The 62812-nt window shown below is 36.5% G+C and overlaps 3 protein-coding genes across 3 annotated transcripts; 2 read left to right on the top strand and 1 right to left on the bottom strand.

Annotated features, from left to right (window-relative positions):
• Window positions 1–2446: 2446 nt before the first annotated feature.
• Window positions 2447–7725, bottom strand: LOC115919043 (kelch domain-containing protein 10-like). Its single transcript, XM_030997871.1, has 4 exons — window positions 7603–7725; window positions 7105–7219; window positions 6102–6244; window positions 2447–5572 (listed from the first exon to the last, which is right to left on the bottom strand). The coding sequence occupies exons 1-4, from the start codon at window positions 7711–7713 to the stop codon at window positions 5336–5338; spliced, it is 606 nt and encodes a 201-aa protein (XP_030853731.1). The 5' UTR covers window positions 7714–7725; the 3' UTR covers window positions 2447–5335.
• A 5130-nt stretch (window positions 7726–12855) lies between these two features.
• Window positions 12856–28517, top strand: LOC756520 (nuclear-interacting partner of ALK). Its single transcript, XM_030997864.1, has 9 exons — window positions 12856–12986; window positions 16470–16626; window positions 16977–17127; window positions 17812–17895; window positions 18488–18612; window positions 19396–19520; window positions 19809–19950; window positions 20900–21115; window positions 25439–28517. Exons 1-9 carry the CDS (start codon window positions 12889–12891, stop codon window positions 25517–25519), a joined length of 1179 nt encoding a protein of 392 aa, XP_030853724.1. The 5' UTR covers window positions 12856–12888; the 3' UTR covers window positions 25520–28517.
• Window positions 28518–31136: 2619 nt separating this feature from the next.
• Window positions 31137–61137, top strand: LOC578542 (ubiquitin-conjugating enzyme E2 H). The gene is made up of 7 exons (XM_778705.5): window positions 31137–31303; window positions 46308–46384; window positions 47819–47893; window positions 50264–50303; window positions 52258–52310; window positions 54073–54201; window positions 56099–61137. Exons 1-7 carry the CDS (start codon window positions 31251–31253, stop codon window positions 56215–56217), a joined length of 546 nt encoding a protein of 181 aa, XP_783798.2. The 5' UTR covers window positions 31137–31250; the 3' UTR covers window positions 56218–61137.
• The last annotated feature ends 1675 nt before the right edge of the window (window positions 61138–62812 follow it).

Raw genomic sequence — 62812 nt, 5'->3', positions numbered from 1 at the left:
TATGCTTGATGATATTAATGATTGTTCCCTCTTCATAGGATCTAATCGGACGCAATACGCTCGCTCGTTCTTGAATGAATTTCTGACCATCACACAACTGCAAATATGATGCCGAATCAGTATCTCGGACCACGTAAAAGAAATTCTTTAAGATCACCTCTCATACTATATTAATTGCAATGTAGGGGTATATAACAATGTATAAAAATTGTATTTTTTCGCTTTGATGTTACCCTTTGAATGTGCCCTCTTTTCACCAGAAAGTGCCCTTTTTGTTTGTGCCCCGCCCCCACCCACTTTGAAGACGATCCGTGGCCCCTGAACCGGATAATGAATATCATACCAAATTTCCTACTAAAAAGTCTTAAAATTTCTATCGAAGTTCTTTGTACCTTGTGGGAGGGGGTCAGTTACACATGCAACTTAGAGGACTTTTTTTCCCCGATTGATTTTTGCATAAATCTACCACTATCGTCGTCCTCATCATTGTCGTCATCGTGATCAACATATACCACTACCACGAACAACAACAAAATTATCATCATCCCCATATATCAATCATCATCTAAACCGAACTATATTTTTCCAGTGATCATGTTTGTATTATTGTCTCTGTCGTTCTTTTCCTTTCTTGTAATATTCCTCAATTCAATTCCGTCTTTTATACGACTGAACAAATTATTTTCCGAATATTTAATGTAACAATTTTTTGTTATTGCTTCGGCAATTGTTAAGTTATACATCGCAAGAATAATGATACTGCAAGCTTACCGGAGACTGCACCATTGAACAAATAATTTAATAAAACACTCTATAAATAAAATTATTATCGTTTGTCTTATCTTTCATCCGTTTGGTAAACGCAAAGAGAAATATTTGTGAGCGTTTGGCTTTGTTTTTCATGATAACATTTTAGTCCCGAATTTATATCGTCGTACCCCATGCTCGCACTGTCTATTTTCCAACTCACACGCTAATAATTATCATTGTATTATTAACCTCGACTTTTAAAAAGAAAATACACTAATGCATTTGCTCTGACTTGATTTTCCGTAAAATTGTGTTGTGATTCTTTTTTAAAGCCAAATTGATCGGGCCATCTTCAATCATTTTCCCCTTGTATTTACGATCAATCAAATAATTAAGAGATAATCCATGTTTGCAGTAAATTAGTTTTTTTTTTTTTAAATAAAGAGAAAAAGTACAGAATACTGCCACTTGCGATTCAGGGGGGGGGGGGGGGGTGGGAAAGAGAGCAGGAGAGGATCTTACATGAAATGATAATCATCCCACACAGCCGATTCTAATTCCAATGAAGAGAAACACGCACTTTGAAGAATACTATACGGAAGTTTATACGGACAGACTGTGGACGTGAATTATGAGTGGAGAATGGTAAAAACGATGGAAGTGATAATGTATAATAAATAAAGACACAAAAAAGATCAAAGTAGTTCCATCTGAAGACAAGTAAATGAGGAAGGGGAGATGAATAGAGCGCAAAAGTATATCACAAAGAAGATAAATGAAGAAACAGACAGACAGAGAAAGGGAGAGAGTAAAGCATATGTATTCAAGCAATATCCATCTGTTGAATTATTAGTGTAGCTATTCTTCAAATTTGTTTGTGTACAAGTATATACACTTGTATAAACAAGAATATATACTTGTAGAAGAACAGCCAACGAGACCGACAATATTGGTCTCGAGGGACTCCTCACAACTGTGTTAAGATTCAGATACATTTTATTGGTCCATTTGGAGTCGAGGGTTCACTAGACAGGCAGCTCATAAAACCAACATTTCTTTTATCTCGCTTTACTTAGTTCTTTGTAATGTCAGTCTCATGGGTCGTTAGTCTTGCGGGCTCAGTCTTTGATCTGGTGAACTGTTGCCAATGTTTGTCAAGTGGACTGGGGTCTACTGGGATGACCCTGTGTGATGTGTATGGGTGGATCAGTAAATGTATGCATTCACGTATTAAAGGGAAATCCAACCTTGATAGTTAACTTCTCTAGAAGAAAGCAGAAAAATCAGAGAAGCAAACTAGTGAAGTTGGAATGCAATCGGACAACAAATTAGAAAGTTATGAATTTTTAAAAATTGCAATCACTTTAGGTATGGGCTCTTCAAATTGGCTGAATCGATAATGTCTTTGTGATGTAGTGGCAAACAACTTTCCCATTTGTTTTGACACACAATCCACTGACAAAAGTGCCAATTTGAGATTCGCATAGCTGTAGTGATCTCATATTTCAAACATTCATAACTTTCTTAAAAACCATTTGTCCAATTTAGTTCAAACTTGCACCATTCTGTTTCTCTGTTTTTTTTATTCAAAAGGAAGTTATTATTAGCGTTGGATTGCCCTTTAATCTATATCTCAATGAAATAATGTCAAGAGCACAAATATTAACTGCCTTGATCGGTATTTATCAATAATGTCCACATGAGATTCAGCATTCATTTATTATCTTGGCATACTCTTTTATTTGAAAAGAATGATTAAAATATAAACAGTTAAACAAAAATTGCTCCATGCATACAGCTATATATTTATATAAATAAATAAATAAAGTCCTTGCTTCAGATCTCCTTCGTTTAAACACAAAAATTATTGTAATTAATTTGTAGTTGGACACATCTAACGATTCCAAGTAGACATGTCACAAATACCATGCAATCAACTATCCACAGTACTGTTGTCTCAATTGCTATCATAAGAGTTTTGCTTTGGAGACTAGCAATCAGGGGACAGAATAGTTAACTTAACTGTAACTTAACTACAAAAAAATGATATAATTAATCTGAATTGGTAAATTCTTATATATATATAATCCTTTGATAATATTCATATCAACCATGTAGGAGAGCTCAAGACTTTGGTTAGTCCATCATTATTGTGGTGGTTACAGTAAACTTAGTAAAGCTTCAAATTCTTGAACTTCTTGAATGAATTACCATCCCACATAGCATCCTCTGAAAATTCATCAAATAAGAACATATATCGTGATTCTAATTGTGTCAACCAGTCAGAATGGAAGGGATACATAGGTGCAAATTATCACGTAGTTTTAAACAATTTTTGTTGTTGTTGTTGCAAATTAGACATAACCTTTTACAAAACATCATAATAGTTCCCATTGTACCTGAATATACAGTACTAGAAACACTTTGAGTTGTAAGATAATTTATACACATAATATAGGCAACTTCTTACTATTTTTCATAAAAGCAGCACCATGTTTCATTAAACTTAAAGCCTTTGAAAAGTATTTTTTATTTTCTAGTTCATGAATTGCAAGATCACCCAAATTGCTAAACAATATTCTGTAATTTCTAGTCTTCAAGTAGAGTAAAATCAATCATAATTAACAAAACAATAAACATAAAACATTTCAAGAAGTTATCAAAATGATATAACATAATTTGACATTGAACAAGATTTGATATTAGGAAAATGTTTCACTGAAATTTATGTTACATACTCTGTGACAAAAGTTACTGGTCTTTGCATTTTCAGTCATTAGCTATTTACTAATGCTGACAATTCAACAAATTAGGGACACTGCAGTTTGGAAAAAAGGTTTTACTGAATCAAATATATGTTTGTCTAAAACCAATTACGGTAGGCTTAAAGTTATGCTTGCAAGTAGCACTTTTGAGTTCACTTGCATACACAAACAAACACAATGTACATATGATTTCATATCTTGTATCATGCACTTAACAGTTTTGTCCATTACTCACTTGTTAAATTACTACTGCAGCATTTGACCTATTTGTCAGAGATAAAACACAGAATATTAATCATACAAAAGGCTTATCATGTTCATTACCCAATTCATATTGTCATCCACAAGACTTGTGTACTGATTAAGTATTGTCCAGAGTACATGTACCAATAATAGGTCTACTTCAAAGTAATTAATATAATTAAAAAATAGATATATAAATGATCATTTTTATCAATAAACATTGGATATCACACACTGGACATTAAGTAATACATTCATATTGTATAATAATATAATAATCCATTAAACTTCAATTAAAAGAGTTCCGATCATTAATTACCACTAAGGTCATCCTGTTCTGAAGTAATAGATATCAAACTGACAGAGAAAAGCGTGATATCTACCTCACATCCTTATTCATTTTTAGAAACGTTTTCATTAAATACAATCACAATCAATTTTGCAGCTTCACAATCACATGTGTACAAAATAAACAAAGATTTCAAATTCAAATAAAAGCTCCAATGTGGGGGTGATGCTTGTGAGAAAAGAAGTGTAATCTTTCTATAACAATAATTTAAAAAATAAAAATATAAAAAATAAAGAAATTTGTCACACTGACTGAAAGGTCTTGAATTTTAATTGGCAACTCACTAGATTGTATGATAGTATCATCGCAAAAAGAAAATAAATAAACACATTGTAAAAATCTTGCATTTGGGTCTCCCAAAAAGCGTGATCGCTCTAAAACTGACAAATTTTCCTCAATCTTTGGCAATGTTTCATCAGTTTGATGGCTCACCTTCCAAACATCTAGAAATTCCTTGTGCAAGTAAGTGCTCAACTGTCTAGGTGACGATGATTGTTTAAGGTAAGGAGCATACAAATTATTGAACAAAACATTCTAAGCGTTCATTCGCACTGACCGCCAGGGCATTTGGCTTTTCTGTAAAACGACTGCTGGTAGATTGTAAGCTCCATAACTAAATCAACTGAACTGAACTGAACTGCAGTGAACTAGATTGTTTAAACATCTTTGGTGTGATCACAACTTTGTGTCTATAATAGAAGCCAAACAATCAGACAACACTGCAAGCAAGTCCACCAATAAATGTGGTAGTCAGTGATCAAGCTATCAAACTAAAGATTGTTTAAACATATTTGTGGCTTACACTCAGTAAATAAAGATCAATTGATTGATCTATAATTGAAAACAGTCAGAAAAATCTTTGAACCAGAAAGGTTTGAACCTGATTTACTGCTTGCCGGGGAACGACTCTACCACCAGGCCATAACTGGTCCATGGCACAGTCATGATGAACTAGAAACAAATACCTAAGCTCTCCTGATTCATTCTGACTTCTAATATTCATTAGTCCGCCATCATTCATTGCTTGAGCATGGTTTGTCAATAAGTTTATTCTTTAATATTTGTAAACAATAGCATGGTGTCATGCACATCTCGCATAGCAGGATACAACATAATTAAAGGACAATAAACATTCTGTAATCAACATATATGTATTATCTACGTCAGCTGGATTTAGTACCATATATCTTTCATAGTCTCCAGAAGGAAAAATATGGTCTATTAATTTTCATCTAACTGGTTTTAATCTTTCTGTGAAAATCCTTGGTATCCCCAGACCAAACAGGTCCTCTTTGGAAAGCTTAGCCATGTCTGGACAAAGATCCAGAACATGTTGCCAGCAGAGTTCAGAAAGAGAAGGGATGGCAAGCCAAATCTTTTGGATGATCCTGGTACGCTCACGGTCATTATTGTGGACTCCGCCAGCAAATCCTTTAACACCTCCAAAGAGATACATACATTTAGCCTGGAAGGGGAGAAAAGAAAATTGAGATTATGAATGAAGAAGTATTGTTCAACAGATAATGGACAAGCTGGGGAAGACGGCTGAGAGAAGAGAGGAAGAGGAGGGATCTGTCAAGAAAAAGACAAATACAAGAGTGCCATTTCATTTGCTCATCATTTATATTTGAATTGTAATACATGTACAGGGGAGTGTTTCACAAAGACTAAAATCAACTTTAAGTTGGACTTAACTATGGCAGGCCGTTCATGCCACTGTTTGCTCTCAAGATTTACTGGCATTGGTCTCTCTCAATGGATGTACAAATCATGGTCACACATCAATAGAATTGAGCTATTTAGACAGTTCATTATTGAAGGAAAAAATATTATCTAAAGATCAAAATTGAGCGGCCAATGGTGACAGCAACTAGTGGCATGAATGGCCTGCCATAGTTAAGTCCAACTTAAAGTTGATCTTAGTCTTTGTGAAACACCCCCAGGCATATTAATTGGCTTTGAATATATAGAGGGTATGGTTGTTATGGACTCACATCAGTTATTGCTGCCGAGTGAAAGAAGGTTGGTACCGGTAGAGTGGTGGATAACTGCTCCCATCTCAGCTCAGGAAGATGCAGACACCATATATCATCCATGACGTTGTATCGGGCGTCGTGACCACCACACATGTAAACTTCTGTGAAGGTGATGTGATATTGAGATAAGGAGACTTAGCATGTAATATTTCAGTCAAATCGCCAAACTCTTTTGTGGGACAGGCATGAGCAAGAAGTAGTAATTTCGACACTGCAGCACACTTGCCTGATCCCAGTTGTGGACATTTGGGGCATTTATAAGCCACTTTATTTTACTATTAATTCTACCTTAACCTGTTGCATATGTTTTGATTTTGATATAGCTGGGCCCCGTCTTACAAAGACTTACGATTGATCCAAATTAATCGCAAGTACTCGCATCAATCGCAAGTTTGCAGTCTCCTATCTCTTATGTACATAGTTGCGATTGACTCTTTGTAAGACGGGGCCCTGGCATTTTACAAAGAATCCAGCCCAAAGATATCTCACGCTTAGAATTCATATAATAAAATAAACAGCTTGACCAAAGATGGGAAAGTCTTCATCATATCACACATTTGATGTTTGGATTTTGTGACTCGTTCGTCACTGGTCCCCGAAAGTCCAATACGCATGAATTTAGGAATGACTTGAATATGAAGAGCTAAATAGGATTCTCTAATCCTTTTATTGCATAAGCTAAAGTTGAAATACAGGTATGCAGATGTAGATTAACCTTATCATTATTAACAAAACATTTTTATGCAAAGCGTATTTTTGGCTACAATTTAATTGAGATTATGGAAAATACAGTCACACTTTGTTTAAAAGGTCAAGAAAAACTTTGGGTATCCCGTTTGGCTCTTCATATTCAAATAATTTGTAACCTAATTTGTAACTTAACGCACAGCTTTATGAAACTCCCCCCTGATAGAACTAGGAAAAAGGTATGAGTGAAATATAAAGATGAATAACATCAGACCTGACTTCCATTGTGCACAGCCATGATATGCTCTTCTCCGCGGGTAACGGTCGTCTTCTGTAGGTATTGTTGTCTGCCATGACCATTTACCTTCTGCTATATCAAATACATGTACCTTGAATAAAAACAAAAATGAAAGTAAGTACAGTCAATGACACTCGGATCCTCTTCTCATCCCTTATCATCCATGCTTCAAGTTATTTTTTAATATATATTTTTTTTAAATCCAACTTATATTTATACTAAGCATTCATAATATAGGGAATTATACTTGGAATCTTCTACACATCAGAAATTCTACAGTGAGAATTCCATTTAACTTTTAAAATAGTGACTATACAATTAAAGTAAAATGACACAAACTATTGTCTCATAGACTCACACTATTTCTAGTAAAAAAAAAACACAGGATATTGTGGCAAGCTCTCTTTAACATTTATTCAAGAAATACATTGTGTTGGATTGAATGTAACCGGGACAAGATGTGTAGAATGTCACCTTCTGATATAAAGGTATGCTGGTAAGCTCTTCCCAGCTGCTCCCGATCACATATAGTTTGTCCTGACAGTAAGCCAATCCATGTCTGTACATGCCTCTCATATGGGCCATGGTAGCCGTCTCCTGCCGATCTTTATCCAGGATGAGAGACCATTCATGAGTCCTCATGTCTAGACGATGAAGCTCTGAATCAAACAGATGATCCACCTCGGTGATCCGTCTGCATCCACCGTACACATAGAGGGCTCCGTCATGTAGGGTCATGGCCTACGTTCAAGAAAGATTACAGCAATTATTATAAGGCATTAAAAAAAAAAGATGTTGTATTGCCCTTTCAGACCGACCCCAAAATCTTGAAATCTATGGTCACAATTTTTTTAAAGTTTTTTTTTTCTTACTGTTTTTTAGGGAAAAAAAGCCAAAAAGCCACTCCCGCCACCCATCATCTCCAAGCGCTATAGTTCTCCTTAGAACTATAAGCTAAGAAAGATAACCAACAGTCTTTTTCAGGACTACACACCCTCAAGAAAGATTACAGAGAGTCCTTTTCAGGACTCCTCAATCCTCCCTCTCTCTCGCAAGCCTACTGTATATGAGGCAATAATGTATAAAAAAATATGTATGAAAGCATTCAAAACTGAGAAATATTAGCCCAAAGAGGGGAGAAAAAAAATAATGCATCAAAAACTGAGAAATATCAGCTCAAAAAGAGATTGTAAAAAAAGAAAAAAAGAAAAAAGATTTCCGACTGACCGACCCATGTTTTGGCACCCTAAAGGGCAATATAACATCTTTTTTTGTTACCCATAAGTGAAAGGTTAAGACTGAAGAGTGAATACTTTGCCCGGGAAATCCAAAGTTTTTATATGCTATTATAAAGCCTATATTGTAATGAAAATCTAATCTTTAAATTCATACCTAGACACAAGTAACTTTACAGATATCTTTTCAACAATCATCATGAGTTAAAATCTTTAAAAATGTATATTTACCTCGTTAAATAGGCTGCTCAAATCATTAAAAACAAAAATTAATTACGACTGGTTATGAAGACATGAAAATGTAAGAAATGCCAAGGCATAGAACATACCTGTCCGTATTTTGCCGGGATAGTATCGTTGCAGTCCAGTATTTTCCATTTGCGTTCTGTGAGGTTGAGGGTGTTTATCTTATTGTTGCTCTTTGACCCCCATGGGTAGAGAGTTCCACCAAAACAGATTAAAGTGTTTCCACTCAGTATCACTACAAGGAGTAAGGAATGATCACACAACATGAATATAATCTGTCTTCATGAGCTTGAGTTTGGCAAATGACCCACTATTTTAACTATCTGATCACAAATTAACCAGTTAATTTGCATCTTCATCAGCCAGCAGTTGCAAGTAGCAGGATATTTGGTTGAGAAAATATCCCAATAAGTTTGTGATGAGCGTATCGGTCTGGTGAAGTCGCAATTTTGAGCTTTGGGATAATATCCAGAGTCTGAAAATAGCGGGATATTTGGCAAACTCGAGCTGATGAAAACAGGCCTAATTGGTCTCAAAATGTTCTTTTCTACACTAACCTGTTGAAAAGTAACGCCAAATTCATGCAAACAACCACCAGTTATTTTAATTATTTGGGTGTGAAATAACATAAATGACTGGCTAGGAAATATATATTAAATTATAATTATAATTTTTTTTATTTAAAGGTATCTATGAAAGATGTAAATCAGGTTTGAGACAACAGGATGCAATGCTTGTGAGGCTTCAAAGCTATTTTTGACTCTGTAAATAGTAAATCTTCTGTATGATGGCAGCCCTTACTTCACAAAGCAATTAATATTTCAAACCAGAGAGGATTTAGCTTGACTGTTCACAGCCTTGCCTTCAGTATTATACAACCTACATTTATTCATTGATTACCATGATACTGCTATTATCTATGGAGACTAAAAATATAATCTACTGTAGGCTTATTACACCGCATATCATAAGTAAAACTAGTTTCTTTTGATAGTCATGATTCATTTTTATTTAAAGCGATTCTTATGGTAAAGATACAAGTATCAAAACTTGATTGCATTTTAAAGATTTATATCTTTAGACAATGATTTACTATCGACCAAAAAATATTAAAGGGGAAGTCCACCCTGAAATTAAGTTAGTTTTAATAGGAGTAGAAAAATGAGAGAAACAAGTCAGTGAAAGTTTGAGCAAATTCCGATTAAAAATAAGGAAGTTAGGATTTTTGAAGTTGTGATCAATCAAACACAAATTGGCAACTCTATGACGTATCATGCGAGCTCAACTTCCATTTGCTCAGTACTAAAAAAATCTAAAATTTTCATTTTCCCTCAAGAAAAATTTCAACCATACATGCACCCTAAATATAATAATTGCAAATATGTTTCTATACTCCCCCTGCAAGGAACAAATATATATTCCGTCATCAATAACGAAGAAAACATGATTTTATGGAATATTATGCACAAAGCAAATGAAGGAGAGCTCGTATAATAAGTCACAGAGTTGCCAATTTGTATTTGATTGATCACAACTTCAATAATTCATAACTTTCTTATTTTCATTCAGAATTTGCTCAAACTTTCACTCACCTGATTTTCTTATTATTCTGCCTCTATCGAAACAAACTTATTTTGGGGGTGGACTTTCCCTTTAAAGTGACACATACAAAAACATATTTCAACCATGCTAGAAACAAGATTTGTATTTATTACTTGACATTGATGCTGTCTCTGAAGGGGTAACTCCTGATGTTTTTACCTCATACCATGTCTTTGTAGCAAAGTTGTAACACCACAACTAAAAATTAAAATAATGATAAGTAGCATTGAGAAAATATAGGAATACAACAAAAATAAAGGATTGAAAATAAAATTTTCTTAAAGAATTTGGAGAACAAAACGATGATTGTGTAAAGAAATATTTTATTATTAATGAAGGTGCTCTAAATGGCAGATTATCATGTTTGTGGGTGTTTGTGTTCATTTTCCCCTTTTTCATTAGTTTTTCCTTTCACAGAAGGAAGTAAGGAACAAATTCCTCTAATTTCATAGTCTTAAATGTTGTTGTTAAATTAAATTTCACACATTTTGGGGTCTAAAATTACCTTCTTAGGAATTTTAGGTCCTAAAAGGGCACTAAAAATATCATACATAAGAATAAGAGCAAGAATCATGCACTGTGAAGGCATTTGCAGTCTTTAACAAGAACTCAACTGTCCCTGTAATTTCTAAAATTGTTATCTGTATGTTTGTATTTTGTATCTATTTGAAATCCAACCCCAAATTTTGGTTGCAATAAAGAAATAATAAACAATAATAAAGTTATGATTACAGTAGCATGGTAGATGTATGGATACAAATTTATACTATATGACAATATGCAAGCTTTCAAAAGATAAGCTATCATCATTGTTGTGGACAATACTATGCTTTTGGAGAGGAATAAGACTTTACATGATTCATACTTACATCTCTGAATACCTTATGCTCTGCTATTCCTTCCAGATTCCTATCATCGACAAAGACATATTCTGGATGGTACCCTCCAAATACATACAAATTAACTCCATCGGTGGCGCAACAATGTCCGCTTCGCTGGTATGGCTGGGCCTCTGCACCTGTAGACGAACAACAATAATAACCTGAAATAACCCTTTTCTCAAAACAGAATAGACACATATCAAAGAAAAAACATGTACAAGTATATTATAATGATATTAGGAAACTATGCCTGCTCTTTCATGAAAAAGTGAGATAAGCAATTTGACAGAATATGTCTGTAAAGCAATGCCTAATCGGTGACTATTGGTACCCCATGATCCTCTTTTTCTTATGTTAATTGAGAGCTGAGTTGATGAGATAACCACCTGTCCAGTGACCTTGCAGTTTGGTCTACTCTCTCCTATAAACTAGTACAGATAGCTTTAAATGGAGATATATCATTCATATACAGGTGTAGTATCAAAAACACCAAATCTTTTTGCCATCTTTCCTTATGTATATATATTATCCTGTAATCTTCCACATCTTCATTTTTATCTTCTATCATCTTCTCTTTTAAAAATATTTTCTTATAGATCTATCAATTTCTTCTCCTCTCCATTTTCTCCTTTCATGTTCTTGTTCTATATTTTGTTCGATTTATCATTGCATCATCTACTCTATCTCTTGTTTACTTTATCTCTCTCCATCTTTTTCCTTTTGTTTGCTTTGCTGACATGCATATAGACTAGTCTACTACGACTATACTTATAGAGGGATCCGGGCTAACTCGGACCAGGGGACAACTCGGCCCAGCTGCAAACGGTCATTTTTTGTCATTTTACCCTAACTCCAACCCTAACTCTAACCCTAACGCTAACCCTCACCTAAACCTAACCCTAAACCTAAAATGACAAAAAATTACCATTTTTGTACCTGGGCCGAGTTGTCCCCTGGTCCGAGTTAGCTCGACTCCTTATAGAGCAGTACATCTTCTTTCGTATCACCTTTCTCCATCCTCCTCACTTTACTCTACCGTAATGAGGATCTGAGACATTACAATAGACTCTAGATAACTTCACACAGACGCGCGCCCGCCCACGATCCGCCATCGGTATGTACTTGTATTGTGCAGCGGTTTGCCGTGAAACCTGTAAAAAAAGTGTATAGCCTACTGAATAATCAACGTTTAGACCCTATCCGAAAAATACTCCAAAAATAACAAGAAATTTGACACGCAACAGGTAACAAACATAACGACTTTTAACTCATGATCTTTATTTGGACATTTACTGAATATTTACTTCATTTTTGGTATGTTTTAGTAGGGTATCTCCACGCCGGAGTTACGGGTCAAATTTTGGATAGGTTTCTGAACAAGCGCCCAAACTTCTCTGCTGTAATTAGTGTCAACCAACAAAATAGTAAGGGGGTGGGACTACCCACACGAATAAATGATAAATAACGCCGCTGTGAATTTTTTTTTGCTGCAACTTACATTCATCAGCTGGTTTTTCTATATTGCATTTCTTCACTGAAATAGGCAGATGCGACATTTTTACAGGTTCAACATAGCTAGTCTAGTCCCGATTCCCCGTGGCGTAGTCTCCCCTGCCTTGCCCTTGCACTTTCTTGATTGAATCGCTCCTTATCAATAGTTACAGTCTAAACGAACATAATGATTGGCTAAGCCTTGCGTTCAGCTAAATTATTGACCAATTAGAGCCGGCGTAAGGTAGATTAGGTTGATCACTAAATATAATTCGCGAACTTCGAAATACATACATGTAGGAATCATGGCTGTCCCCAACTGCGAAGTAAGCAAACCTCGTCGGATTAAAGCTTTATTATCTTCATTTCTGAAGGGGGTTTCGCGTGAAGAAAAAAAACAAAGGTTGGTCAATATGTAAATGTCCATAAAGTGTAAAATGAGTTTGATTTTTCTATGTGAATCATGACAAAATTTACGGCTGATCCGATATGTTGCTGAGTGTTCGCGGATGACCTGTCAGACAGCTACTCGAGCACGGACGCTGAACCGTAGGCGTAGAGGCAAGGCTAGGCCCGCCTCGTCGCTGGCAGTGGGAAGAAAAAGGCTGAGCTGACCGGGCGGCGATATTTTTAAACCTAACCCAGCCATCCTAGCGCTGCATATCAATATTTGAATTTATGACAATTTGCGTTGGTACGGTATGGTGGAGATTGAAATTAAATTGGCCAGATTCGGAACTAAACAGGGGCGTCGCTAGAGCCTAGAGATGATCTAGACATGAGGAACAAGAAAGATATGATAGATCTAGAGGTCTATGTTGCTGTGTCGCCCGTCGGGTCAGCTCTGTTGCCGGTATTCATGCTCGATCTTCGTGTACTACTAGACTAGATTATCGATGCAGAAATTTGAACTCGGTGAGATCTATGATGAAAAGGTAAAAAAAGAGAAACAAAAGAAAGGGGGGGGGGGGGTGAAAGAAAGAGAGGAGAGAGAGAGGGTCAGACTAAGACTAGACTAAGAGTAGACTGAGAGAGGAGGAAACGAGGGATGGGAGTAAAAGAGAGAGATAGAGGTAGGGGGGCCGGGTTGTTGGGTGGAGTCATCTCATTGGAGGAGCAAGAAATATACGGATCTATACAAGCCTTAGATTAAGCAGCCAGGACCAGGAGCATGGGATGGGGCAATTTATTGTTAAAAGTTGCCCCTTGCTTTTTTTTTTTTTTTTTTTTTTTTTTTTTTTGCACATATCGCACGACAACCAAATGCCCTAAGATATTGATACCTACTTTGATAGAAAAATAAGGTTTTACAAAATGGAAAAATACTAGAAGAGAAAAGGTAAGAAAGAGTAAAGACGGATTGAGGACGGTAAACCCCAAACAAGAGACTCTGGAGATCTACCCCAGAATCCTCTCACCGGCACCAGAGTTGCCTAGGCCAATGATGGCCGAGAAGATTGCGCAATGTACCGCGCCGGTCTGGCAGGAAGGTGCCAATTGCGGTGAGGGGTTTTCATGGACCAGTAGATCTGAGATTATATTATCCAAAAAAAAAAAAGAGATGAGTATGAATTTACAAATAGTACCAAAATATAGAAGAAAAAAAGAAAGAAATAAAGTGAAAGGCGTAAATATTCTAAAAAAGAATGAAACGCCGATAATACCAAACAACAACAACAACAACAGGGATTTACCGGAGCAAGAGGCAATTTTTTAAGAACCAAGGGCAATTTTCCAAAAACAGATAATGACAACTAATTACACAAGTTAAATAAGTTCAAAGATACAATTTTAATTTCATAATGTGAATACGATCTATTTAATAACTTTTTAATCTTAAAGATAAAGACCAGTTAATTATGGTCATATGCAATTGCATTGTGAAAGAAACGTTGTGGAATCGATCAGAAAAGGTTGATCATCTAGCATATAAGTATTGGTGTGTACTGCAAGGTTCTGGAATCATCATAATGATAAGAAATTTGGCCCAGTCTTCGTAAAGTTATAAGCACTGTACATAGAAAGATGTATATGGGACTACGCACATGTGCGTTTATCTCTCACATTCCAATAGATAAAGTAATTTACCATATATATCAATTAGTAGGCGGTTTCCCGGCAAAATTGTTATCATGTATTAGTCAAAACATATTCTTTCACATGATTGGTAATAAGAGCTTCCATTTCATTTTTTGAAATTGGGGCGTTTCCAATACTGGTCTTTACCTTTAACAAGATCAATAGGAAAGATTGATTAGGAATATTAAATTTGCACATTAAACAGTATTTTAAAGTAACTAAAATTATTAATGAGCAAATGAATAAATAAATTGTCAATTTCACAAACATTGAAAGTCAGAAGGACTTGGCAAACTTATCCCAAATCGTTTAATTCTCCATTTGACGATTTGTTTTTTTGATTCTTCGATACATTTGTACGTACGTGCGTCACAGCACCATCTAGCGATTGCATGAACGTACGTACGTGCGCGCTAGCCTATAGTAACAAATCTAAGGGCGCATTTTCATGGCAACATGCACTAAATACGAAGCTAGTAGTAGAGAGCTTGTGCGCGGCAAACTGTTTGTGATTCATGCAGGGTTGGCATATTTCCCTCTTCGGAGGCTGAATAAAATCAGTGAAAAATTGAACAAAATGGGGCAAGGAATAAGGAAGTTAAAGCTTTTTAAAATGACTAGCCCTCTAGTGACTAGTCATTTCAAAAAGCTTTAACTTCCTTATTTCTTGCCCGATTTTGTTCAAATTTTCACTGATTTTATTCAAATATCTTAAACTTTAGAATAAAAGTAACTTGTATGAAGGTTTTGGTTCCCAGTTGCTAATTACCATATTCATGAATACCTATTAATTAGCATATGAACAAAATGCCATTTGTTTGGGTGTGTACAATTTTGTATGTAGTGAGGATTTTATAAATCTGTTTAGGTGTTCCTACTATGAGTATTGTGTTGCTAATTATTTCAGAACAATAATTTCAGTTATGAGGCTAAAAACAAGTAAAATTATTAATAAATAGAGAATTAAAATCATATTTCCTGTTTTTTACATATTTACCGGACGCATCTTATTTACCGGACGGTATTTACCGGTATTTACCGCCGGTAATTACCGCCACCGGTATTTACCACACAACCCTGGATTCATGTATTTTTTCTGTTCTGATAATTTATGGGCGCATTTTCACGACAAACACTTGCGCCTTGCCGTCTAGTTTTAGATGATTATGGGTGCAATTGGTGATTTTACGAGCGCAAATTTGCGCCTGCTTAATCGATGGCTTGGATCTATAGAGCTCGAGTATGAAGTGAAAATAATTATGGAATAGTATTAAAATTGGATTTGTCTAAGTGGCTGAATACCCCCTCTGTTACAGTATATAGTATTTCAAATACTCCCCTCAATTAATGAAAATATTGCAAATTTTATAAGAGAACCCTTAGTGCCTTACAGCAAATCGTTTGAACTTACCGTCTTTTTCCAGATCTATGAAAACTTCTTGCTTGTTCTACCCCTTCATGACTATGCTTGTAGTGTCTGGTGCCCTCTCACATTTTGCTTTATATTATAAACATTTCTTTTACAACTTTGACTTTCCAATCCTTAAACAAAGAAAAGAACCTCAATTCAAAGCCCAAGATGATATGGAAGGGAAGCTTATGCCATCTCTCCTAATTGAAAACTTTACATGTACATGTATGATGTGTTAACATTTAAAGGAGCAAAATGTAACTGGCATTTGAATATAGATGGCCTTACAGAATTCAGAGATCATGAATTTACACTATTATGTTGTGTACTACTGTACTATGTACTGCATTCTGTTGTGCTTTATTTTACTTTAAATTTTTATTTTATTTTAAATAGTGAGAACAAGGAAGTGATTAGTGAACCCACTGAAGGCGATGATGCAGATGGATTTGCAGATGGATTTGTGGTGGTTGATGAGATCTCAAGTGAACAAAGTAGCACTGTGCAGCCATTGAATCAAGAACTTTTCTTCAACAGAGTGGAGACATTTTCTGTATCCTTTCAACAAATGGTGTTCATTTTATAAACCTTAATAAGGCTTAACACATGTTTATGTTCTTTTACCTCCTATTTTCAAGCATCACTATTAGAATGTGCAGTGTCTTCCTGTGATGACATCATACTCTTTCACATCCTTTGAACTTGGTTATTAATTCCAGAGGTTGGGTTCCTGAACTTCCTGCTATCAATAGAATATGTAGGACTATTAATGAATTCATAATTGTTCTACTGCAATTTAATTGATTGGTAGACTCAGATAAAAAAACTACCGGGGTATTTGTTTATTATGTTGCATGGTAGAAGATTGTCTCGAAGACATTTATCCTTGACACAGCCACGTAGATCTCATCATGGTTTGCTAAACCAGACGAAGTGTCTCCTCTTCGCTGTGCTCAGTATGGCTGGGAGAACATTGATGTGGACTCCCTGAAGTGTGTCAGCTGCAAGGAAGTACTCTACGGTGGTCTGCCTCCAAAGTGGGAAACAGACTCATGTAAGTTCACATTATTTCATTATCTAAAACTATTTGTATTTAATATTGGACACAATGGTTGATCTTAAGATGTCTTACGATGTTTACAGACTCTTACTCATGAAAATAAGGTGAATGCTATTCTACAGACAATTTGACCTTTGTTTGCAAACATACATGTACCTTACCTGCCATGTTGTTCTTACATCCTATTTTGGCTTCAGTATAACCATGTTGGCAAGTACTATGGTAGGCATTAGGCATGTTTGTAAATTGTTTTAAAAAAAACATGGATGATTTATTACTTGCAAGTTATAATTGAAGGTTACTGCTGGGTTATTACCGGTAGTAGGTTTTTTTGTTTTGTGTGTTTTTGTACATGTATATTACTTCAGCTGGTGTAAGTCTATATAGTCAAATTAATCTATACCAAGATAATGTGTTTTGCCTGTTTGAAGCAAAATGTTGTAATTTATATTCTATTTTGGAAGGAATGAAGGAATAGTTATTTATTTATACATGTATTATGAATAGCCTTTGAAGAATTCATGATATGATGATACATTGTACTTTGTTTTATTCATGTCATTGTGTAGCTTACAAGTTATTAATAGACAGGCAATCTTTCTTAAAATGAACTACAGTGTAAAATGATTATACAACACTTTCAGAAAATTGTAAAATGTATTATCTCTCCTTTATCAGATGAGAAAGCCTGCAAGAAGTTAGAAGAGTCCCTGAAGGCTGGTCACAGTAAGATCTGTCCTTGGCAAAGCAACCCCTCACCAGGTAAACCTGTCATTAAAATAATGCTCTTTGAAGAAATCATTTTGTGCTTTCTGATTCAGTGAATGTGAAGTAAACTATGATAGCATAGTTTTAAAAAGGCATGATAAGATATAATCCCAAAGGTGATTTGAAGCATTGAAAGTAAGAATATATGGAAGATGACAATAGTATGGAATGCCTCCTTTAGTTATGTAAATAACAATTGTTTTATAAAAATATTGGAAATGAACATTGATCATTTGATTCATTTCCTTTAAAAAGTCAGTGAGTTTTGTGTTGCTTTTCTTAATTTCTAAATTAAATTCAATAACAAACCATGCAACTACTTTGACCATCTTGTCAAAATGTTAACCCATTGCATATGTGAACCGTTTGGTCCCTGTAGTAAGCCTATGGGAATGAGGGAATTCTGCAGTCAATATGTTACAAATACCTTTAAATTCAGTTATCTTTTTTTTCTTTTTTGAAGATATGTGTAACAATCACTATTTTGATCACGATCCTGATTAATCACGGACCACCAATTCATCACCATCCTATAAATAATTTGGTATGAGAGTATTGGTTTTTACTTTTTGTTTGAATGTTTCAGCATCATTTCTTGAAGTGAATCTAGTGAGCACCCAGAAAGCAGTGGATGACTTTCTTCACAGAGTGGCATCCATCAGATGTTTTGGAACCTCTATTCCAGCTGTTGACTTGTCATGTCTTCAACAGGTTCGTTGAATAGAGAGACAAATATTATTGACTCTTTGATTATCTTCATTTAGTAAAGCTATTTAGAAAGAAGAACTATTGCATTTTAAACTAATCCACCTTGATTATTAAAGCAAAAGCACCACCCTCCCCATCACCCCTCCCCAACCCTCTCTCTCTCTCTCTCTCCCTCTCTCTCTCTCTCTCTCATATTTTGTTGTTGTTGTTAATAGAAGTACTGTATGGAGCTTAAAAACAACCACTAAAATTGAACGATGAGAGCCTGCATATTTAATAAATCGCACATATGGGGTTTTGTTTTTATAGGATATATGTATATGTCTAATATTTATCCATCTGCAATCATTTTCTTAAATTAAAACTGATTCAATCAATGTCTTATGTGTGAAATGATTTCTTAATGTACAATCACGGATCAGAATCTTTCATGTTGAATCTCAAAGTAACAACAACTTTCCAAAGGTTACCAATGGAGAACGATGTTTATGAAGTGGAAAAACTGATTTGTCTTGACAGACCGCTTGTGTCGACTTTCTCTCTGTCTTCTTATAGCTTCCAAATCTAATTGAAGAAAAATTACTATTGATTTGGTCTTGGGCCATCTAGAAAAACTACATTTTCATCCAATTATGCAATTACCAACAATTTGTATTACCTTTATCTTACAATTTACATCAATTTAATGACTTCTTTAGCTTTCATCTTTCTTTGTCAGGTGAAAAAACGGGAGACCTTTTACCGCTCATTTTGTGATATTGAAATACTTTTTTTTTAAATTTCTAGGTTGAGGAGAATGAAGATGTGTTATCTAGGCTTGTGACAGGAGTTTTAGGGGAAGAGCCAACCTCTGACTACAAAGAAAGGATAGAGTTGGTCTGTTTCATGGCTCTGAGTGGCTGGTCTAGGAGGTTAGTAGAGCACGTGGGAATAAATGTTTACCTTTTTAAAGAAAAAATGACAACCTAATATGTTGATATAGAGGTCATAATGTTGAAAAATCTAACAAAATAATTGTTACTGTGTTTTATTTTATTTTTCATATAAAAATGGAAATGGGTAATCAAATTAGGATATAACACTCTTATACCTAATCTTTCTGAAAGCAAGTTTATTTACATTGTTGCATGTCAAAATTACAAGTTGAAGCTACCAGTTACCCATTCAAAATTTCCCTATTTTATATTGATTCCCTTTAGTTCCCCAGAAGTCTCCCAAAGCCCCACAATGTCATGTGAGTTCTGTAGGCGGAATGTTGGTCTCTGGAACTTTACACCTTTTGAACAGAATGCAAAGACAACGAATGAAGACGAATCAGAACCAACGGCAAAAAGACTAAAGGTAGGTGTTACAAAAGCTGTCATGAGTTTCTGTTTTGAAGAGGTTTTTATTAAAACTTGATCTTTCTGCAGGCACAAGGAGACGCATGCAATAGATGCAAGGATTAATAGACATTTCTGTTTTTTTGTTTTGTTTGATAAGTTGAATCATGCAGTTTCATGTCTATTGTTCTCGCTGTCAGTGAAGTTTATTTTACATCCGTGAGACTCTCATTTTGAGGATCTTGTTTTGTGAGGGACCAGTATATTTGAGCTACAATTTTTTCAAGTGAATTTTACCTAAAAAGACCAGTGGTGGGGGAGGGAGAAGGCATTGGGTTAGAATCTGCCTTATTTGTTATATTCATTTGAAAAAATTGCTACCACAAGATTTTGTTAATGTACAGCCTTGAGTCGCACACATATTTTGATGCGAAAGTTCATCAGGCTTTTGTAGCCATAAGACAAATTGTTCCATTATGTGCTGTACATACTGCAGCGGTACAGGAGTGTGTGAGTAATTGAATCGCTTTCAGCATTTATTTAGAATGTATAATGGCACTATATAAATCTCATGTATCATAAATATTAATAATCAATGAGTGATAATTCCATTATCACTTCAAGATACAGTGGAAATTCATAACTAGGTCCTTGGGACCAAGGAAATTAGCTTGTTATATCAAGAATCTTGTTATTGCATGGTTAAAAAAAAAAAAATTAATATAGAGAGCTGGGACCAGCATAATCACCTTGTTATGACAGATATCTCATCATATCAGAGCTCTTTATAATGAGGTTCCACTGTATATGGTTGATATGATATTTTACGGGCGTGTCATATTACAATTCTATGATTATTTATTGACTTCATAGTGTTTAATGCCCTCCTCCTGTGAGATGATCAAATTACCCAGCCTTTAGGTAGATATAACTCAAAATATCTTTTTATTTCATTTCTCATATCTCAGGTTGACAAGGGACTTTTCAATCCTATAGAAGAGCACAGGAGTTGGTGTCCATGGACCAAGCCAGCATCTGTCACATACACAGTCCGGTCATTACCACCACAAGATAAGAACCAAGACGATAACACACCAGTCAGACCAGCATGGCATGGGCTCCAGGTCTTGCTACACGAGAGATCAAGTCCTAACAAACAAGGGCCTCTAACCAACAAACAAGTGGTAAGTTCATTTTTTATTTCATTTCATTTTATTCCATTTGTCATATAAAAACATACATAATTATAACATTGATATTTACAGATAATTAAAGAACATACAAATAACATAACAAAAGATAAATACAAAATACAATTAAATATATGAATGAGGAAACCGGCAATAAAGAACAATAAAGTCTTATGTGGTGCTGGTCTCTTACGACATAATAAAGAATTTTACCCTTTAACATATAACACCTTACATCTAACACCTAACAACTAACACCTGAATAATCACAGTAGAGGTTTACGGTACACCATGTGTAAAGTCCTAGAAGGACTAAGGAAAGTGGATAGAAGGACTAATGGAAAGTGGATTATAAGGACCGCCGCACGCATAGCGAACACTCACTCCTGAAGACGGACAGTCAACCTGTCCGAAACGTCGAGTCTACTCTCCTGCTCCTGCTCTGCAACTCTACTCAACTCTCCAACTCAATCCAGTCTTCTACTCAAACCTCTCATCCTATCTACAACTTTCTGGTTTACAGTCCTTTTCAGGACTATACTCACTTCTGAAAGATACTCTTCCTTCCAATCTCCACTTTCTCGCCTTTCTATTTTCACTTCTATTTTCTATCCACTTTCCTTAGTCCTTCTAGGACTTTACACATGGTGTACCGTAAACCTCTACTGTGATTATTCATACCACCATGCAAACCTTCAAACATCATCTGATTCAGCTCTACGGGGAGCCTACTCAACTCATCGCTAGACAACTCCAGCGCGACCTAGTTAAATCAGCCAAGCTCACCAACCACCTAGCCTTCCTCAAACTCTGCCGCGACTCCGACACCATCCCTCCAGGCCTTCAACTCAAATCCTCCGTTGACACCCCCAAGGCTCAGCGCATACTACACCAAGCCGGTATTGACCTTACCCGAGAACGCATCGTATACACACGCCACCAACTCCACGATCTCAACACCGCTATCTCTGCATCTCAGTCTAAGATCAACCAACAACTCAATCCTGATGACCTCAGCAAAGTACAGTCCTTCAATGACCACACCGCCCAGCTCGCCTTTCAGACCACCAAACTTAAGCAGATTAGGAAGTTCGACCAACTACGTTCACGCAAGCCGATCCGCACCAACGACCCTCCCATTAAGGACACAGTAGTCAACCTCAGTCAGCACAGACTCTCCCAAGCCGAACACCAGGTTCTATCCCTAGGACTCAACTTCGCCGTAGCTCCCAAGAAGATACCGTTTTCCGACATTGTGCAACAAGTAGAACCCAAGCTTCGTTTCCTCTCCAAAGCTGCTGCCAACGACATCCGACTCAAAATTACCAACGCTCTCGCCGAAGCCAAGCCACCCAAACCCAACCTATCTAAAGTAGAACGATCCGCCATTCAAGACCTCCGCAAAAACCAATCCATCCACATCCTACAAGCAGACAAGGGAAACGCCACCGTCGTCATGGACCAAGATGCATACGAAGATAAGATCTGCGACCTACTCAAAGATAAGGAAACCTACTCCAAACTTAAGAGGGACCCAACCCTAGCCAACGAAAGGAAGATCAACCAACAACTGTTGACCCTACACAGATCCGACGCACTACCCAAGGCACTCTACTTCCAACTCAGATCTTTCGTCAGCCAAATCACCCATCCTCTTCGGACAGCCCAAGATTCACAAGCCATTCATCCCTCTCCGCCCTATCATCTCTACCCGAGGATCATCCTGCTACAACACTGCACGTCATCTCGCCAACATTCTACAACCACTCGTAGGCCAAACCCAGCACCACGTCACCAACTCCAAGCACTTCATCGACATCCTCTCCAAAACCAAGATCCAGCCATCCGACACGCTCGTCAGCTTCGATGTCACCTCTCTATTCACCAGCGTTCCTGTAGACCAAGCATGCGACAACGCCTCATCTCAGACCCAGACCTCGAATCTAGGACCAAGCTCACACCTGACCAGATCCACGACCTCCTTCTCACCTGCCTCCACTCAAACTCCTTCAAATGGCGCAACGACTTCTACAAACAACTTCAAGGAGCAGCCATGGGATCTCCACTCTCACCAATCATCGCCAACATCTTCATGGAACACCTCGAGCACCAAGCACTCAAGTCCGCCGACAAGTCTCCTTCACTCTGGCTACGCTACGTCGACGACACCTTCGTCATCTGGCCACACAGCACACCAGACCTCCACCAGTTCCTCGACCACATCAACAACCAACATCCCAGCATTAAGTTCACCATGGAGACCCAACACGACAACTCAATCCCTTTCCTAGACGTACTCATCACCAAGACACCATCAGGATTCCCCGCGCACCAAGTATACCGGAAACCAACCCACACAGACCGCTACCTCAATTTCCGATCTCACCACCATCCGTCAGTCTACCAATCAGTCTCCAACTCACTTATCAGACGAGCCCACCAACTCAGTGACAAAGCACATCTCCAGCAAGAACTCAAGCACATCACCCACGCACTCACTTCCATCAACCAGTACCCAAGAAGGAAAATCAACACCCGAACTTCCTACCACAAGACCAACAACATCACTACCGGAACCCAACCTGATACCAAGCCTACCGCCACCATCGTACTTCCCTACATCGGCAAGACATCACACCGACTACAACGCATCCTCCGCTCAGCCAACATCCTCGTCAGACACCAATCCAGCAACAAGCTTCACTCCACTCTTCACTCTCACAAGGACAAGCACCCATCCAACAAATGACCAGGCGTCTACAAGATTCCCTGCGACTGCGGCAAAGTCTACATTGGAGAAACCGGCCGCGATTTCGACACCCGACTCAAAGAACACAAGACCCACCACCGACGCAGCGACTGGGACAAGTCAGCCATCGTCAAGCACGCACAACAAGAGCTCCACCGCATTCACTGGGATAAAAAGTCACCTCATCACCAACATCCGACATTGGCACACCCGAAGGGTCCGAGAAGCCATCGAGATCCACCAACACAACACCGTACCCCAAGACCCAGGCCTTCACATCAACAGCATCTGGCACCCAATCCTTCCTCACCATTCTACTTCCGACCAATCTTCAACCAACTCCACAACCAGCACGCCAACCACCAACACGTCACCTATCCATCCATCCGTCAGCCCAAACACCACCTGCAACCACCCAACCACTCCTACTCAAACAAGCACTACACGTTCTCAACTAGCCACTTCACCCACACAAGCACCGACCACGCCCACACCTCGCTACAACCTACGCCGACGAAACCGCCGACCAACACACACAGAGCGACACCACTAATAGCTGTCCTCACCGCCGATCGATACACCCACTCATCAGCCGACACACCGCCCGCTACTCCGCCGACACCAACCACACGACGTCCGCATAACCGCCGCCCACTCGTTTCCCGCCAATTCACGCAACCGAGCGCCACCACCGACAGCTACCTGCCAACCTGCCGAGCCCGCCGGCCCAGTGCTTTCCCCCAAGTCCGCACTCACGCCATTATAAGGACCGCCGCACGCATAGCGAACACTCACTCCTGAAGACGGACAGTCAACCTGTCCGAAACGTCGAGTCTACTCTCCTGCTCCTGCTCTGCAACTATACTCAACTCTCCAACTCAATCCAGTCTTCTACTCAAACCTCTCATCCTATCTACAACTTTCTGGTTTACAGTCCTTTTCAGGACTATACTCACTTCTGAAAGAGACTCTTCCTTCCAATCTCCACTTTCTCGCCTTTCTATTTTCACTTCTATTTTCTATCCACTTTCCTTAGTCCTTCTAGGACTTTACACATGGTGTACCGTAAACCTCTACTGTGATTATTCATACCACCATGCAAACCTTCAAACATCATCTAACACCTGAATGTTCAGATACTGGACTCGACAAAGGTCCTTTGACCTATTCATGTTTGTAGAAGTGTGACTTTAAAAATTATCTTTCATATGATCTTTCAACAGGAGTGCCAGTTTTCAGGCTGTTGCCAGATATCAAGATTTGTCATGTCTGTGTTTCTTTCCAAATTAATTGAGTAAAACAATTTAGGAAAGCTATAAACCATTAATTTATGTCGTGAAAAAAATTGAAAGTTCAGCATTCTTGCCACAATATACATGTGTACAGATGATTCGAAAGCAGAGCTGAATTTGAAAGCCCCTATATTCCATTATTTTGTGACTGCCAAATGTTAGGGAGTTTTCTTTCCCCCTTTTCAACATTTAGAGGCTACACTAGTTGATTAGTTTGTGGCTGCCATTATTGTCAATGAGTAATTTTTGTATCATTTTCATTTTTTGCTTTTTCAGACACCACCCAGCCAAGCCTGGAAAGCAGTGAGGAGAATAACAAATTTCTGGCAGAGTCGAAGTGCTGCTCATAAGACTTGATTGCACTGATGTAGTTGTCTACTGACTTTTTATTTTAGTCATTTTAACCCCTTGAAGTGGATGGATTGTACATGGGCATAGTTCATAAAAAGTACTTGTGAGAATCATGCATGCTGCTTGTAAGCAAGATTTACGAAGTCACATTGGTTTTCTTAAAAGGGATGCAAGAAGTGTTTTTTTTTAATCACTTATTTTCAAAAGACTGTTTTTATATCGACTTTCAGTGAGCTTAGATTAAAGTGTGAGATACAAACTTTCGGGTCCTTGGGGGTTTTGCAATTTCAAAAGAGCATTAAGTCAAGTAGATTGATTATTAAACTGGTATGCTGATAAGAGATATTAATGTGATTTTCTGTGAAACTTGACTATTCCATCCACTTTCAGATTAAGAGAAGTGCCTTGAAACTTTCCTTTCCATATTATGAAGAGAGAAGAAATTTATCTCTGTTCATGCCTTCTATATGTTTTGAGAAGTGAAATTTATTCTATTTTGATTCATATGTATGGGCTGAAGAAATTAGAAAAGTGGGTTCTTGTATAGTGCTTATGTCTGTTAGACTTGACATTCCTACAGCTCCACAACTGCTGGTATCAACCATTATGTGGACCAGTCCCCCAATAGCTGTCAAGCCATCTATGTGAAACGATTAGAAAATGGGTTTAAAATACAATATGATCATACATCTCTCCCTAAGTAATTACATTTCATGATAGCTCCAAAGTACATGTATATATAATATTAATATTGTTTTTTGTTAGTCCTATGTATATTGCAGGTCATGATCAAGGACTGCTCTGCAATACCAAACATTTATTTATTTTTTTTAAATTGCAGCAAATCAGTACATGCTCGTTTGATTTGTGTTATACAAGGTGAATTTGATTTGAGTTCATGGTAATTAAAGTTGATTCATTTTAATATCGTGGTGTTACCCAACCTCCTCAATCAAATGGCGGTGTTCCAAATTACCATGAATATCTGGGGTTTCTAAGCATTTCACAACAAAAATATTCACAAATGTAATATTTTTGTTGAAATGTGTGTTTCAAATACAATTGTAGGATCGGTTGAATTGCTGATGTAAGTTGTTGGTCATTTTAGACAGAGCTTAAAGATACAATGATTTGAATGGGAGTTTTGATTTAATGAAGAAAAAAAAGCAAATAGGTACCAAACCTGCAATATGTAAAGGCCTCTACAGTTGACTCCTAAATCTATCTCAACAAGGCTATAAAATGTAGCATGAAAGAAGCTAATGCGAAAAAGAGTATTTAATAGGGATTATTCCATTGGCTGTAATGCTATGGGGTTATTTACAATTTATTGTTCTGTTGAGCAAAATGACAACCATTTTTGCACTATAGGTATCTTGTAAATCACGCTCCCTTAGGTGCAGCCATTGTTTGCATCGATAGTATTCGACTTGCATAGCCATAGTTAGTTATGAGCATGAATGAGAAATGAATATGGAAGGAAAAAAATAAAAGTAACTCCAAGTGAATTTTTTTTTTTCTTCAATTCAGTAATGTGTAAACTTTAATCTGACACGAATGGTGACTTTTTTAGTTATTAGAATCAAAAGAGCTTAATTGTGATTTTTTTAAATCCCTCTGCAGTGCTGTAGTTTTTCATCTGACTCTCTGTTCAGCTGTCCATTCTGTATACAGTAGTGTTGCCTTAGTAACTTGAAAACCATTGAGTGGCAATTTGAAGGTCAAAATTGGAAAGGTCATGGCATCAAAAAAGGTTTCTGGATCAAGAGAAAGTTTATTGTTTACCACATTAATTTGGGGAACCTGGAGGCTATGTTGGATCAAGTATGTGTGAGTATGACAAGATGAACTGGAAGTACATGTAGCTTTGGTTAATGAGGTTAGATATGAAAGGTCACAGGGTCAATGATCAATTGAAAATAGGCGGATGCATATTGGAGATGCTGTTCCTTGTAATCTGTAATCATTTCATTTACACCTAATGTGATAACATGCAACTGAACATGAAGTATTCTTCACATTCCCTTGTATAGATTTTTGTAAAAAGTAGAAACTAAATGAACTGAATACACTCTTCAATATGGAAGACAGTACAGAATTAATGTTCAACCAAAAACTTGTATGAGTGTGAAACTTTAGGCACTTTAGAGTTGCGAAAGTTTCTTGCATGACTTTTGCATGACTTCTTGTACGAGTTACAACTGATGCACCATTGATTTTGGACCATTCTTAGAAAAGTGTTTTTTTTTTACTAGTAATTTCATCTCTGCAAATTGACCTAGAGAAATGAGTCTTGAATGATATTGTATCATTCTTCAAATGTTCAATGATCTTTTATTTTATTTGCCCATAAAAAGAACATGTATTGGCTTTTTAGAATTCACTGTTTGTATCAGCCTTTTAACAAGGCCTTGAGTATGAATAACGAAAATGGCTGACTGATGTGAAGAAACTAACTTCAGCCACTTTACTTTCTGCACATATGAGGTCATGAATATTCATTCTGTTGGCAGATGACATGAATAATTCATATAAATGGATTCTTATAGCGAGTTTTGACTGATTGTTGCACATTTTTTTTAAACTTTAGCCTTATCCAAATGATGCACATGCTCATAGTCACGTTTTTTCTGATCGGCTAAATTGTATGCATGCATCAGGATGCCAAAGGTAAAATAATTCAATACATAACACAAGGGATTCGTATCTCGCAAGTGTGGAAAGGGCTTTGACTGATGCAGATAGTCTCCCAAATGTTAGGCCTCATTGAAGGGCCATGTGTCCCACAATCTTTTACAATGTATTATGAGATAATATCTTGGCGTATATGGGAAATGGACTGTGAAGATGGCAAATTCATTACATTTTCATCACATGGATCAACAGTTCAGGTACATATTGCCTGGAAAGTCCAAACTTCACAAAATAATGTATTTCTATAACTTCTTTGTATATAAATGGGTTCCAAAACTGTACCATAATAAAAACTAAAAGGATACTCATACTTTGATATCTATTGCTTTTTATTATTGTTTTTGCTTTGTCTTCTCCAATCTTTCAAATTGATGTGTTGCGTGATGAACAGTAATATTTGTGACTTCTCAAAGACATACTTGAGTGCATGTATTAAAGACAGAGTTCATAATGTTCATACATTTCATATTTGTTAATCGTGTAAATGATTGAATATTTAAAAAATGACCCAGTTACCCTCTAGATGAAAACATGAGTTGGGAAACAACGTGTAACTGAAAGACATTTGACTATGAGTAGAAACAATAGTCAAAATGAGAATTTGAAAAGAGAATTGGCAGGCATCATGCACTTCCCACTGCTAATAAGGGAGAGACTTATGAGGTGTTGGAAGAAAGTTGCGATTGATATTTGCAATCGATTGCAACGCAACTTTCTTGCAACACCCCACTAGTCTCCTCAATTTCCTAGGATTTTGTTAGGATTTAAGTTTTAACAATTGAATTAAGTTAACTAGATCTAGCTTTTATTCTCCCCCTCTTTCTCTCTCTCTCTCTCTCTCTCTCTCTCTTACTAATGGGGCCTTGCAAGAAGGTTGCAATTGATCGCAACCCAACCTTGCAAGAAGGTTGGGTTGCGATCAATTGCAAATTTGCAATTAATTGCAAGACTAGCTTGATTTCCGGGATTTGCAATTGATTGCAACTTTCTTGCAACGCTCCATAAGTGTTGCATGTCTCTAATGCATCACATTGGAATACGATGAATAAAGCATAGGGTAGGCTTACCACAGTAATTTATCAAGCAATTTATATATTCACCTATAATTCATATTCACAAATTCACAAAAAATATTTCAAGAATTTCTCAGTCTAGGCCTAGAAACGTTTGTTTTAACCCTATCCTATAATTTATCGTCCACCATTTACAGTTCAAAAGTGATGAGTGAGCGAACAGAAAGGCAAACGATGAATTCCCCAGTGTTAAACAAAACAAAAGCGACAGTATAAATGGTGTATATGTGTTTGTTGTGTGCAAGTAAAAACAAGTAGAAAAACTAAGAGAGGTAGCACAAATGTTGCAAGTTATTATGCATATACATCCATTTATCATTCATATATATTTCAAGAATTTCTCTGCCCAAATTATTTTGTAATACCATATCCCCCTTCCAACCCCCCCCCCCCTCCAACACACACATAATTCCCTCAAAGTACACAGTTTCCATATGCATACGATTGATGCAGATGAAACGTGTGAAACAAATATGGAGCAGGTAGAGAGGCTTCCAATGATTTAATTGAAGAAAACAATTAAGATTACCTCATGTGTGTATGATGAATCAACAATGTTGTAGATGATGATTGCATTTTTGCTGCACATGAAGACCCTTTCAATTGCAATTTGTGATAAACAGTAAATATAGCATTCTGTTGAATGACACATTTGCAAAAGGTTACACTTACATATCATGACCATAAACATATTGATACTCGAGATATGACATATGTTTCCATTTAATGATTCTTTGAAAATGAATGCCCTACAGACTCATAAGAACCACAACTGAAGACAGATTTACTCTATAAATATAGTGAATACCTTAGAAAGTTATCGGGCATTTAGGTTTTTATCTTGCATAACATAAAATATATATAACAAATTCCAAGGAAAATAAATATTTATTTCTTTATATTTTTTTAATTACAACTTTTAACAATTTGTATTTCCAGTAAAGACAAAAATACGAACAAATAAATAACAGTGGTCCCACAATCATTACAGCATTAGCATGAAACTTGCGTGATACATGAATGAATTAATGTGATGAAAATTATTACATAATATCGAATTAAATGAATGGTGCATCTACTATGAGTAGAAATAAAATGGCTTATATTGCACCTGCCTCATGTATTTATTAGGAGGGGAAGCTAATTGCTTAATGTAAATAACTAACAAAATATTGCTTCCTCTTGCTGAAAGATATTAATAAATCAAATTGAAGCAAATATTTTGCTTGTCTTTTTGTTGATGCCTCTTCCCTTGGCAATACACTTTGATAATTAATAAAGGCCAGTAAAAACTGTGTATGCATATGTACCTAAGCTAACTGCATTATAAAACTTTCAAAGTTGTGCTGCATGATGAGAGAAGGCATGTTCTTATTATTGGAAGGCCAAGATAATTGTTTTATCAAAACCTCGATACCTGTGAGAAGACAAAAGGTATGATCAGATTACAAGTCGATAAAGCTTATCAAAAATAATAATCAAAGGATGTCCGTAACAGCTGATCCTTGTTGATAGGTTGTTTACCTAATTTGCATATTATGCAATATCCTCAACCCTGCGTTCGTGACCTTTTCACCTGGTCATGAAGCTCATGTGCTTACATCATTTCTAGAAAAGGATATGATATCAGAGGGATAACAAACAAGCGAAGTCGATATTCGAAAGAAAGTGATAAGAATTATTTTTCCTTGATGAATATACTTAAAACTTATATATGTGTGGCTTTTTATTTATTTATATTTTTAAAGACAACTATTTAAAGTATAAACAACATATTTGAGCTACATGATCTGCTGATCAATTAATTACTGGACTTGTTCACCCCTATTCTAAATGGAAGGGACCACTTCTGTCATTGTTTTGGTTCGTTCGGCAAAGTTCGGGTTTCTGCGAGTTGCTGTGGGCGGCCAGTTGTGGAAATCAGCTGTGTTTTCATTAAAAATAACAACCCAGAATTGGCCTTTTCCAAGATGTCTTCGCCACCACCTAATAAGAAAAGAATAGATGCAGACATAATTAAGTTGTATCCTTTTGAATATAAGTAATTATATTATTTTTCGTCCATTTTTTAGAAGATGTTATGTGACTATCGTTACTACTCGCACCAGCAACGTAGGCAGTGCAGTGCAGAGAGGTCTTCTCATTTGGATTCTGTTGAGTTGAATGTGTGTACACGTATTGTGTTGTGAACACCAAATAAAGCCTTCTTTAGGCCATCGACCAGAAAAGAACTTGTACATTGCATGTTGCGAGTGTGGTGAAGAATTCGGTGATTAGTAGTCACAGCTGTATTCTTTGCATGTGCATGTAGAATGATAAATCAAACTGATATTTATTAAATATTTCATGTTATTATTATTAGATCTAGATCTAGATCTAGACCTAAATGCCAAACTAGTTTTTACCACTTAATATTAAAATTAGAAGAGGAATGTGAAATACAATATAAAATATATATTCAGTAGGGGCGTAGCCCTAAGAGCTTGGTGATAATGTTTTTATGATATTGATATCACCAAGCCTTAACTGGCTCTCATAGACGTGCGCGGAGAGGCAGGTAAACAAACCCTATAATTTAATGCGTCCGAAATTGCCCTTTCCCGCACCCAACGAATATTAGACAGTGGCCTTAACGTTAGACAGAAATAACCATCTGATTTGGGTCATTTCTTTAATAAAACTGACATTTGTTGTCATTCCCCAATACAGATGGTAACCCAGAGATCTCGTACCGTGGGGGTGGCTATGAACATCTTTTCGTTCACGACATTTTCTTCCCGATTTTCTTTATTTAGATCTAATTTTCTGATTTCTAAATCAGATGTAAATTAGGTCGGTCTATATATCTCCTAATTACAGTTTTCAAAATTTGCTAACCTATCATTCATAGAATGTGAAATTTTCGGACTTACTTATATGAATTATCCAATTTGTATCTTTGAACTGTGAAACAGTACGTTCATGCGCGTTCATGCACTCGAACATAGAGCTATATGACCCGGCGGCCGATATATATTTCTGGGTCAATTCCTACCAAAACATAGCCAATGGCCAATCAGAGCACTCGTTTCGTGGGAGTTCGTTGGTCAAGCCGGGCTGACTCGTACGCAGCTACGGTAGTTATTGGACATTCGAAAAGAAAAAATGAATATTCATCAACTAAAACCAGGACGGATAATGTTGACGACGAGACTTTCTCGGATTAATCATTAATTTAGGATCTAAATGAGCAAGCTATCATAAGTCAAATAAGCTATATATATGTTATTTTTAATTTTTATTATGATTGCAGCAGTTATGAGGATGTAAAGAGTGAAAATCTCGTTGCATATCTCATTCATCGCGGTCCGGCCGAACCGAACCATTTGTTCTGTACAGTCCCGTACTTCAGTCTCTATAATCGGAGGTCTAGTGGAGCCAGACGTAGTCTCAGTGGAACAACCGACGATTAGAGAGACTGAAGCTTTCGGTCTACCTTAACGTTTGCTATGCCGCTCCTACTCCTAATGACCTACGGCAATTAAAAATCAGAGATGAAAATAACGGAATATTAGCAAATATCTTACCAGAGCAAAATATAGCTTGGCTTAGTTACTTTCTACAAGAGCGTGTGACTTTACGATCTGTGATACAATGGTGTTAACCTCTGACATGTGTTGACGGCACTTCCGTAAAGTGTGCTGCTTCTGTAAAATGTGCTGTATCATAGGAATTGCATTCATATTTTTTCTTCGGCCCTCTGCAGGTTTCGGGTTCCCAATCCGCGCGCTGGCAATGTGAAAAACAGATCCCGCATAATAAAATACCCCCAGCTCACCGTAATGTAACATCATGTAAAATGCATCAAGAAAATCATTGCAAAACCCGTTTTTTGCATTGCCAACTCGCGAATCAGAAATCAGAATCGTCAGCGAAAATGCGGAAGATCCTTATTTTTGCGGACACTTCTGTCCATGTTTACGAAGACGATCTTCATTTGTGCCGACGATCCTTATTCTCGGACCAGTGTACATCATCATTTATTAAAGTCAGCACTTTCTTTCTTACGACGGGCTACTGACCATGACTTTCCCTCATCTACTCTGTGGTTTACAATGTATGGTATTGCATGATTATTATTCCAAAATAATTGTTTTATGCAACTAAATTTCTCCCACTGCACCTCTAGAGATGTTTTCCTGCACCCCAGGTGCCCTGGCATCCTGGTAATAAAACGCTGGTCTAGACTATGAATCAAAACATGTTAAGCCCGAGTCGGTACAACCGTTCACACCGAATCCCGACTGTCGCCATCGGGTCCTGGATTTCACTTTTTGGAAATCTATGCTCCGATAAAAATAGTGAAATATATAAGAAATTGCAGTATTGCACACCACAGACATTTATCCACATTAAAACTCTTTAGTTCTTCATTTTTTCTAATTTGTATTTCATATTCTAGCCCATCCTAAATCAATCCGAACTGCTGATATAAAAAATGGGTTGCACAGAAATTCGCTGTTTGCAAGCATGGGGTGTTGTTGCCAGCACAGCTAGTAAGTTAGTTCGCGGGGTGTGCAGCGTGAAGTGCATGCTTGAGAACAAACGGCAGTTAATGCAGGGGGCAGACATTTCCGCTCACAAAGGAAGTGAAACGGGAGGTCACGTATCCATGTGACCGAAGGGGGTTATGTCTGCGCTTTGGACGCCCAGGTAGCTCGCTCAAAAAAGCTTTGCTGCAATGCACGCTCACGCAGTGCGGACTTTGGACTCGCTGTGGCAAATTCTCGGAACTATGTATTTGCCAGCCAAGGCTTGTACAAGTATTCATTTTATTTTTAAAAATTCTTTGCCTTTCGTACGCACAAAAAACATTTACAATAATGATGTAAATTTTCATGCTAGAATAGGTAGCATACTTTTAATGTAAAAAAGACAAAAATAATAGGACTGAATCGACAATGTTGTAGCCTTGAGGGCTAGGTGATAATATAAAATATGATATTAATATCACCTAGCATTGACTGGCACCCATACCCCTGCCTGAAGAGGCAGGTAAACAAAACCTAAAAATGCGTCCAAAATCACCTCTTCCCTCACCAGACTACCATTGCACAATGGCTTTGGGGTTTATACCGCTTGTCTTTCAATTGGAAAATAGTACCCTTTTTTTTACTCGGGCAGAAAAATCTATCCCTTCAGATTTTGCCCAATGTACAAAACCTTCATTTCTTCCACTTGTTTAGGTTTTATGCTTGAATGATTCCTAAGCAAAGTATCACCATAAGTACAGACCTTTCAGTTAGTGTATCTCTAATCCTTATCCAGTAATCCCTTGTTATCACTGGAATTGTAATTACAGTAATTTAATGCCAGTTGTGTACCAGCTGTGCAAATGGCTTTAATGGATGTTTTAGCTCATGTGTACAGTATGTACATGTAGAGAACAATTATTTGAATGAGCAACAAGATTTCATGAAAACATGTGTATACATAATTATATGCGCAATTTGGCATAGAAACGTGACTTCCCAATATATTTTTACCGTCTTCGAAAAACCCCAACGCATAGAAACTACAAGTTGTGATTGGTGTTAAAAAAAACTGTGATAGTGTCTACGTCCATGTAAATGTACACTTATCTCTTTGGTCTTAATTTTGAGATGAGAATCAATCTACAGGCATCTGCCTCCAATATCATGATAACTAGTCTCCTGTGTATGAAGCATTTGTATCCATCATGCAGCTGGCTGTCCTAGCCCACCTAAATTGAAACCCAGGATGTAGATACATGTGCATGTAGGCTACCATTTTTAGCATTCACAATTACATTCAGTGAATACACCTTCTTACCACGTACTAAACGTACCCTATTACATGTACTACGCCTGGGTCAAGAGTGGTAAGTTTAGGCTTAAAAAGGACATAAGAGCCATGCAGGAGCTCCAAGTCACTACCTTTGCACTTCCAGTGAAATGTAAGAACCTTTAGAAGACAATGGCCAATGATAGGATTATACTTGTACTTGCTTTGGGCTTGGGTATGTGCACATTTGTGATATTGGGATTTTACAGATGCACATCAATCAAATAGTGTTGATCTACATACATTTGTATAGGTGTCGTGGTCTATTAATGGATACGTTGTTGGACTGTAGATCACATGGCTTCAAGTCTTTTCATGGCACTAATGTCCTTTGGTAAGACATTAATCTACATTTGCCACTCAACACCCAGGTATGAAATTGGTACCAGTTAGTTGGAAGGAATTCCTTGGATGCTGTGAGCAACAAAGTCGTTAGAGTAGCAGATCAGGGATGATATTGGTGCGCCTTGAGCACCTTGCATAATGGATGTACAACACTATAGAAAATCATATTATTATTATTATTATTGTTATTAATGATGTTATAATAGGGTAACCAACTTCTAAAGTCACCATGTGGAAGACGCATCTTAGTTTTGAAGTTTTTGACAAAGACACAGCTTTTTGTACCAGTGGTAGATCAGGTGGTACATGTACCGATACCTCATACCAACTTACATCATGCTTACAATGTTTGTATCGTAGTTAAATTTAGTCCAGATATTTCCGCTCTTGGATTTCCCAATTAACTACCGGTAGAATCAAACATTTCTGTGACAGTGTTTCTTGTCAATAACGAGATTTGAGAGTCATACTGTGGCACGTGGCTAGAACAGAGGAGCAGAGGGTCACACAATCGTTCTCTCAGTTTGTGTTGATTAAAAGGTCAACCTTTCACCAAGCTCTAGGGCTTAGTATAGAGTTGTGTTTGTATGCTAGATGTTTGATTCTGCAATTCTTTTGGTTGTTTTTCATAAATTATGATGCTAAAGTGCTCTCTGTTGCTCTCTAAGCCTCGATCTCTTTATCACTTTTTGGGGGGTAGTTTGTGATCGATCATCTTTAAAAATATTTGTGGTATTACAACTTTTTCAAAGCCAAGATGACATTCAAGATGACATTCAAGATATTTTCATTTATTGTATGCTGGATTGATAAATCAAAAAATGTACATTGTACGTCTTTAATTGGCCAATCGTGCTCATGCAGACATCAGAATTTAAACCAATTCCAGATTTTTTGAAAAATTAGTCCTATGTAAGATTATTTATATACTCAATCGGATCTGCAAAACCTTATATGAAATAGAGTATTGTTAGTGACTATCTTACGGGCAGAAAAGTTGTCACATGGTACTATTATTTTGTCTAATGTTTGCAAGAGCCCGCAATATGTATGACTTTTTGAACAGTAAAAAGTGTAGCTAAGGTGAATTAAAAAATAGCTTGAGATAATACTGTAGCTACTTTTAAATTTTGCAAGTGGTTGAGACCTGTAAAATTACGTTAAAAGTTAAGAGTTTCTTGTTTTTGCCAAAACTTGAGCCAGTTTCCTATTGCAAATGTGAAATAGCTGGATAATTACATCATCACTCTTAATTTGTGGGCTATGTAATGACCAGGCTAAATTAGATGCAAGAAATTATTGTCCATTTTGATTTTAGGGACTAATGAATGTATGTATGCACCTTGATTGATAACTTGATTATGCATTTAGAAGGCATACAAAGTGGTTTTTTAAGCAAATGCTGTTGGGATCCATTTAACGGTAGTCAAGTGCATATTGATACTTCTGGAAAACACTAACATTCTAGAGTATAAAGCTCTATTAGCACCACTTGGTATATATGTCAGTCTAATATATTGGGACATGCTTTATTTTTCAGGTATGTACATGTACATGTAAGCTCTGCCAATGAAATATATCGGACAGCAAATATCATTTTACATATTAGGTATTGAAACAAATGTAAAAAGTAAGAAAATGCCATACATTGTTGTTATGTTATCTTAATATCTTTCCCAGCATTCATTAGTTATATATGGACAATGTTCAACCCAGCAGACACAAACACCGGAGGAAACTATTTTTAATGTGATGATTCTGCAAATTGGTGCTAAATATGCACGTTTGGAAGGAAGATATAAATAGTTTTGTGTGCCATTGATCCTAGTAAACAGGGCATGAATTTGAAAATATATCAAATTTGCCATTCTTGACTGTTATCAACAGAACAATGATACACATCAGTCAAGTACCAGTTTCATGAAATGTGCACAATGTTTCCTGATTGTTATTCAAATTGAGCAGATGAAAAACAGATAAGTGGAATTGCGAATATTACAGAATGCAAGTTGGAAATTGACAAAATTGGAAACAATTGACCACCATGCAGTTTATCTTTGCACTTTGAGACCTGTACAATCAGAGCCCTTCACGTTCCTATAAAATTAGAGCTCACTATTGGCACTGTGCATGTTATATGATTGTCATATTTTAAAGTGCATCCATTATATTAACACACAGAACAGATTTATTGCGAAATGCAAGCAGCTGGGGGATTTATCACCCATTCCATATTGTTCAGCATAGGCAAGCAATTTCTTTGACTCCAGTCGCATATCATGTTTCATAGAAGAATTCCCAATGCCTATTTTAGGTGTGCTAGCAATCATTTTTTTAAAACTGTGTGGTTGCATGAAATGACAATACCAGTAGGCCCATTTACACAGCCCAAACACCATTTTGAAAAATCATTGATTGTTTTTTTTAATAATAATAATAATAATAGCTAGTTCTTATATAGCGCTTTTCAGGACCGAAGGCCCTCTCAAAGCGCTTTACAGATATACAGTATATATTATTACCCCGGTCATAGGATTCAGGCTTACCCGCACACAATGTATGCACATTCTCCACTCCCTGGGGAGCATTCCAGCCAGGCATCTTTTTTACAAGCGCACACTTGCTTAGAATCTAACCACATTAGCTTTCGCATCCTACCGGGTACCCATTTTAACACCTGGGTGGAGAGTGGCAAATGTAGATCACTACCATTTACACTACTGGAAAAATAAAATAACACAATAAAAGTCTGCTCATAAAGGCTTTTTGGTGAGTAGTGCGCATGCACCACTTTTCAGTGCTCTGCATGCGTTTGCCTAGCCTTTAAACAAGGCCACTTGTCTGATAGACGCCGAGCGACTAAAACGAGACTAATCGCGAAAACCTGAGTGAACGAGAGAGCGAGAAGCCCTTCCAAGTAGCTTATGTTAACCATTGTTTCCTACTGGAAAGCGTCCAATCAGCGAGCGTATCCTCGCACGACGTCAGCATATAGTATCCATCACACACACAGACACACACACACACACACACACTCACACAGTAAACTCTATGTAGTACGAACATGGACCTACTATGAACTATTACGTACGTGCTAAGACCACTGACCTCTACATGGAACGAATCACGAACGAAGCCAACTGGGAGATTGCCGTTATGATTGGTCAATAAATCCAAAGTACCGGTAGGCGTATTGGCATGCTAATATGTGTCTATGAATAATTCATGCAGAGCAGTGAAACCTACTTTCCAAAAGGCCTCGTGACATTCGTCACTCGGTCGCGCGTTCACTCCGGGTATCTAGACTCATCTCAGCCGCTTAGCCAGAGTCACGAGGCCTTGTCAAAAGGCTAGCGTTTGCCCGGAAGCAAGGAGAGTCACGTGAGCAAAAAAAAAATCAGTATTTTACAGAAGTTTACATTTACACTGCAAAAATTGGTGAAACTACATGTAAGACAGGCGTTTACAAAAAACATACTCCAGAGGTGGCTTTCTAGATATAAATTTTGAGTGTGTTTGCTGGTAGTTGCATACAAAGCATCGAAATGTGAGAAAAATTAATGATTCCTTTTGTTGTAGTGTAACTGCAGCTACTACCATATTCTGCGAGGAAACCTGTGGCACAAATATTAATTACCGTAGTCTAGTGGGAATTTTTGTTAATTTTTTTTTAAACATTATTGTAAAAAGTTCTTTAATTTTCACATTACCATATACACAAGCATGTAATGTACAGTCATCCATAATCTCTATGGTTAGTCCATGGTAAAACTTAATATCCAATAAGTTTCTTGTGTGAAGTATTTTAGGACTCGAGAGGAAGTGGTGCATAATACCTGTGTGACTGTGTAACCTTGGTGATCTATTTTCAGCTCTTAAGATCAGCTAACTCAACTTTTATAGCACAACATTGATAAATGTTGATGTTTTCTTACCTGTTAATTTTACGTTCATTCTTCATCCCAAATGTGAACTGCTCCAAAATAAATGTCCTCCAGGGATAGAGTATTTTCCTTATAGAGCACTTTTATCAAATGAAAAAAGGACACCACGTCGTAGCGTGAGAGCTAAAGAGAGCTAAAAGAATTTTATCTGGCATTTTTTTTACGAGGAAGTACTATTAGGTTTGGGTCCCATTGGTAAATTTTTAAACATTATCATAAAAATCTTAACCTGAATCGCACCCTTTTAACCAGAAAAAAAATAGATTAACTGTAAAGTGCACTTACTGTATCGTGAAAATATAGTAATTGAAAGAAGTGCAGATAATGCCTCTTCCTGAAGTCTTTAGTTCTCTGCCATGAGGCAAGATATAAATGCACAAATAGTGAAATTTAAATGGCATACATAAGAGCACTTATCAGAATGATACCATTATATCACAATTAATTTCAGTGGTAGTTGTCATGAAATACATTGGGAAGTTGTAGCTCCTCTTGTCAAATTAAAAACAAATTGAATAGAAGTGAAAGTCTGAGAAAAGGTTTATTTCTAAAATTGCTTAAATTCCCATCAAAAAGTGATAACGCACGGCTGACAATGGTAATATATGGCTGTGATGTACGTATGCGCATCTCTAGCTCGTGCGAAATTAAAGGCGTGATAAAATACACATAGTTTCAAATGGCAAGGACGTTGATGCACCCATGGAGATGTGCATTGTACTGTTTGACATATTATGATGTACGTCATTCAATAAATCTTTAATGACACCCCAATCATCAATGTCTCTTATTTCTTGACTTTATATTCATATTGTAGACCCATTTCATGATATAAATAATTTATGTTTGAAGCTCTTGTTTTAATGATCTGCACTGTACTCAGATACGTTACAATGAGCGGACATTCACCTCGACAAGTCTTGTTCATTATCCCATTGTGACTTAACATGCTTGCAGTGCATATTCACTAATGCACCAACAAACATGAATTATTTGTGTAATGACCTTTTCATATAATTTATGCATTTGCTTGATGATTATGTGAATAATATTCCAGATTTGATTAGGTTAATGCTTTTATTTCAAGTACCGGTATATAGATGCTTAGGGGAATACCGTATTTCCGGCGATAAGGCCGCAGCGCCGTATAGGCCGCACCCCCGATTTTGACATTTAAAAAAAAAGAAAAAGATCTTTTGCCAAAGTCGGGATTCGATCTCTTGCGTACAAATGTTGATGTGACTAAAATCACCACCTTAAACCGCGCGTGCTGGATGCTTCGCGGTGGCTCTGTTAAACGGGCCCTTCTTTTACTTTTGCAATGCATTGGCACGAACTTAGATCAAAATCTGTCGGCATGTTTGTTTTTGGAAGTTTATTTTCGTCTTCATGTCAACAATGCAAGATAAAATTGTCGGTAAGATGTGTGGAAATGTATAGTTATTGTACCGTTCGTAGATCTAGTCCCATGTACAAATTCGTGCTGGTTTTGACTTTTTTTTTTTTTTTCTGTTTCGCCGTAAAGGCCGCACCCCGACTTTTTGATATTTTCTCTTCCAAAAATACTGCGGCCTCTACGCCGGCAAATACGGTACCCTAAAGTGGATGAATGCAGGGGTTGATTTAGCTTGTATTGTTGCAGAGTAGACTTTATATCTCATTAGTATAAAATTAATGGAGACAGTTTTCTATTTTCATACATACCTCTGGAATAAAACATCTAATGTATTTTTTTCCCTTTATATCTGGTTACCTACCTATAACTGCCGACAAAGTTTGAGGGGATATAAACCGGTAGTAACGCTGTCCTCCGTCTGTTTTTTCGTACTTCCATAACAATCTGGTTTCGGTTCAATAACTTTAGTAATAGGGTACATGGTATCAAAACACAGCCCAAGTTTGATTTTGGAGTATGTAGGTCAAAGGTCATAGCTCATCAAATATGCAAAAATAGCTAATTGTATATCAAAAAATGTGGTTTCCATTCGATGACTTAAATAATGTTTGACAGATTTTAATGAAATTTGATATGAAGGTACATGGTATCAAAATACAGCCTAAGCTCGATTTCGGAATATGTGAGTCAAAGGTCAAAGGTCATAGCTCATTGAATATGCAAAAAGTGCTAAATATATGCTTTGCGTTGCCTTGTTTCAACATCTATCTCAAATATCATTGAAAGGAGTTGAACGTTCAACCAATGATTTATTCATTTATTCATTTATTAATTCAACCAATTTAAGTGTAAATGGCCCTTTTGAACCTTGATGAGCATACATTACATTGAACATGCAAAGTAGCATTCCAAGTGTTGCATATACATGTACATTGAAGTACGGAAGGAAATGAGAGAATCTGATTCTATTGAACAACGGTGCTAAACTGTTATTATAAACCCTCAACAATCAATAGATCTGATTTTATAATGAAATTTTCAGGAAAGGAATAGCTTTTCCTGAATGATGGCTTGAGCCAAAAATTTCTATGTCACTGAATCATGGACATGCGAGTTTTCATTGCCTCGATCTATCTGGTCTACTTATGAAAAAATGCCACAGTTGTTGGCATATAGCTTACTTGAAATGGTTGTGTAAATCTTAATCAAATGGTTGGCTGAAAGCCAGTTGCATGTTATTCACTATTAGTAACTATCAACTTAAACTTGCATCTTGATGTAGTTAGTAGCACTATTATGTACATGCATGTACCTTGATGCAATTACAGAAAAATTAATTGAGCAATACACATTAATAATGTGATACATTTACATGTGTGTGCCTCTTACAAGTGAAAAGAAAAGAAGCAATATACTTGTATAATGCTCATTAGCTATTTTTTTTGTCTAACATTTTAGTAACGTCATTGAACTCTTAATTCTTAAGTCTGCATTCCATACCTTTTCAATAGCTTGCTTCTATTTAATACTTTAAATGAACTGCTCTTAAACATTTACACAAGATTAGTGATTATTGCACTTAAATTACTGCAAGTGATACCTTCCTAGAAAAAAGAAATTCAGTTTAAATTCCTAGGAATTTGTTTGCGTCGACTCTTTAATAGTCACCTCAAAAGCAATCTTTTAAAATGACTTACTTTTACAATTAAAATATTATAGAGCTTACAGTTATTTACAAGTTGCTCTGGAAAGCTCAAAACATAGATCTAGCTTTATACAATTAAATATTGAAATTGGCCCCTGAGGAAATATCACTGATCTTGTAAGAAATCCACAGAACAGTTCTCGTGAACAAAATTAATTTTATTCTTGCACATGAATCTATTGATCTGAAATGGAGTGAAAAAATTACCAATGCTATATAAGCAGACAACAGTTTTACAATAAATGACTGCATAAATGCTACTTGTATTTGTCTTCAGTGTTGCTTCCTTAATAATTATTAATTTGTGCGTAAGCAGGCTTACAAATGTACATCAATACATTGAATATTTAAATTTGATTATAATATGTATATGTTTTCTCATCTCACATATGATGCAAATCGTCTCTAGATGCATTGTAAATGCCAAGTATGTGCTTGGAAAATATGTACTTAGACACATATAGGTAAGAATAAGAGCTTAAGATATCTCATCAGGGAATATATGAATCATGATAAACATCCTGCAACACTTTGAATTGAATGTGTATTTGCCTGCAAGCCCACAATGTCCAACAGGACAAATACATGCATGTATGGTTGAACTGGTATAGGATTCTTAGGAATGTTAAATCTGAGATGCACGGCCCTACGTGTTATCAGTGTCTGTGATATGGTGTAATATTGAAGCTCTTAAAAAAATGGCACTTCAAAATGATCAAGAAGTGCCTCAAAAAAGTAAAAATCTTTGAGTGACCGGTTTTACCATACTCTATCGTTTTCCCCAATAGACTCTCTATAGTGCTATGAAAACCGTTAGGAAAACACAAAATTTGATTAAGATTTCCAATCATAAATATCTTGATAATCAGACAGACGATCGGCTTGTAAAAGTCATGGGTTCCTGACTTACATGTACCTAAAGGTTTATAATTATTATTGCAGCATGAGCTAAATCCAGGATTTTGTTTCAGAATCTGAGACAAAGTTCCTCAATCCCTTTAAGAAGATCCTTTGTTTTGCATGTGCATGTACATGTACAAGTGCAGTACGTACGTATGTAAAACTAGTCAAGTGTAATAAGCAAAATTAATAAAAGAGTTTTCGTCAGATATACTCCGAAGAAGAAACACATGATCAAAAATTCAAACTCTCTTTTTTCTTGTTCCATTCAACTTTGACATCCATGTAATCATGTGAATTCATTACAACTTATTTATCTTGCCAGCTAGCTTCCCCTGTGGCTGTGTTAATGTAATGCAAGTTGAAACGAAAGTAGCTTCTAAGCTTTCTAATTAGATCAAGATCATAGGGTCGTGCATTCCATTGGAGTGGAGTCCAAGTAATCACAGTAAGCTCAATTGCAGTTTTCGTTAAATAGACCCAAGCATACACCAATGCCATGTGCAATACATATGTGTGACTTGAAGGCTGCTCATTGCAATTTGATATTGTCTGCGATTTGCTAATGGAGAAGTTGCTTCAGATGCAAGCTTTAACATTTAAGCCCCATATTCCCTGCAGTATGTATGGATTTCATAATGTAAATATTTTGTCTTTATATTCCATTCCAATTCCTTGGGGCAAGAGGGCATCTTACATTAATAGAAAAAAAAACATTGAAACTGAGATTCATGATAGAGCTAGATTAGATTTCACTTAAAAATCTATAGTGTTATATATAGAGAAAAAAAATCTTTAAGTATAGACAAAACATGCATGTAGTAAGCAAAATGGATAAAGGGAATGATGAGACAATGATTAGAAGCTACCACTGAAATATTACGCATGTACCTATGTGAAAGGATGTAGAGAAGAACTTTACTAGGATCAATGGAGTGTCTGCATTTATCTCCAATAATCTGGAATATGAAGGCATGAAGTAATTCTTGTCACTTCAGAATGAAGAAAGAGAGCAGAAGAGAAAGATACTCTTGTGAACATCTTGAATACCGTAAATTGAATTGAAAACACCCCATGTCCATAATTCAATATTAATTTTTGATTATATTTGCCACTATACAAAGAGCCACTAGGAAAAGCGATGTCACCACTGAGTCAAATATCACAAAGGGTGACTAGAAGGGATGCATAGTGACCCCTATGTCAAGAATCACAAAGGGTGACAGGAGAAGGTTGAAATTACTGAGTCAAGTATCACAAAGGGTGACTAGAATGGATGGTGACCCCTAAGTCAAGTAACGCAATTAGTGACTCGAGGTAATGGTGACTCCTGAGTCAAGTATCACAAACGGTGACTAGGAGAAGAGATGGTGATCCCCGAGTCAAGTAACACAAAGGGTGACTAGAAGGGATGGTGACTCCTGAGTCAAGTATCATAAAGGGTTACTGGAAGGGATGGTGACCCCTGAGTCAAGTATCATAAAGGGTGACTAGAAGGGATGGTGACTGCTGAGTCAAGTATCACAAAGGGTGACTAGAAGTAATGGTGACTCCTGAGTCAAGTATCACAAACGGTGACTAGGAGAAGAGATGGTGATCCCCGAGTCAAGTAACACAAAGGGTGACTAGAAGGGATGGTGACTCCTGAGTCAAGTAACACAAAGGGTGATTAGAAGGGATGGTGACCTCTGAGTCAAGTAACACAAAGGGTGATTAGAAGGGATGGTGACCCCTGAGTCGAGTAACACAAAGGGTGACTAAAAGGGATGGTGACTACGTAAAGTCAAGTATCACAAACGGTGACTAGGAGAAGAGATGGTGATCCCCGAGTCAAGTAACACAAAGGGTGACTAGAAGGGATGGTGACTCCTGAGTCAAGTAACACAAAGGGTGATTAGAAGGGATGGTGACCTCTGAGTCAAGTAACACAAAGGGTGATTAGAAGGGATAGAGACCCCTGAGTCAAGTAACACAAATGGTGACTACAAGGGATGGTGACCCCTGAGTCAAGTAACACAACGGGTGACTAGGAGAAGGGGTGGAGATCACTGAGTCAAGTAACACAAAGGGTGACTAGAAGGGATCGAGACCCCTGAGTCAAGTAACACAAAGGGTGACTAGAAGGGATGGTGACTACTTAAAGTCAAGCATCACAAACGCTTACTAGGAGACACCCCTGAGTCAAGTGTCTTAATTGGTTTGCTTAGTGTATGTTTTAATCCAAAATACATCTGCTGTGTATGCATTATTGTGATTTGATTTGGATCGCAAACCTAAAGTCTACATGACGTACATTTAACAGTGATTATAGTCTGGTTTATTGTCATGGATCTCTCCTGCAGTGATGTAATTTAAGTCCTGAGCCAAACAATGAAATGGGTGGATGTTTTAGGTGGTGAGGTGGGAGCTAGTGATGGGTTGAAGTGAAGTGTCTGTATCTGTGTTAGATATCATACTGTGAAGGGATGTAAATGTCAAAGTATTAGCAGGAGGCCAAAAGACACATCTAGCGATCTTTATATTTCCATGTTGCAGAATGTAGATTCGATGTCATTTTCTGTCAAAACTAGACACTCTTAATAATGCCTTGAACATTTGCAAATTGTTAGTGAATGTCCTTCTTATGAATTGCAAGCATTTGCCATATTTCACCATCACATGTAAAACACAAAAAATATGACACCAGTTACATGCATGTATTGCTAGCTTTAGTGAGAAACAAAGTGATGTACGTATGTATAAAGTGTACATGTACATGGAAAATGATGTCCAAAATTATTTCACACATTCCTCTGTATCTGTAGATGTCCATGCAGTTCTAAAGGTCCACTGTACCTTGTATTATTTAGTGTTGACATATTTTCTCCTTAATTCAAGTATTTGATTCAATCAGGATTGAGGCAAAACGAGAAGTGACTATTCTACGTGGGCTGAATGAATTCCTTGTTAAATTCTATGGACCTAAAGGAAGTAAGTATATAATGATAAATCATTGTAGGGGAACCACCCAATACTGATTTGTAGGAGCCTTCTAGGACACTGTTCAATCCTTGTAATCATTAACTCTTTTCAACTACTGGAACTGGCAGTGGACTGTGACAATTAATTGTGTCATATACAAATCATATATTCCAAGCAATATTGTAGTCCAGGGGGGGGGGGGTGTTTCACAAAGCCTTTTTTCAATGACAAATGACAAAAGTAAGTGACAAATCTGCTGATGACCAATCAGAAGCAAGGATTTCAGTAGCTTATAACAAAAACTGTCATTTGTCCCCGATGACAATTTTTGTGAAACACCCCCCAGGACTTTTATCCAGAGAAAATATACTGGGTTATTATATTGAGAAAGAGGAATGAACACTGCCATTTATTATAGCTCCCAAAGGTCCTCTTTACTTCATTACAGGTACCCATATTGCATTTGCTCTGTATTGGACCAGGGTCCATGATTGGACATGATGTGAAATGGATTTTCTTGAAATGTCAAATTACAGCCTGTGTATAGTGATAAAAACAAAGAGGATACTTGGTACGTCTTCCCAACTGAAAACTCATTTCACTTCATGGTGATCCTGTATTATATAGAGGGAACCGGGTGTCAGTGACTTTAAGTGAATGATTACATCTCAGTTCTAATATAACCTACAATATTTTCAAATCGGGCAAGTATGGCGATTGTTATATTGGAGATATGTTTAAGGCCATTCAGGGCTTTAGAGTGGTCTGTCTGGAATATAATTTTCAGGGATGTCAGGCCTTTGTTATCATTAATAATTATATGGTGAGAATCTGTCACGTTTGATTGATGCTCTTCTGCAAATCACATGCATTAATGGCAATAAAAATGAACAAGAAGAAAATGGCAGAAAAAGATGAAATAGTGGTTGCAAAATCAGAAACACATTGATCAATGTAGAGTAGTTCAAGTCCAAGGGAAAGAAAGTAAAATTAATTTTTGCCAGTATATCATGGACAATGGATAAAATACTTATAGGTAAAATGTTAAATTGGCAACACATCTGATGTATATGTATATTGATTTGTTTTCCTATTCTATTGGGGAAAAAATATATGTAAAGCTTTTTACACAATGTATATTATTCTGGCCAGTATTTTGATCTTCTTTCCCTTGTGACAGTCAGAAGTATCTATTTTCTCTTACCACTTTCAAAACACTACTCTCCTGTTACCTTCCCATCCTCCTTTTTTCCCTGTTCTCACTCTCTCCTTTTCTTATTCTTCCTTTTTTTATTTTTTTTTTATCTCTGTATGTTATTTGTCATATTTTTGTTTTCAAATTCCTATCATCTTCTAATTGTTTTTTTGTTTGAACAACTTTTATCTTTTTCTCGATCTTTTTTTCTCCCTCTACTTTTCTTTTCTTCCTTTCTCTGTTTGTAGCGGCCTATGAGGGAGGAGTATGGAAAGTCAGAGTAGATCTTCCAGACAAGTATCCTTATAAGTCACCTTCCATTGGTAAGTACAGTCAAGCCTATACTTGTGCATGTAGGCCTGCCTACATCAGACCGAAGTTGCACAATAACCCGTTATTTTAACTAGCCCGATCTCAAATAAGCCAGCTAATTTGCTTCTTCAACAGCCCCCTTTGCAATTAGCGGGCTATTTGGTCGAGAAAATATCCAGAGAAATCTTGGTCTTGTTTCCAAAATTGCCTGTCTTTATCTAGTTTGTGATGAGCGTTTCGGTCTGGTGAAGACACAATTTCGAGCTTCGGGAAAATATCCTGAGTCTGAAAATAGCGGGTTATTTTGCAACTTCGGTCTGATGAGGACAGGCCCTTTGTGAGGCGTTTCTACTATTCTACTTGTGAGGTTAAATGTACATATCAGATATCAGGCTTGTACAAATAGCTAAGTAAGAATTTCTAGTTCTTCTTTTTTTTTCTTTTTTTGTTGTTGGTGGTTTCTAGTTTTATTTTCTTTATGCCGGCTTCATTGTGTTGCCTGTTATATTTTATTACAATCATTATTCTACTTCAAAATCAGAAAAGAATATAACACTGTCAATGATTAACTATCTGAAACTGCATTGCAGTCTTATACATGTATGTACAAGGTGTGTTCAATGGCTGTAAGGCTGTTGTGGGATCTAGAGGCAGTCTTCATATCTGATGATAACATTCATTATCATGGCCTCACGCCTAAAGAGTGGTCAAGCACCCCCTACAATAGAACTCCAATCAGTGTTTTTTTACTGTTCAAAGTGATAAACCATAGTGTTTATCTTGTATGCCATATTAACCACATAATAACCTTGGCTGATGAAACTTTGAACAGTGTGTCACACTTTGATAGCTGGAAAGTTTAAAAAACATATGTATACTGGTAATAGGAGACACGGTGACTCAGTATTAGTGTATATTAACATGATCATACATACATGTACATAGGGGGCGGGTACAGGATTCTGTAAAAAGGGGGCATATACGTTTTGCTGATAAGAGGAAAAAGGGGTTTATCCACAGAATTTTTCAGTGCCTTTTTACAACAACAAAAACTTCTTCAGACAGCTGAAACAATGGGCATCACCTTCAATCAAATATCATACCTGCCAACCCTCCCGAATAATCCGGAATATCCCGTTTTTCTGGATTTTTAGGACCCCAAAATGCGGGAGATCCCGGATTTTCAAAATTTCATTAAAATTTTTTTTTTTTTTAATGTGTGTTTGTTTGTTGCTTAAGCCAAATTAAGCTTGTTTTATCATATGCCGCGATGTGAGAGTTCACATATTGCGTGCGATGAAGGGCTGCATGATTGAGCAGCGAATTTGTATTCGCTTTTTTGCACAGATTTACCATGTATTGCCAGTTACACTGCCGCTGCATGTGCGAACGCCTGTTAAGGGTACAGATTTCTTATTTTCGAAGACATACCGTGCTAAAAATTCTTAATTCTCATTTTCAAATGTTGGCAGGTATGAAATATGAGGGTCACACCTTTTATAGGACAGGTGTACTACTTGGTTTTCAAGGGCTTGGGTTGGATGCACCGCCCCCCCCCCCCCTCCCAATCTGCCAGTGATGTCAGATTGTTAAGAATAGGTGGGTGTGTGCGTGTGGTGGGGGGGGGGGGAGGGTGGTACCAAGGACACTCATAAGAACTGTACCTTCACTTTGAGACCACTTGCAAAACAAGGACGTCCATGTTTTGAGAAAATTGTAGGCCCTTTTATATAGGATATGTTTATTTTGATGCTCTATTTGCTTGGAAAAAGTAGGTCCTTTGTTAAGCAGTACGTTTTGAGATTGTCCTCTGTATATTATATTCCTACATACATGTTTCCTTGAACTTGTAATAACTTACTGATGTGTAAATATGATTCCTTAATTTACACCAGAAATGCGTATGTGTGTAGCGATTATACCTCATCTTCCAATTTATGGCAAGGGAGCAAATATATTTATTAATCCCTAATTAATAATAAAAATTAAGTGAAATATAACCCTTGTATTGAAATTTTTGAATTAGGGTCTTTTATATCATAATTTTATCTTTAAAAAAAATTCCAGAAAAAAATGAATAAAAGTTTGACTAACCTTGTGAATGTTATGTATGATATTATTCAAATGAACAAATAGTGTGTAATACAGAGTAAGTAATTCAGTGACAGAGTTAGGTCTGAACAAAGCATAATAGAACCAAAAAGAAAGTTTTTATTCCTTTGTTGACATGCAGCTTGTATCTTCAAAATCCTCTCAAAGATATCTTTGACAGAAACCTGTGAGTTAGGGTGCATCTAAAACATGTTTTGTCTCAGTATCGCTAAGCTCATGATTTATTACTGTCTTTTTCTTGTTCTTTTGTTATCTTTGTTTCGATCCAGGCTTCTTGAACAAAATATATCATCCAAATATAGACGAGGCGTAAGTAATACCTTGTGTTTTGTAATATTATTCCCTTGCCTGGAGCACTTACATCTATTCACAATTATGATGTTGACATTTCCTGTTGTAATTATCCTCGTTTTAAGAATTAGTCCATTGTCAATTGGTCGAAAAGAGCTGTTATTGATATTTTACGAGGTTTTTCGGAAACATATATTTTTTAAAGTGAATGTCATAACTAAGAACATTCATATTGTTTCCAAATTTTAAAATGGGTCTAAACTTACTTTTCAGGCATTTTAGAAATGAGGATTTGGGCCTTTTTTGTGGGTTTTGAATTGGCACTTTTTCAATTGGTATTTTATAAAATATTACAAAAAGATGTATGACTATTTTCCCCTATTCTTTGTATACATATATGATATTGAAGATGATTTTGATGACAAAAAATTGTGAAAACTGCATATTTATTGCTTTTGTGGACCTTCAAACATATTTTATTTGACATGCCCTCAATGTCGAGTATGAGAAGATTTTACCTGCACTTTCAAGTTTTCGACAGTGTTTGACATTGATCAAAGTATAAAACAGTGGCAAATTGTTGAGAAACAACACAAATATGTTAAAAGTATCTAGAGAAAAGAAATATGCAACCCTATTAACACAATATTTTCTGTCAGTCAATCCTAGCTTTATGCTTGCAATGAGTAATGGATTACGTCAGTAATTTTGTCGTTGGTATGCATTTTGATCATCTTTGAAAATGCTGTATAAAACATTTGTAAGTGCAGATAACCATTTGTCATACTCATCTTAGAGGGCGTATGAAATAAAATATTTTTGAAGGCCTATATTAGCTATAATTATAAAATTTTCTGCATCTTTTTTTCATTAAAATCTTCTACAATATTATATCTATACAAATCTATTGCAGTTTAGAATATTTTGAAAAATTCATTATTAAAAAAGTCATTCAAAAGACCAACTCATCATTTTTAAATGCCTAAAATGTAACCTCAGACTCAATAGGGACTTTTAGATTTGCACGACGAGAACGTGGACTGCTAGGTGTGACATCCTTTTAAGGCACTGGCAGTGCCTGGCAGTGCCTTAGAAAGACGTCACCTGTAGCAGTCCACAATCTCGTCGTGCAAATAAAATTGGTAAGAATGCTTTAAAGTTTTAGTTGTGACATTCTTTTTTTCGTTTTTGTTTCCAAAAATTCTCACAAATTTCTATAATTGACCAAATGACAACAGACTAAATGCAGGCCTGATAAAAACCAGATTTAAATCGGTTTCCTGTTGTTTTTTTTTACCCCAATTTTTTTTTTTCCTGAATTTATCCCAATTTTCCAGATTTTTGTCCTTATTTTCTCTATTCTTCCCTATTTTTCCCTATTTTTCCCAATAAATGGGGGCAATGTTAGATGCAATTTTTTTCCCGCGAATCCTCTTTAATTTTTTTTACTCAAGGGAGGTGTGGTTGAGGGGGAAAAAAAAACTTTTTTTTTTAGAGCTCATTATCACCCCTGTAAATGACGTAATTTCTGTTGCAAAGTTTATGTCATTGTTTTTGCTCTCATTACATCACCTATGTTTTTAATGCTTGTTTAACGATTTAAGAAGTAATAAATCTTTGATGACGTATTGTATAGACAGTGGGAATTTTTAATGTATATCCCTTGCTCTTTAGAAATCTTGTAATAAATATTTGTGTATAGTAATAATATTCAAATTCATATAAAAGAGACTTTTATGTGTTGAATAACAGTCAAATAAAATAGGTCATGCCTGTTCATCATCGAGTATAAAAGAGATATAAATTTGCTTTTACATAAGTTTTATAAAACACATCGTCAGGGGAATTAATGTAGGCAGATTGAATTGCAAGTATTTCAAAATCAATAGAGAATGTAGAACATTTTTAGAAATCTGGGCAAAAGATGTGAAATTCACTTCTTCTTTTCTTCACTTTATTTTTTCCTCTGCAGTTCTGGGACGGTTTGTTTAGATGTAATCAACCAAGCATGGACACCGTTGTATGGTAAATCTAAATCAATGATAAGCGATCATTGAAAATAATTTCTTTTCAATTTCTAGAAATAATAATACATGAAGGAGATGGTGTATTTAGCTGTTTTTTATGCAAAACTCTTATTCAAGAGCCGTCCATGCCACTGTTTGATATCTCACCATTTACTGGCATTTCCTTGCATTTGTCTCTCAAGGGACGTAAAAATGTTGATCACAAATCTACAGAAGTGATATATTTTGATAATTCATTATTGAAGGAAAAAAATATCTAACAATTTTAATGTTGAAAGCAAACAGTGGCATGAACAGCCTGCCATATTTAGGTCCAACTTAAAGTCGATCTTAGTCTTTGTGAAACACTTCCAAGGTCGTTGATTCTTTATTGAGTTTTGTTCAAAACTATGCTCAAACGTGCATTTCACTGTACAACGTTTACCTTGACATTTCTATATACAAAGTTGAACGTTTAGAGTAGGAAAAATGTAACTAGTTATTGTGTAGCTATACAATGAATTCAGGTAGTCTGAATGTAGGGTTTAATTTGTTGATTATTATAGGTAATGTATGGAGCAATGACCAAATTCCTTGCCTTGCCCTCTATTGTTTGTAGCTATTCTTACAGGTTAGAGATGGATATGATTGGCACACACACGCTAACTTTAATATTAGATCTATTTTTATGCCTCCGTTACGAAGTAGCCGGAGGCATTATGTTTTCTGGTTGTCCGTCCGTCCGTACGTCCCGTTCTCGTGATCGCGTTATCTGAAGAACCGATTGATGGATTCCTGCCAAACTTTGGTCATGTATGTATCTTGCAGAGCCGATGAACTGATTAGATTTTGGGGTCACGAGGTCAAAGGTCACAGGGCTCATTATGTATGCAAAAACAGCTCGTGATCGCGTTATCCAAAGAACCGATTGATGGATTCCTGCCAAACTTTGGTCATGTATGTATCTTGCAGAGTCGATGAACTGAATAGATTTTGGGGTCACGAGGTCAAAGGTCAAAGGTCCCAGGGCTCATTATGTATGCAAAAACTGCTCGTGATCGCGTTATCTCAAGAACCGATTGAAGGATTCCTGCCAAACTTAGGTCATGTATGTTACTTGCAAAGCCGATGAACTGATTAGATTTTGGGGTCATGAGGTCAAGGTCAAAGGTCATGTGGCTCATTATGTATGCAAAAATAGCTTGTGATCGCATTATCATTAGAACAGATTGATGGATTCCTGCCAAACTTAGATCATGTATGCATCTTGCAGAGCCAATGAACTGAGTAGATTCTTTGGTCATGAGATCAAAGGTAAAAGGTCATGGGCTCATTATGTATGCAAAAATAGCTTGTGAACACATTCTCATTAGAACTGACAGATGGATTACTATTTAACTCGGGACATCTTGCAGAGCCAATGAACTGAGTAGATGTTAGGGTCATGAGGTCAAAGATCAAAGGGTCATATATGTATATGAGAAATTGCTTGTAATCACAATATTCTGAGAACCTGTTAATGGATTACAATTGAACTTGAATTTGAAAAATTTCTTCTGTTTTGGTTTGTAAATTGCTCTATGACGGAGGCATCATTTCGAATGCGCGCAGTCGAAGTTCCATCTAGTTCTACTATATGTACATACTTTTGTAAAATGTGCAAATTGTAGAAAAAATGTGGGGAAGATCTTTTGCTATCATTGAGGTTTCTATGATTAGTAGATGCATCAAACAAATATATATTCTAACCTATATGTATGCTCATTGCATTGTCTTTTCAGATTTATCGAATATCTTTGAGCAGTTCCTTCCACAGCTTCTGAGCTATCCCAACCCGATAGACCCTCTCAACGGAGATGCTGCAGCACTATTCTTGCACAAACCAGAAGATTACCAGAAGAAAATCAGGGGTAAGTAAACCAGCAGGTGAATGTAGGTAGGCCTACAATTATTGGAAGTAACTTAAAAGTTAAAGGGATTGGATAAGTTTGTCTGAGATTCTGAAACATAAACAAAATCCTGGATTAAAGATAAACTCCAGTTCTGGTAAAAAAAAGAAAATTAATTCTCACAGAATCAAATGAAACTTACACTGAATGTTCAAGATTACAAATAAATGACATGTGCCAAACAATTTTGGAAGAAAATGTATACTGGCTGAGTAATGAGCATAGAAAGACAAGGACATAAAGGTAGTACTAGCCCCGACACCATGTGTGTCGTCCCATATATAGCTTTCTGTGTACAGTGCTTGTTACTTTACCAAGACTCGGCCAAATTTATTATGATTTTGATGACTCCAGAACCTTGCAGTGCACACCAATACTTACATGCTACATGATCAACTGTTTCTGATCCATTTCACACCTTTTCTTTCACAATGCAATCGCATTACAAGAACTGGAGTTCTTTAAGCTCATGCTGCAATGATAATTATAAACCTTTGGGCAAGTCAGGGACCACATGAATTTTACAAGCTGATTGACTGTTTAATTATAAAGATATTTATGATTGGAAATCAAAATCTAAAAATTCTTTTTCCTAACGGTTTTCATAACACGACAGTCTATTTTTTGAGGCACTTCATGATCATTTTGAAGCGCAATTTTTTTTTAGGGCTTCAATATTACACCACATCACAGACACTGAATACAAGTAGGGCCATGCATCTCGGAATGGAAGGCAAATATCAACAAGTAAGACACTAAAGTAGGTCTAGATCTAACATAGATCTAGACTCAAGTGGGTTTTCGGCTGGGACCTATTCTATAGACACTTACTTGACAAAGGATGAATCAAACCAAACCAAACATCAAATAAAATCTATATATTTGGGGGATCAATTTAGTAAGCCTCGGTCCTTACGTGGCCGTATAGGCTGCACTGGTGGCGGTACACCGCACAGGATGCCATACGGTATACCCGCCCAGCGGTGAGAAAAATCACCCAGCCAGAGGCCGGGCTGTTTTAATTTAGACATGAAATAAGAAGGGTTATAAATAATAGCTTGATTATGCATAATTTATTAAAATTCCATATGATTAAAAAAATTACCCCTCGACCATTTTGCATCTTACCTAGTCGTTGTTCCAGTAAATTGACTTGAGTGACTCTGTCCTTGAACGTCGCAGGACTGTGATGACTGTCTAGATTAACAGAGATTGTGGTTACAGCATAAGTCCAAGAAACCTCCCCCGCGCCTAAAAGGCTGGCGAGGAATGGGGGTGTGATGGACTTAAAAAGCAGCGGAAATCTACTTTTTATTGATCTATATTGGTTATCGGGTGGAATCGCGATATGATATAAAGTAAACTTGTATGATTAGAGGCGATATTTTGTATCATTGTTTTCTGTGTTAATTATTAACATTTACTTCAGGTAAAATTTTGTTGGCCAATCTAATTAAATATGTACTGTGATCTAATGTGATCATAGTAGTACAGTGTATTAGGGCAAATGGCAAAGAGTACGCTATAGAAATTTAATCATTGCAATTACAGACATTTTTGAGATTGAAGTGATTGGTGAAATCATTCTTGATGAACAGAGTAAAGTGACCAGGGTAATAGTATATTTGTAAAGCGCTTGGAGACATTTGTATTAAGCGCTATATAAAAGCTAAATATTATTATTAAATATTATTAAGTGTCAACCAAGTAAATGCACTTGAAAACAAATTAATTTAAAAACTGATAAGATAGTTAATTAATATCATTGGGAGAGCCAGATAGATTTGAATGTGAAAAGTTAGGAACCTGACTAAAACTTCTTTATTCCATCTTCTTTTTACATTTCTTGACTGTGCAGAATATATACAAAAATATGCAACAGAGGAAGTACTGGAAGAGCAGGAGAACCCTTCATCATCGAGTGAAAGTTCCATGAGTGATTTTTCAGAAGATGAAACAGAAGGGATGGAGCTATAGCCCCAGCCCCCTCCCTCTTCCCTTTTATTCCTACCCCCCCCCCTTGTCTCTTGCAATCTTAGCCCCCATTTTGTACAGTAATCCCTTAGAATTGAAATGTTTTTAAAGAAGGAATATGGAAATAATGGTTTTATTCCTGTTTCCAGACCTTGTTTACATTGCTAAGACTTTGTTTGACATCTAGCACAAAAAATGTTCTTCTTAAATGGTTGCAGTACTCATTGTCATGGGTCTCCAGAGGCTTCAAATCGTACGATTATTATTGGACTGTAGCATTCATTATGCCCAGTGATGCATCGTGTAACTGCGCCATTATCAAGCATGCTTTCAGGAAAGAGAGAAAGTCGTACGAGGATCATTTCTGATTTGGTGCTAAAGCTCTTCGTTGTGACGTGGTATCGGTAGACAGCTATAAGCTTTTGCTTCAAACAACCTTGATGTCCAAAGTCTGGTGAAAAAAGATGGGGATAGGGTACCTGGCAGTGTGAAAGGGGGCATCTCACTTCATATGATCATCTACAGTATACATACAGAAACACTGCACCTCAACCTTCGATGCACCACGTTCTCGGAGTTATTCACATAACTGAACTTCTGAAGACTATCTCCATGTTCACTTGTACAAGAAAAACCAGTGCAGCATCTTGAAGTGGCTTGCACCAAGACGATTGGTTAACAATGTAACAAACCAGGTGCAAGAATTTTACGACGTCCAGGTTTGAATGCAATACCACTACAACAAGGACGGCTTCATGAAGAAATTATTGCATGGTTCCATTTAAGAAAATGTAGAGAGAAAAAAAAAGGACAAAGAGTTTATTGATCTTTGACATGAATCATAAATTTCCCGGCAATGTAAACATGGTCAGTGTTTGACCCTCCTCGCCCTCTGTGCCAGTTCTCTGCTGTCAAATCTTTTTAAAGATCTATTTTTAAAATGTATCGATATGAATAGAGTATTTATTTGAAAGAAGCAGGATGGGATTTTGTGACATATCTTCTTATTTTGTTTTTGGTCTCCTGCAGATGTTATACAAAAGTCTGAAGTGTTGTGCCATGAATGTATCTTGTCAGGTGTAGTTATACTCAATCTAATCAACATATTTATCCTTTTTATCTTGAAATCTAATCTTCTTTTGATTAATTTTTCTAAAACGTACAAGAGGATGCTTTGATTACCATGCATTAGCTGCATAGAATGATTTCAGGCTTTCAGTGCAGATTTTGTTGAAACAATCTTGTGTTTTTTTATGTGTGATCATGAAGATGGTATACTTTCAATCCAAAAAGTTGCGCTTGCATTAACTTTGCCATTGCTCCAGACTGGGGAAAGTTTTGTGCTCCTGCAATAATTGAATTGCCTTGCTTATTTTCACTAAAGCTATGTCATGAAAACAATTTGCAAAAGTTTCTGGTTTTAAAATAGGTGAAATGAAGATTTTTTTAAATTTTATCATGGATGTTTATTTATAACTACTTGAAACCCTTCAATACAAATAAATTTGAAAAATAAATTAGAAATGAAGCAACAAACTACAAAACTATGAATACGGAAACTATTTAGTTTTTATCAAAAATGCCTTCAACTTTCAAAGAACAAAAGAAGCTCTTATTTATCAATTCTTAGTAACAGGTATGGAATGTATTTCTATGGGAACAGTAAAGTATGACATTTCTGTAAGAAATTAAGTAAATTGATATCCTTCATTCAACAATATTATCCCAACCATGAGCTTGTGTGAAAGGGAGTTATTGAAAAAAAAGTATCCTAAGCGGTGAACACAAGTTATCCACTTCTATTTTATTCTTAAACATGTATTTTGATTTGTACACTTGTGAAGTGTTCTTAATATTTCTTATTTTTCAAGAGAATAACTTGTTATTGGTTTCAAAAGCTGCAGGTCTAACCAAATTGTACAGTTACCATCCTTTCTCGTTTTTTTTTTTGCTGCTGCGGTGTAAATTTTGTTGATTTTATATTCATGACGGTTGGAATGGTAAAGCAATGTATTTGATGGTTTCGTTTAATCTACGTGGCTCAAGAAGAAGAAGAACAATAACATCAACAACAAGAAAGACTTGAGCTGATGTTCAGATGTATTTTCACTCAAAAGAGAAAGTTGATGCTGTTCAGTGCAACTTTTCCCAACTTTGTGTGCAATTGCATGAGTGGGGTAACTGGGTCACACATATATGAGTCAACCATGCTTTTAGTTTGCAAAACAGCACATGAAACCAAATTTTATTTCATTTCCATGAAATGGTCACGTTTATTGATAGAGAAAAGTTCAACAAACTCAGCTGTGTATTTGGAATGAGTTTACCATGCAAGTTGATGTCAAAATAGAGCAATAGTTGTTACAGTGAGGTCATACATAATGTTTAAATGTCTTCGTTCAGTCTACATGTATGTGTCCAGCTAGTATGCATGTATTCACAACTTGCACATTGCACCAATAACACAGTCTAAGTTTTGCTAGTTATAATTGTATATGGTCAATACTTTCGCTCACACAAATAAGTGTAGAAAAGGGTTCCATAATGAAAGTCAATATTCAGGTTATTTTTTAAAAGGTAAAATTATTGATTTACACATACAGGAGAATAGTCACCTGAATGAATGAATATAGCAATATTTTTTAATACCAAAAGTTGTTTTTGTTTGGAAATACATGACTGAGCATACTACCAAATCAAACCCATTGCATTAATTCTTTAGCAGTTGTCTTCTCAAGACAACACAATCATCTTGTCATGAAACCAGTCTGATTTTTTACCCATATCCAAGGACTTTTTATCTTCTTTTTTATATGCTGTCTACATAAACATTTTGACATTGACATATGTCTTGTATGTGATTTTCATACAAAGTCACAAATCATCATCGTAAAGTACCACATGAATGTGCGTTTTTAATTTGAAAGCTGAGTAAATCCTATGAAAAAAACCAAATATCAAAAGTATATGGATTACTAACGAATGGCAGATTTCAGAGAAAGAATGTTGTTAGGGTCTTAAAAAAAAATTGATATCAAAAGTCCTCAAAATTTTCTATGGGTGGGATTATAACCATTACCCCAAAACTAAATTTTTTTTCTTGCTAAATCATTTCATGAAATATCTGTTATTCCATTTTGAAGGTTGAGATTTGTTGCATTCTAAGCTTGACTGAAAATGCAAATATAGAAAGACAGAAGAGCGACTCCGAGTGAGATTCATGAAAAAGATCATGGAAAGAAAACAAACATTTGTATTGTATAACCTGTTCCAGCCTGGCACAACCTATATGTAATCTCCCCCATTCCCCTATCCTAATCCATATCCTCCTTTTTTTCTATCTCATTTATGTCCATTATCTCTATTTGTATATGTTTACCTCTGTACATGCATATTATATTTAAACAAACATATGGAGAGAAGATTTTTGCTAGAACTATTTAATTACCGTAGTTAGAGTGTGCATGTAGATTAGATATTGAAATGTATTTCGTAGGAGGAGGCAGGTAGGAGGGTGATTGATGGACTGTGGAACATGCCAGTTTTTAAATGACGAGTATATATATTGTATTCTTATTACCATCTGTATTGTGTATTGTGTGGGAGGAATGATTGATTCGTTCAATACGCATAATGGCATTTATGTAGAATTGTCTGTATTTTTTATGTAGGCAATGGAGAGGATTGTCTGATGCACATTTATGGGTTGTTTGGTCAGTTTTTTTGTGAGGTTTCATTAAATGTGGTGAATAGATGCTGGTTCAGCAAAATCCTGCACCCCGTGTTTCCTAATATTGCCTAATACTTTGCAACGTTCTTGGATAAATCTGATCTCAATCTCAATAGAGATGTCACCCAGATGTCTATTTTGTTTTTATAATTTTAGTAGCATTTTAAAAAATCATTTTTAAAAGCAAAACATTTTCAAAGAACCTGATTTTTTTTAATAACACAGAGATAAAAGATCTAACCCAATTTTACATGTGCCAATATTAATCTTTTAACTGCTTGTACCCTGTGTAATGACCAAGAGTGATATTTATTGCCTTGGTATTAAGCAGTAAGGATTGTACCTAGGGGGTGTACATGTTTGAATATAGAATGCTATCCATCAAATTAAACTGTGTGCTTTAGGATTTTTAATAAGTTATTTATTTATTTCCATTTGTCTATCTGTGACTTCAGCATGTATCAAGTAGTAGAAGTACATGTATTACTAATCACTTTAATCTCAGTATATTTTATGTTTTTTTTTAATTTTCAATTGAATGATAATCCTACCCCAAGAAGCTGGAAGATTCGATGGTAGAGCAGTGGTCTTGTTAGAAAGAGGTCCTGTGGCCGAAACCAAAATGGTGTATTATTGAGGCTTTAATCGAGACACGTACATTCATTGGCTTAAAAGCTAAGAAATCAGCATTGAAAGTTTTATATGTAATTCTCTTTTTTTCTGAAGTCCTGTGATATACTGATGGCTAAATTCTCCAATTTCTTTATTGAATATTGTCTATGTGGCCTAATTTACATGGATTCTTAATCTGTTGTAGTGCTTCTTTTAATTTGTCTGTTTACAGATAGCATCATGCCACATGTAGTATAAAATTTTGAAAAGCCTCAATCCCATGTGCTGTTGTATCTTGTTAAACATTACCTGACCAGTATTGTTTATCCACTTAGATTCCATTTATTTGTCATTTGAACTGGTAATAACATCCCTATGTATTATGATACATGTACAATGTATATTGTGAATGGAAATGTTAGAACTGGCTGTACATATCAATTTGTACATTAGATAGAATGGGTATAGAATGAAGCACTGTCAATGTCGAAAAAGGCTCTGCGTGGAACCCTTTGAGGTTATATGAAGAAAGGTAGAAAAAGAGAACCTGTGAATGTCAATCTTTCATATTTTAAAAGCAATTCTGGTGTCAATGTTGTGTTTATTTTGTGTATATGCTCTATTTCATGTCAAAAACTAACCACATACAAACATACACAGAGATGAAAAGTTTCATGTTTGATGGATGGATGTAATTGTAAGACATTAAAGGTTTATATGATATTAAAGATTGTGATGATGATAAAGAGAAAGGGAGAGAGAGAAGGGGGTGGAGAGAGAGAGAGAGAGAGAGAGAGACGGAGGGATGGGGAGAGAGAGAGAGAGAGAGAGAGAGAGAGAGAGAGGCTTGTGATGATTTAAAACACGGGATTGATCAAGAATACTGTGATGATGGTAAAGAATATTGTAAGGATATGGATGGTGATGTTATTATGAATTGTGGTGATGCTGTGGCAATAACCTAGGTTCCTCCTTTGAGGGGGAGGGGGGAGGGAGGGGGCATTGACAATGACGATCTTCTGAGTGGATGAAAGGCAAATTAATAAGGCCATCAATTAAGGGGGTGTTGAAGGGGATCATAGTATTTTTCATATTCCTTTCTCCCTCCTTATTTCTTCTCTCTTTTTCTCTTTTTTGTTGTCTCGCCCATCGAATATGAGGTTGTAGTATTTTCCTCATTTCATCTTTCTTTATTTCCCAATTTCATTTGTTACTTTGCAAACCCAATTTGGGAGGACATTGCCCTCTGACTTATGCCAGGCACTGCCATCCTAGCTATGTGTCAACGAGTGTCAGCTTAATGGCGTATTGGCACTGGACACTGCAGTTATCCCCGGTGACTCGCCCTAACTTCCCAGAATTTGGTATAGAACTCTCTTTGTTTTATCCTGCCTCCGTAGAAGGATGAAAACAACATCTTCTCTCTAACTCACACTTCTCAAAGTTCTTCATCGAAGCAACACGTCAAGTTGAGAATATCACCTCTACCACCACAATTTGCTTCATGCATACACCAGGAGCAAATCCATCTTCAATTCTAACCTCCTTCATATCAATTGGAGAATTCTCTTCCGTGCCTATCACCTCTTTTATGGCACATCAACTCTTTCTCTGCCGTCTTCAAAGGACGGGCAGTCTTGCAGTGCAGTGGAACGTTTAAATCAGGACCCGACATGATTCTTGATTCTCCGCTGGGAGCTGCCATTTTCTTAGTTCCGTTAGCTCTTTTCACACACGAGCTCGAATCATTGTAGCTCGTCTGAACTTTCATCAACGAGTCCAACTCACTGCAACTCTGCCCAAGACGAAAATCCAATTGAAACCAATTGAACACCAATTGAAATTTCAATTGGTTTCAATTGGTTTCAATTGGTCTCAATAGGTTTTAACAGGTTTCAATGGGACCTCAGATGTTTTCAATTGGTCCAGATTGGCCCCATTGGACAAATTGGCCCCATTGGCCCCATTGGCCTAGGCCCCAGTTAGACTTTAATGGGTCCCCAATTGGTTTCAATTGGTCCGGATTGGCCCCATTGGACAAATTGGCCCCATTGGCCTAGGCCCCATTAGACTTTAATGGGTCCCCAATTGGTTTCAATTGGTCCGGATTGGCCCCATTTGACAAATTGGACCCATTGGCCATGATGATTTCACTGCAAAGTCCGGCTCATCGATCCAGCATCGCTCTTCACGATCACCACAACCGGCTTTGATGTCTACATTTCAACCTGCCACTCCGACATCGAGCGACTCACT

This window comes from Strongylocentrotus purpuratus, unplaced genomic scaffold (genome assembly GCF_000002235.5).
Source record: "Strongylocentrotus purpuratus isolate Spur 01 unplaced genomic scaffold, Spur_5.0 spur5_contig_858, whole genome shotgun sequence".
NCBI lineage: Eukaryota > Metazoa > Echinodermata > Echinoidea > Camarodonta > Strongylocentrotidae > Strongylocentrotus > Strongylocentrotus purpuratus.
This window is presented reverse-complemented; position numbering and strand designations above follow the sequence as displayed.

Bases quoted from the DNA above. Each gene is read 5' to 3' on its own strand.
- LOC115919043 (XM_030997871.1), bottom strand. From the start codon at position 7,713: ATGGCCCATATGAGAGGCATGTACAGACATGGATTGGCTTACTGTCAG. The intron at 7,220-7,602 runs GTGACATTCTAC...TTTTTATTCAAG, and splicing joins GCATACCTTTATATCAGAAG to GTACATGTATTTGATATAGC. The intron at 6,245-7,104 runs GTCTGATGTTAT...TCACCTTCACAG, and splicing joins CTGTGCACAATGGAAGTCAG to AAGTTTACATGTGTGGTGGT.
- LOC756520 (XM_030997864.1), top strand. From the start codon at position 12,889: ATGGCTGTCCCCAACTGCGAAGTAAGCAAACCTCGTCGGATTAAAGCT. The intron at 17,896-18,487 runs GTAAACCTGTCA...TGAATGTTTCAG, and splicing joins GCAAAGCAACCCCTCACCAG to CATCATTTCTTGAAGTGAAT. The intron at 21,116-25,438 runs GTAAGTTCATTT...TTGCTTTTTCAG, and splicing joins CTCTAACCAACAAACAAGTG to ACACCACCCAGCCAAGCCTG.
- LOC578542 (XM_778705.5), top strand. From the start codon at position 31,251: ATGTCTTCGCCACCACCTAATAAGAAAAGAATAGATGCAGACATAATT. The intron at 31,304-46,307 runs GTATCCTTTTGA...TGATTCAATCAG, and splicing joins GATGCAGACATAATTAAGTT to GATTGAGGCAAAACGAGAAG. The intron at 54,202-56,098 runs GTAAGTAAACCA...TTGACTGTGCAG, and splicing joins TTACCAGAAGAAAATCAGGG to AATATATACAAAAATATGCA.